The sequence below is a fragment of the Bos indicus x Bos taurus genome, chromosome 9 (assembly GCF_003369695.1).
Source record: "Bos indicus x Bos taurus breed Angus x Brahman F1 hybrid chromosome 9, Bos_hybrid_MaternalHap_v2.0, whole genome shotgun sequence".
NCBI classification, from domain to species: domain Eukaryota; kingdom Metazoa; phylum Chordata; class Mammalia; order Artiodactyla; family Bovidae; genus Bos; species Bos indicus x Bos taurus.
Genome location: NC_040084.1, coordinates 34,085,945 through 34,158,033, shown reverse-complemented (window position 1 = coordinate 34,158,033; position 72,089 = coordinate 34,085,945). Strand labels below are relative to the sequence as shown.

The 72,089-nt window shown below is 38.5% G+C and overlaps 1 pseudogene; it reads left to right on the top strand.

Moving 5' to 3' along the window:
* The first annotated feature begins 33,049 nt into the window (after window positions 1-33,049).
* Window positions 33,050-70,629, top strand: LOC113898897 (annotated as a pseudogene).
* Window positions 70,630-72,089: the final 1,460 nt, after the last annotated feature.

Below are 72,089 nucleotides of genomic sequence, written 5' to 3'. Positions count from 1 at the left end.
AAATGGAAATCAGTTCAAATATGCTTCATAACCATTTGAAACAAATTTTAAAAATCCTAAAAAATAGTCACATTCTATAATCTCGTAATTTTACTTTAAAACTTTCTGATTACTTCAGTGAACTCAATTTTCTGCAATTAAAATTTTACCTTTACTACATTTCTTTTTTCAGACAAGAAACATTTCCATTTCCATGAAATTGGTGTATTTTTACTGCACAGATATATACATATTCATCCCTTTGTGAAGAACAGGAATCTAGAGTTTTCTCTCTTTTTTGAAACTCTTTCTCCTTGCATCTTGTTTAAGCACTTTGTTACATGTAAGAATAATCTACTTCTAACCAGATTATGCAAAACAGGGTGCATGTGTTCGTGCTAAGTCACTTCAGTTATGGCGACCCTGTGGGCTGCAGCTCACCAGGCTCCTCTGTCCATGTGATTCTCCAAGCACGAATACTGGAGTGGGTTGCCATGCCCTCCTCCAGGGGATCTTCCCAATCCAGGGAATGAACCCGTGTCTCTTATATCTCCTGCATTGGCAGGTGGCTTCTTTACCACTAGCACCATCTGGGAAGCAAAACAGGGTGGTTCATCAAGATGATTGATCCCCATTCTTATGCCCAAGACCCAGGCACATACTAAGAAAGTAAAGAGCATAATTTCTGTCTCTATAACTTGACTTTTCTGGACATTGAAGTTCATTCATGTTGTACCATTGTATTAACATTTTTTTCCAGTTTTATTCCTGAATAGTATGCTATTTTATGGATATACAATATACATATTTTACAAAATTTACCAACTATATGCATAACATACATTAATTTTGTACAATGTTAATTATAGTTCAGTTTTAGCTAAGAGCATTGTGGGAAAGAAAAGAAAGAAAAGAGGTGGGATATGGTAGGGTGCAGATTTGCTTTCCTAGAGCATAGAAAAGTCCCATCAAATTCTGTGAAGCATGAAGAAGTGATAATAGAACCTACATAAATAGTTATGAATTTTGTAGAATGTAAAAGAGGCAATCTATGGCATCAAAATACAAAAGGTGAGGAGTAAAAGGGTAAATCCATTAAAGGGAAATAAAGATAAGTTTTTATCAGCAGAAAAAAAGAATATTTTAAGCTATTCGATGTTTTATGTAAGCTTCTAGACTAAAGATATGAAACATAAAAGAAAGGGGGACCTAGCATGTTACTATGGAAAAACCACTAATTCACAAAGAAAGAAAGAGGAAAAATGGAGTTATAAAATATCTAGAAGTCAAAAAAGAAGGTGGGAGTAGTAATTCCTTCCATGTCAATAATCACTCTAAATCTAAAGGAAAAAGCAATAAAGATCAAAGTGGAACAAAATGAATCATAAACAAGAAAAACAAACAAACAAAAAAAGGGTCAATTAAAGAGCTGGTTCTTTAAGATAAATAAAATTGACCAGCTGTTAACTAGATTGAGATAAAAAGAGAGAAGACTGAAATAAATACAATTAGAAATGGAAAAGGAGACATTGCAGGGGATACTACAGAAACACATAGAATCATAGACATCATTACGAACAATGACATGCCATTGAATACATAACCCAGCAGAAATGTATATAGTTCTAGAAATACAATCTACCAAAACCAAATGAGAAAGAAATAAATAATCTGAATAGAAAAACACTGAGATTAAATATGTAATCAAAAGCTTCCCAATAAAGAAAACACCAGGATATGAGGTTTTTACTACTGAAGTCTATCAGATATCTAAAAACTAACACAAATTCTCCTAAAATCTTCCAAAGTATCAAGGACAAGGGAATATTTGCAAACTTATAGTAGGAGGCCAGAAATACCCTGGCCAAAAACACATAAAAATACCACAAGCAATGAAAACCATTTATCAGTATCCCTGATGAATATAGATGCAAAAGTTCTCTACAAAATATTAGCAAGCTGAATTTAAGAACATATTAAAAAAAATTACACACTGTGGCCAGGTGAGCTTCATCCCTGGCATCAAAGATGGTTCACCAAAAGGAAACCAATAATTATAATATATCAAATCAATTATATGAAGGGTAATAAAAATAATATAATCTCAATAGATACAGGAAAAGAGTTTTTAAAAATAAATAATTTTGTAAAGAAATAAAGCATTACTAGATTGGGTATAGAAGGAAAATATTTCAACTTAATAAAAACCACATACAACAAACTCACAGCTAACATCATCCTCAGGAAGAAAAGTTTAAAACCTTTCCTCTAGGAACAGGAACAAGACAAGGATGCCTACTCTCCTGGCTCCCATTCAACATAATATTGTAAGTCCTACCAGAACAGTTAGGCAAGGCAAAGCAATACAAGTAATCCAAATCAGAAAGGAATGAGTAAACTTGTTGCAATTGACAGATGTTACAATTTTGTAAATAAGATCAGATCAGATCAGTCACTCAGTCACGTCCGACTCTTTGCGACCCCATGAGTCGCAGCACACCAGGCCTCCCCGTCCATCACCAACTCCCATAGTTCACTCAGACTTAGTCCATCGAGTCAGTGATGCCATCCAGCCATCTCATCCTCTGTCGTCCCCTTCTCCTCTTACCCCCAATCCCTCCCAGCATCAGAGTCTTTTCCAATGAGTCAACTCTTCGCATGAGGTGGCCAAAGTACTGGAGTTTCAGCTTTAGCATCATTCCTTCCAAAGAAATCCCAAGGCTGATCTCCTTAGAATGGACTGGTTGGATCTCCTTGCAGTCCAAGGGACTCTCAAGAGTCTTCTCCAACACCACACTTCAAAAGCATCAATTCTTCGGTGCTCAGCCTTCTTCACAGTCCAACTCTCACATCCATACATGACCACAGGAAAAACCATAGCCTTGACTAGACGGACCTTTGTTGGCAAAGTAATGTCTCTGCTTTTGAATATGATATCTAGGTTGGTCATAACTTCCCTTCCAAGGAGTAAGTGTCTTTTAATTTCATGGCTGCAGTCACCATCTGCAGTGATTTTGGAGCCCAGAAAAATAAAGTCTGACACTGTTTCCACTGTTTCCCCATCTATTTCCCATGAAGTGATGGGATTGGATGCCATGATCTGTGTTTTCTGAATGTTGAGCTTTAAGCCAACTTTTTCACTCTCCTCTTTCACTTTCATCAAGAAGCTTTTGAGTTCCTCTTCACTTTCTGCCATAAGGGTGGTGTCATTGCATATCTGAGGTTATTGATATTTCTCCCGGCAATCTTGATTCCAGCTTGTGCTTCTTCCAGCCCAGCATTTTTCATGATGTACTCTGCATATAAGTTAAATAAACAGGGTGACAATATACATCTTTGACGTTCTCCTTTTCCTATTTGGAATCAGTCTGTTGTTCCATGTCCAGTTCTAACTGTTGCTTCCTGACCTGCATATAGGTTTCTCAAGAGGCAGGTCAGGTGGTCTGGTATTCCCATCTCTTTCAGAATTTTCCACAGTTTATTGTGATCCACACAGTCAAAGGCTTTGGCATAGTCAATAAAGCAGAAATAAATGTTTTTCTGGAATTCTCTTGCTTTTTTGATGATCCAGCAGATGTTGGCAATTTGATCTCTGGTTCCTCTTCCTTTTCTAAAACCAACTTGAACATCAGGAAGTTCACGGTTCACATATTGCTGAAGCCTGCCTTGGAGAATTTTGAGCATCACTTTACTAGCGTGTGAGATGACTGTATTTGTGCGGTAGTTTGAGCGTTCTTTGGCATTGCCTTTCTTTCGGATTGGAATGAAAACTGACCTTTTCCAGTCCTGTGGCCACTGCTGAGTTTTCCAAATTTGCTGGCATATTGAGTGCAGCACTTTCACAGCATCATCTTTCAGGATTTGAAATAGCTCCACTGGAATTCCATCACCTCCTCTAGCTTTGTTTGTAGTGATGCTTTCTAAGGCCCATTTGACTTCACATTCCAGGATGTCTGGCTCTAGGTCAGTGATCACACCCTGGTGATTATCTGGGTCGTGAAGATCTTTTTTGTACAGTTTTTCTGTGTATTCTTGCCATCTCTTCTTAATATCTTCTGCTTCTGTTAGGTCCATACCATTTCTGTCCTTTATCAAGCCCATCTTTGCATGAAATGTTCCCTTGGTATCTCTAATTTTCTTGAAGAGATCTCTAGTCTTTCCCATTTTGTTGTTTTCCTCTATTTCTTTGCACTGATCGCTGAAGAAGGCTTTCTTATCTCTCCTTGCTATTCTTTGGAACTCTGCATTCAGATGTTTATATCTTTCCTTTTCTCCTTTGCTTTTCGCTTCTCTTCTTTTCACAGCTACTTGTAAGGCCTCCCCAGACAGCCATTTTGCTTTTTGCATTTCTTTTCCATGGGGATGGTCTTGATCCCTGTCTCCTGTACAATGTCATGAACCTCATTCCATAGTTCATCAGGCACTCTATCTATCAGATCTAGGCCCTTAAATCTATTTCTCACTTCCACTGTATAATCATAAGGGATTTGATTTAGGTCATACCTGAATGGTCTGGTGGTTTTCCCTACTTTCTTCAATTTTAGTCTGAATTTGGCAATAAGGAGTTCATGATCTGAGCCACAGTCAGCTCCTGGTCTTGTTTTTGCTGACTGTACAGAGCTTCTCCATCTTTCGCTGCAAAGAATATAATCAATCTGATTTTGGTGTTGACCATCTGGTGATGTCCATGTATAGAGTCTTCTCTTGTGTTGTTGGAAGAGGGTGTTTGCTATGACCAGTGCATTTTCTTGGCAAAACTCTATTAGTCTTTGCCCTGCTTCATTCCGTTTTCCAAGGCCACATTTGCCTGTTACTCCAGGTGTTTCTTGACTTCCTACTTTTGCATTCATAGTAAATCCTAAATGTCAGCCAAAACCCTGTTGGAGTTAATCAATAATCTCAGTGAATTTGCAGGATACAAAATCAATACAGTCAGTTGTATTCCTTCACATTAGTGACAAAACACCTAAAAATAGAAGACAACTACCTCATTTACAATAACAACAGAAATAATAGAATACTTGGGAATAAATTTAATGAAGGAAATGAAAGATATGTACAATGGAAGCTACATGAATTTGCTGAAATCAAAAAAGACACAAACAAATGGAAAGATGCCTCATGTTTCTGGATGGAGAGAAACAGCATCATTGAAGTGTCCACAGTACCCAAAGTTATCTACAGATCCAATACACTTCCCATCAAAATACCAAATGCATTTTGCACAGATACAAGAAGAATAATCCTAAAATTTGTGTTTCAATAGTTTGCAATGACATACCTTGCTGTAAGTCCATTCATGCTTTTATTTGTTGTTGGTTGAGCTGCATGTGTGCTTAGTCACTCAGTCATGTCTGAATCTCTGCAACCCTGTGGACTGCGGCCCAACAGGCTCCTCTGTCCCTGGGGATTCTCCAGGCAAGAAAGTTGGAATGGGTTGCTATGCCCTCCTCCAGTGGCTCTTCCCAACTGCAGGATTGAACTCAGGTCTCCTGCATTGCAGGCGGACTCTTTACTGACTGAGCTACCAGGGAAGTCCATTGAGCCACATAAATGCATAAATTGTTTTTCATCAAGTTTCGGAACGTTTTGGCCACAGCTTCTTCAATTATCTTTTTCTACCCTTTTCTCTCCTCTCCTTCTTGTACATATGTTGATATAATCAAAGTTTTTCGTGGGTCTCTGAGAAGAATTTTTAATTTTCTTCATTATATTGTTTTTCTATTCTACAGATTGATGGTTTCTATGAATTTATCTTCCTGTTACCTGATTCTTTCTTTTGTAAAATGCCACTTGCTGTTGAACTCTCCTAGTGACTCATCATAAAGAATATATTTTCAACTGTTGCTTTGTTTGCTATGTCCAACACCTGGGTGCATTCAGAAACTTTTGAAAATAAACTGCTTTTTTTTTTTTTTTTCCTGCATGTGTGGCACACTTCTTGGCATATTTAATTGACCATTTTATTAGAAACTGAACATTCAGGTAATACAGTTTCTCTAAATTCTGATCTCTTCCTGAAGGAGGTTTGTTTCTGCCTTTTTGCTTTGTTTTGTTTGTAATCATTTGTTTTAATGATTAACTGGGCTTCCCGGGTGGCACTAGTGGTAAAGAACCCACCTGCCAATGCAGAAGACATAAGAGAGATGCAGGTTCAATCTCTGGGTCGGGAAGATCCCCTGGAAGAGGGCATCGCAACCCACTCCAGTACTCTTGCCTGGAGAATCCCATGGACAGAGGAGCCTGGCAGGCTAAGGTCCATGGGTTCACAAAAGAGATGGACACAACTGAGGTGACTTAGCACGCAGCACAGAATAGATTCTACAGCCACTTTCCTCAGCAGTGTGCTGATTTTGATGTCTCCACTCATTTCTTTTTTAAATTCTTGTTTATTTACATCTGAGCCAGCACAGCTTAGTGCTCAGTCAAAACTTGGTCAGAGCTTGTGCTTAAACATCTAAAGTTGGTAAGATTTTCATCTTACAACACAGGCGAAAGTTAAAATTTTCACTTTTATAAATTTCCATTTACTTTCTTCAATAACTTATTTTGGGAGAATTTCATAATTATTCTTTTCTAATTATTAATGTATTTTCTCCCTAGAAATAGATTATGTTTTAAAATTTAGAAATCCCAGTGGAAAAAGGCAGTCTGAATAATTACAGTACCAGATTTCTGTCACATCAAACCCTATTTTCTTAGCTGTCAATATTTCTCCAATAAAAGAAACTGAGGTTTTCACTTGAATCAAATTTTTATAAGGAAAGATAATAATAAGAAAAATGAACCCATGAACTCCTCAGCTACTAAGAGCAGTTATAAGTAAGGAATCTAATGTGACTTTCCCTGGTGTAGTGACTACAAGATAGGGATGAGGGAAATTGTGCTATGAATAGCTTGAGTTTTGTTCCAAATTCGATAATGTGCCCAGTGTAAAATCAACACATGCAAAGTAGTCATGATTTTCCTTAGTTTATGGGAATAAATATCTGTGTGTCAAGAAACACTAGCAATAGAAGAGAGCCATCAGTTAATGTCAATAACCCAAATGAATACACAGGGAATTTGAATAGACTTTAGACTATCTATCCTTATGTCCATTCCATTTAGAAGACAAATTTACTTGCTAAATTGTAGAACCCATTAAAAAGATGATACGAAACAGTACCTGAAAGCTCAATCCCAGACCTATTTTTCCCTCTGTGATATAGTATTATAAAGGGCCTTCCCCGGTGACTCAGCAGTAAAGAATCCACCTGCAATGCAGGAGTTGAGGGGACACCAATTTGATCCCTGGGTCAGGAAGATGCCCGGAAGGCAGGTGTGACAACACACTCCAGTTATTCTTGCCTGGAGAACCCCATGGACAGAGGAGCATGGCAGGCTACAGTCCATATGGTCACAAAGAGTTGGACAGGACTGAAGAAGCTTCGGAGAAGGTGATCGCTCCCCACTCCAGTACTCTTGCCTGGAAAATCCCATGGACAGAGGAGCCTGGTAGGCTGCAGTCCATGGGGTTGCTAAGAGTCGGACACGACTGAGCGATTTCCCTTTCACTTTTCACTTTCATGCATTGGAGAAGGAAATGGCAACCCACTCCCGTGTTCTTGCCTGGAGAATCCCAGGGACAGGGGAGCCTGGTGGGCTGCCGTCTCTGGGGTCGTGCAGAGTCGGACACGACTGAAGCGACTTAGCAGCAGCAGCAGAAGCTTAGCACGCGCACACACACACGTCTGACTTTATTTCACTAAGCATAATATTCTCTAGGTCCATCCACATTGCTGCAAATGGCAATATTTCATTATTTTCATGGTTAAGTAATATTCCACTGTATGTGTCTTAATCCAATCATTTGTGAATGGGCACTTAAGTTGAAAACACCCTCTTCCAAAAACAAAGGAAGACTCTACACATGGACATCACCAGATGGTCAATACTGAAATCAGATTGACTATATTCTTTGCAGTCAATGATGGAGAAGCTCTATACAGGCAGCAAAAACAAGACCAGGAGCTGACTGTGGCTCAGATCATGAACTCCTTATTGCCAAATTCAGAATTAAATTGAAGAAAGTAAGGAAAAACACTAGACCATTCAGTTATGACCTAAATCAAATCCTTTATGATTATAGAGTGGAAGTGAGAAATTGATTCAAGGGATTAGACTGATAGACAACATGCCTGAAAATTATGGACAAAAGTTCAAAATGTTGTACAAGAGGCAGTGATCAAACCATCCCCAAGGAAAAGAAATGCAAAAAGGCAAAATGGTTGTTTGAGGAGGCCTTAAAAATAGCTGTGATTAGAAGAGAAGTAAAAGGCAAAAGAGAAAAGGACAGATATACCCATTTGAATAGACTTTGAATTTGGAATATTCAAATAGGGAATTTGAATAGACTTTAGAATATCTATCCTTATATCCATTCCATTTAGAGGACAAATTTACTTGCTAAATTGTAGAACCCATTAAAAAGATGATACAAAACAGTACCTGAAAGCTCAATCCCAGACCTATTTTTCCCTCTGTGATATAGTATTATAAGGGCCTTCCTGGTGGCTCAGCAGTAAAGACTCCACCTTCAGTGCGGGAGTTGCAGGAGACACAGGTTCGGTCCCTGGGTCAGGAAGATGCCTGGAAGGAGGGCATGGCAACACACTCCAGTATTCTTGCCTGGAGAATCCCACGGACAGAGGAGCACAGCAGGATTCGGTCCATGGCATCATAAAGAGTCAGATAGGACTGAAGCAATTTAGCACACATAGTTCTCTAAAGACCTTATCAACGTTTTCCCAATTCAGTGACAAAGAGCACACAAATGATGATTGACTGTTAGATAGGTATTAAACTGTGACAAAAATACTGCAGAATTTGGGAATACTCTAATCTTTCAAAGTAAGTCTATTTACTACATGGAGATATCACATTCTTTCATCATCATCTCAGTTCTTCATACTACACCTATTCTCAATTCTGTTTCATCAGAAACAAGACAACCACAATGATTTAAAGGTGCCATTCTAGTGCTATTGAAGTAGAAGCAACCCAATCTATTGTATTTGTGATGTACAGACATAAGACAATGAATGGGACACCAAGAAACACATCCTTACTTTTCAGAATTATTCAAAAGTATGGACCTTGAACCTTACCCAGAAGAACTGAGTAGCACTGAGCTGGTTGAATCATTTGCTAGCATTATTTGTGGTAAATGGATTACACTTTGTCACCATTCTACAGTAGATCATAAGAATATCTACATTTCAGCATCAGCCTATCACTCCTCTTGAGAGAATTATTGATTTTGGGAGCAGTACTATAATTGGTCATCCATAATATCTCTTTGTGGAATATTCAGTCTTCACATTCTCCTTTGGAGGCAAAATGGTTATTCTTTTCACTTGCATTTGTGTCAGAAGTTACCTCTCCATTTCAACTAATCTCTCCAGTGAGTAATTGCATACATGTGTAGGGGTGGAAAATGTTTCCCTTCTTTTCCTCTGTGTTCTTTGGCTGGTCTAATAATTCAAGAACACAAACCAGATTAACAGAAGAAAAGCAAATTCAGTTTCATATTTGACAGTGCCCCACAAAGACATGAAAACTCAAAGACACAGTGGCAATTGTGTTTATATTACATTCTTAGCTAAGGAGAAGGAGAAAAGGGTCTGGGATTGGAAGGAGAGGAAGAAAATTCACAGGAAGGTGAGGAGAACAAATGCCTGGCAAACAGATGGTGGCTTTGCCAAGCAGATGATACAATAAGTTATCTCTAGTGCTCAAACTACTGCCCAATTGCATTTATACCACACGCTAGTAATGTTCAAAATTCTCCAAGCCAGGCTTCAACAATACGTGAACTGTGAACATCCAAATGTTCAAGCTGGTTTTAGAAAAGGTAGAGGAACCAGAGATTAAATTGCCAACATCTGCTGGATCATCAAAAAAGCGAGAGAGTTCCAGAAAAACATCTATTTCTGCTTTATTGATTATGCCAAAGCCTTTGACTGTGTGGATCACAACAAACTGTGGAAACTTCTGAAAGAGATGGGAATACCAGACCACCTGACCTGCCTCTTGAGAAACCTATATGCAGGTCAGGAAGCAACAGTTAGAACTGGACATGGAACAACCGACTGGTTCCAAATAGGAAAAGGAGGACGTCAAGGCTGTATATTGTCACCCTGCTTATTTAACTTATATGCAGAGTACATCATGAGAAACTCTGGACTGGAAGAAACACAAGCTGGAATCAAGATTGTCAGGAGAAATATCAATAACCTCTGATATGCAGATGACACCACTCTTATGGCAGAAAACGAAGAAGGACTAAAGAGCCTCTTGATGAAACTGAAAGTGGAGAGTGAAAAAGTTGGCTTAAAGCTCAACATTCAGAAAACGAAGATCGTGGCATCCAGTCCCATCACTTCATGGCAAATAGATGGGGAAACAGTGGAAACAGTGACAGAGTTTATTTGGAGGGGCTCCAAAATCACTGCAGATGGTGACTGCAGCCATGAAATTAAAGGACCCTTACTCCTTGGAATAAAAGTTACAACCAACCTAGATAGCATATTGAAAAGCAGAGACATTACTTTGTTAACAAAGGTCCATCTAGTCAAGGCTATGGTTTTACCAGTAGTCATGTATGGATGTGAAAGTTGGACTATAAAGAAAGCTGAGAGCTGAAGAATTGATGCTTTTGAAATGTTGTGTTGGAGAAGACTCTTGAGAGTCCCTTGGACTGCAAGGAGATCCAACCAGTCCATTCTAAAGGAAATCAGTCCTGAATATTGATGGAAAGGACTGATATTGAAGCTGAGCTTACAATACTTTGGCCACCTGTTGCAAAGAGCTGACTCGTTTGAAAAGACCCTGATGCTAGGAAAGATTGAAGGCAGGAGAAGTGTCGACAGAGGATGAGATGGTTGGATGGCATCACCAACTCAATAGAGATGAGTTTGAGTAGATTTCGGGAGTTGGTGATAGACAGGGAGGCCTGGTGTGCTGCAATTCATGGGGTCTCAAAGAGTCAGACACGACTGAGCAACTGAACTGAATGAGCTGAGTAGCGTTTTTGGCCTCACCATGTCGCATGCAGGATCTTAATTCCCAGGCCAAGGAATGGATCCATGCCCCCTGCAGTGGAAGCACAGAGTCCTAACCACTGCACAGCCAGAGAAGTCCTTCTAGTAATATTTATTTTTCTGGTACTGGGCTTTTATCTAAATTCTTTCATACAGATAAACCAGAGATGAAAGAATTTCAAAGGCTGTTTAGTCTTAATTGCCTTCAACTCAAAACAAAGCACATGCCAAAGTAACAAATATATTCATCTTCCCCTCACTTGTTTGTACTGTACTAATCAAGACTCTTTAGTTATATGATAATTTTTAGAGCCACCTAAATATATGAAAGCTATATGCTCATATAAGAGGGCAAAAATTCTATAACTGTTTTGCCTTGACTTCTGATAAACCTAGCTCTATATAATTCCAAAATATTTATTTAGAGATTTAGGAACATATCCTGGGTTAGGAGTATATCCTGCAGGAGGGCATGGCCACCCACACCAGCAGTATTCTTGCCTGGAGAATCATGGACAGAGAAGCTTGGTGGGCTACAGACCACACGGTTGCAAAGAGTCTGACATGATTGAAGAGACTTAGCAAACAAAACAAAACAAAACAAAACACTAACACAAAATTTTAATTCACCGTGATGGTGATATTTACCATGATTCTAATATAAGTAGACAATAAACAGTAAAATCTTACATGATTTGTGGCAGTAGACTGAATTTTTTTGTCTTTTTTTTTTTTTTTTTCTATTCTCTCCCCCTAGGATCACATTAAACGTTTCCATATCTTTCAAAAAATGTCTCTCTAGGAAAAAAATCCCATTCATTCATGATGGGTCCCTTTTTGTCTTCTCATTTTGTTTCATTATCCTCTTTCATTACAGTAATACATAAGAAGAAAATTGATGCTTCCTGTCATTAGGATGTTCACACAATTCTACACAAGCATCCAGCAGCACCAATTTCTTCTTCATTGGCTCTCCTCCTAAACTAGGCTTGATCGTTGTTCTCAGAAGCAGTATCTTTTGGCTACCTGTGTTCTTTTGGAAGGCTCTGGGAAAGAATTCACTTCCAAGCTTAGTCAGGCTTTTGGGAGAATTTGGATCCTTGGGGAGGTAGGACTGGACTTAAGTGAAGAGACACGTAAGGTCTTGGGGAATACACCGTGGAGATTTGGGGAGGGGATCATATATACGCCTACCCCAAAACGCATGGTCTAGGCCAGATGTTTAACACACGGTGAATGCTCATCACTTTCTGTGGGGCTTTGAGATATTCTACTGTTTACTCTCCACTGCCTTCTATGAGAATGGCTCGAGGAAGAAGTGGGAGGAAAGTCTTCTTCTTAACCAAACTGCCTTTTTCTCCAATCTGAAGGGTCGAACTCTTGGAGCAACCAAGTCCAGGATGGCAGTATGTGATGTGTGGAAACTTAATCCAGAAAGGAGGGAGGTCAAAAAATGCAGACACCTCATGGCTAAGAATGGCATGACCTCCTTTAATGATGGACATTTGTGACTCGCAATGAAGAATTTCTTTGCATCAAAAAACACAGAAAAGAAGTACTTACATGAAAAAAGGGAAGCTAGTCAGATAGGTGAGGTCTTCTCAGTGGAGCTCACTGGTTCTGTTCACTCAGGTGGCCAATAACATGAATGGCCTGAACCACTGACACAGGTATTAACGCCTCTTAAGTAACATTCCATATTTCCAAATGAAAAATTGGTCTCTCACCTGCACTGTAAATTGGTACCAATGGGAAAGAACCCAGGAGTCTGGGGGCATAGGAGGAAGCTGGGACAACAAAATGGTGATTTTAGGTTGTGTTTTAGAGATCATAAAGAGATCATTAGGTTGTATTTTATTTCTTTTATTATGAAATACAAAAATTATAGGTAACACTAAAATGAACAATTTATCTACAAACCAGTTTTAGAAATAAGATATTACTCTACATTGATTCCCTTGTAGCTCAGTTGGTAAAGAATCTGCCTGCAATGCAGGAGACCTGAGTGTGATTCCTGGGTCGGGAAGATTCCCTGGAGAAGGGTATGCCAACCACTCCAGTATTCTTGCCTGGAGAATTGCAAGGACAGAGGAGCCTGGCGGGCTACAGTCCATGGGGTCACAAGAGTTGGACATGACTTAGTGACTAAACCACCACTATGCTCATTGTATTCCCCTTCCCACATCCCAACTACCTCCCACAGAGAGAAAGTAATCACTACTGTCATTGGTTCACAGATATGTTTCTTCCACTAGTCCAGATATTGTTAAACTGCTCTCTATATTGATTGTACTCAATTTAAAAAATTTATTTATGGCTGTGTTGAGTCTTAATTGGGCTTCCCAAGTAACCTTAGTGGTAAAGAACCCACCTGCCAATGCAAGAGACAGAAGAGGTGCGGTTCCATCCCTGGGTCGGGAAGATCCCTTGGAGGAGCACGTGCCAACACACTCCAGTGTTCTTACCTGGAGAATCGCATGGACAGAGGGGCCTGGCAGGCCGCAGTCCATGGCATCGAAAAAAGTCGGACACACTGAAGCAACCTAGTATGCACGCATGCAGAGTCTTACCCATGCAGAGCGTGGGTAAAAATGCAGACTTGAGTAGCTGCAACTTATGGGCTCTCTAGATTTTGCATAGCCGGTTCAGTTGCTCCTTTGCTTGTGGGATCTTAGTTTCTTGACTAAGGATTGAACTTGCATCCCCAGCTTTGGAAGGCAGATTCTTAACCACTGGACCACCAGAGAAGTCCTATTATACTCTATTTTATTTCCATCAATAGTATCAAAGAGTTTCTATTGCTCCACATTCTCCCCTACACTTAATATCACTTTCCTTCCTACAATCTAATGGGTATGACGTAGTTTTAGTTTGTATTTCCATGATTAGTAGCAATTAAGTATATTAAAAAGTATTTAAATTCCTCATTTAATTCCTTTTATGTTTGCCTATTCATAATTTTTGTCATTTGTTCTTTTGTGTTATGTATATTTTTCTTACATATTTATTTGAAATTTTATAGATAATAAATGCTGCTGCTGCTGCTAAGTCGCTTCAGTCATGTCCGACTCTGTGTGACCCCATAGACGGCAGCCCACCAGGCTCCCCCGTCCCTGGGATTCTCCAGGCAAGAACACTGGAGTGGGTTGCCATTTCCTTCTCCAATGCATGAAAGTGAAAAGTGAAAGTGAAGTCGCTCAGTTGTGTCTGACTCTCAGCAACCTCATGGACTGCAGCCTACCAGGCTCCTCCATCCATGGGATTTTCCAGGCAAGAGTACTGGAGTGGGGTGCTATAATGCTACTCTTTGATAATTACATGCATTCCAAATAACTTCTAGGAAATTAGGGTAAATAAAATTTTTATGTAATTTCAAACATAAAAGTTATAAAAAAGGGACAAGGAATTCTCGTGTACCCTAAAGACATAAACCTCAAACGTTCATATTTTGCCCCAACTGCTTTGCCATTCTATCTCTCTTTTTCTCTCTGGACTGTTTGTGAATCATTTTCTCATTTTTCTCAATTACTTGTTTAATTATTTCCAAGAAATAAAGACATTCTCTTTCATATACACAGTAGCACTAACAAAAATCAGGAAAATCTGTTCAAAATTCTTCGACTGTTATAATGTCTTTTTTTGTTTGTTTTTTATTTTTTTCTGGGGCAGGATGAAATCCATACTAATGCATTACATTAATTGACAAGTATTTTTAGTATCCTAATTCTGAAGTAGTTTCTTTCCTTTCTCAGTGTTATTTGACCATAGTATTTCTGAATAGTACATATTAGAATGCTGCTCATTTTTAGTTTTTCTAATGTTTCCTCAGCATAGGTTAAGATTTTGACATAGGAAAAATTTTGACATAGGAACATTTTGACAAATTCTACTGAAATTTGGTGTCCTCGTCGATCATAATAAAAGTTCATTAGGTTGATATAATTCAATAACAGGGATGTTGGATTTGACAACTTGGTTGAAATTTTCTGTAAGGGTTTTTGCATTGTGAATTTATTTGCTTTTGTTATTAACAAATTAAGAACTTGTGAGGATTTATTTTGAGAATATATACAGCACTGACTTAAAGTTTTTACACATTTTTAAAACATAATAAATAATTTCCCCATTACTTATTCTATATGTATTACTTAGTACCATGAAAGTGAAAGTGAAGTTGCTCAGTCGTGTCCCGACTCTTTGTGACCCCGTGGACTGTAGCCTCCCAGGCTCCTCTGTCCATGGGATTCTCCAGGCAAGAATACTGGAGTGGGTTGCTATTTCCTTCTCCAGGGGATCTTCTCGACCCAGGGATTAAACCCTGGTCTCCCGCATTGCAGGCAGACGCTTTAACCTCTGAGCCACCAGGGAAGCCAAATTTCCCTTCTCTATTTTAATTTATTAATCTATTCATTTATATAGCATAGATGAGGAGTTGTCAACCTATAGCTGTTAACCAAACCCAACTCATTACCTGTTTTTGAATGAGTTAAGAGTTATTTTACAAGTTTTAAAGACTGAAAAATAATTAAAAGAGGAATAATATTTTGTGACACAAGCAAATTATATGAAATTAACTTTTAAGCTTACATGTGGAGAATTTTTTTAATACATACGCTTACAAATTTATGGATGTGTATGGCTGCTTTTGCACTCCAATGACTGAGTAGAGTAATTGTGATAAAATCAGTCCATCATACTATACATGCTTGTTGCTTCATTCTGCTACTTGTAGCCACTACTAATCACAATCATCATTATTATTGTTGTTATTATTATTGATTATTGGAATAGGGTCATTTACCTTTTTAACATAAGAATTTAGTATTTTCTTGTGTATCTTTCCAATATTTTTACATGTCATTATTAATCAATAGCATTTCATATGCCATTATATGGCCATGCTGAATATTTTATTTTTCTGTTATCAGTGCATACTCATCACATTAAAATAAATGAAGAAAAGTAATGTTTAAATGTCATGCTTTTAAGGCACAGTGCAGTATGGATTACTTTTATTGAAGACAGTAAATAAAACATTGTGATAATATAACTGTGCTCAAGACTAAGTACTCATCACACTATTCCCAACTTAACGAGAAATAAATGACCAGAAAACATTTTAAATGTTAAAAGTATATCTTGTTACAAAATTGCTTTACCAAAATTATTTAAAGTGACTTTGAGAAAAGCATCTAAAGTGTGTTCAGAGAAAATAAACTTGCCAAAGACCGTAAATCACCACTCACCTGCCCATAAGTCTAATTTTGTCTTTAGTAGACCTGTATTACCGAAAAAAGTTGTAATTTATTATTATAGTATGAATTTTATTAAGAAAAAGCCCTGGTGACTTTTTCCGTCTTGTTTTATAAGTACTTTCATATCTTTGTTCTTGTCACTTGGCCAGTAAAGCTAAAATATTTACTCTCTGGCCCTTTTACCAACAAGTTTGCCTATTCTTTGATAAATGTATGTTTTCTTATTTAGTTCAAAGGGTTATAATCCACACAATCATTATTAATTTAAAGACATATATTGTCCCAGAACTGGATGGGTACTATTCTGGTACTGGCATTCCAAGCTGGTTCTGATATGCTTTTGACATGTCTCCAGAGTATTTGTACTTCTTTACTTTCTGATATAATGAGACCTTCAGACTCACTTGTACTTTGTACTTTCCTTGCCCCATCTCTCCAAGAACTTCTGCTGAAATCTCGTAATAGAAAATGGTATTTAGAAACCAAGATCTGGGCTTCAGGTGTGTTCATTGCTTTGACTTCTCATTGCTTTTAGGTCACCGAGCAGACAGAGTCAGGAAATAAGGTACAATTAATGTATATGATATGAAGTACTCCCAATTACGTTAATTCTTTGAGCTCTTAAAAGATATAAAAGACAAGATAAGTTGATTATTTGGAATAAGAGGAGCTACTTATTATATCACAATTATGCCGGGCTTTCTAGATCCTTTATTCCATTTTGCCCTTAGATTATATTTTGGACACAGAATTACTGGACTAGGGCATGCTTCTGAAACCTTAGAAAATTAAAATGTCACTAAATTTTGGAAGGTTCAAGGAAACAAAAAGGTTAAGTGATATTAATTGTTGTAGGATGCCTCGTATTATTGTCTTATATGGAAATGAGTAAACAGAAACCATGCCTTTGGTCACTGATGCCATACTGTCTCTTTCACTTGTGTTAACACAGACTGATCTAGAGAGAAAGAATAGGGAAAGTTATCAAGCATCTCAAAAGACCCCTGAAGCATTTAGTTCACTGAAAATCTGTGTTATGTAAACAGCACCTCTTGGTAGACTTTTTCCCACTGCTTTCTGTCTTTCATACTATGACACAATCTCACAATAGATTTCTACCTTTAAGCTATGCCACGTCCACAAAATGGATTAGTGTCTAATTTAAAAACTTGTTGTGTAAAACAAAACAAGATTGAATATTTACAAGCTTAACTTCAGTTCAGTTCAGTTCATTTCAGTCGCTCAGTCCTGTCTGACTCTTTGCCACCCCATGGTCCTGGTGGACGCCAGGCTTCCCTGTCCTACACCAACTCTCAGAGCTTACTCAGACTTATGTCTATTGAGTCGGTGATGCCATCCAAAAATCTCATGCTCTGTCATCCCAATGTCCTTCCACCTTCAATGTTTCCCAACATCAAGGTCTTCGCAAATGAGTCAGTTCTTCACATCAGGTAGCCAAAGTACTGGAGTTTCAGCTTCAGCATCAGGCCTTCCAATGAATATTCAGGACTGATTTCCTTTAGGACGGACTGGTTGGTTCTCCTTGCAGTCCAAGGGACTCTCAAGAGTCTTCTCCAAAACCACAGTTCAAAAGCATCAATTCCTTGGCACTCAGCTTTCTTTACAGTCCAACTCTCACATTCATACATGACAACCGGAAAAACCAAAGCTTTGACTAGACGGACCTTTGTTGGCAAAGTAATGTCTTTGCTTTTTAATATGCTGTCTAAGTTGGTCATAACTTTTCTTCCAAGGAGCAAGTGTATTTTAATTTCATGGCTGCAGTCACCATCTGCAGTGATTTTGGAGCCCCTCCAAATAAACTCTGTCACTGTTTCCATTGCTTCCCCATCTATTTGCCATGAAGTGATGGGACTGGATGCCATGATCTTTGTTTTCTGAATATTGAGTTTTAAGCCAACTTCTTCACTCTCCTCTTTCACTTTCATCAAGAGGCTCTTTAGTTCTTCTTTGCTTTCTCCCACAAGTGTGGTTAAGCTTAACTTACCCTCACGTTAAACTTTATATCCTACCAGTGGAGATTTGTGTATTGAAAGAATTAAAAATCTCCTCAGGGATAAAATACTGGTTCTGGTGGAAATCTGAGAATCATTATCAGAGAGAAAGTTATGTAGGCAAGATAAAGGAAGAATTGGTGAAAAGTCCAAGAAGATGTTAGGATATGTCTGAGACAAGTGCCAGTTGTTGGAGGATACAGAAAAGATGACACATCTCCTTAAAATTATAGCAATGCATCTAAGCACAGTGTACTCACTTTTGTATATATAATTTTATGATAATTTTATATGAGAAACACAAATTAATATGTATATTAAAATATGTTCTCCATTTTAGACTTCTTTATATGATTTTTGCATTGACTCTACTCCTCATCTATATCCTAGATGAACTTCAAGTGAAAATCTTTCATCTTCTTTTGGAATATTCTGTCAAATCTTTTATCTTGCTCCACTGTGAAGTGATGTTTCCGGTCTCCAGTGGTACCTAGTGGGACAAGCACAGGGACAGCCATGGGTGAGGAGGTAGCACTATTATGGAAACACTTCCTACAACCTACTCTAATCTCTTCTCACACAGCTAAATATTGAGAGTTCTCCATGGGGTTTGATACTTCAATTTTCCTTGCACAGGACTGAGCTAAGAAACAAATTTAGTATGGAATAATTCTGAAAATGACTTATAGTCCACTTTCTTATCTGTTCAACTTCCATTACCATACCATTAAATAATAAACTTTCTTTAGAAGGAAAAACAAAACCAAAATTTATTTGTATGCTTGATTAATATTACAAATAATTTTGCAGAGAAGATGTTCAATTTACCCTCTTTAAGAATTAAGTGACATTTGATATACAGCCAAGGTAGCATTTGAGATGAGTGAAAAATAAAAAATCTACTTAACGAATGATGTTGGCTATATAATTATCCATCCAGAAAAAAAACGAAGGAAGATGGATTCTATCTTATATAATATATATAAAAACATGATTACAGATGAATTAACAATTTAAATTTGAAAGCAAAGCTTTGATGTTTAATAAATAAACAATATAATTCTGGTGTTGGTTAAGTGAAGGATTTCCCAAACAGGAAAATCTTCCCAAACAGGAACAAAAATTGAAATTGATCAATTGGACTACATTAAAATTGAGAATGCACTTATTAAAATATACCATAGTGTTACAAAAAGCAAAATAATAAAAAAATCTGCAACACATTATCTGTAATAGATTAGTGCACAAATGCTCAGTCGTTCAGTTGTGTCCGACTCTTTTGTGATCCCGTAGATTGTGGCCCACCAGGCTCCTCTGTCCATGGGACTCCAGGCAAGAATACAGGAGAAGTTGCCATTTACTTCTCTAGAGGATCTTCCCAAGCTAGGGGTCGAACCTGAGTCTCCTATTTCTCCTGAATTGGTAAGTGTATCCTTTACCACTAGTGCCACCTGGGAAGCCCTTAGTAGATCAGTACCCAGATTCACATATATATTTATATTAGTTAAATATATATAGTTAATAGCATAAATATATACAATGGAAATACATGTATAATAAATGAGAAAAACCATAAAAACTAAGTAGTGAATAAAAGTTATACTTGTTTAACAGAATAAGAAATACTTATGGCCAATAAACATATCATTAGTGCTTAGTCTTCATCATTTGCAATGATCTTCAGAAAAAAATGAGGGCTATATCATGTAAGAGTTATTTATGTACATATATATATTATTCAACCATATAAAAATAACTGACATTTTCAACAACGTGCATAAATCTGGAGGGTCTTATGTTTAAGTGAACTGAGCTAGAAAATGAAGGAAATATTGTCAAGTATCACTTATGTGTGGAATCTAAACTAAAGAAAGGTCTGGCTTGCAGAAAAAGAGAATAGAACGGTGGTTATGAGAAGCTGGGAGTCGGAAGAAACAGGAAGTTGTTGATCTAAGGGTAAAAAATCTAAGTGGTTTAATGCATAAGTTCTGAGGTTTTAAATTAAAAATATTAATTGATTAACTTAGGGCCTGGCAATGAAAATGAACAAGAATTTCCCTAAAATATTCTAGTATGTTTTCACTACAGAATTGAGGTCATGAGTAAACTTGAGTTTACCAGGCTGTTGCGTAAAGTTCAGTCTTCCCTTCTTGTGATGAAACCATTGAGGAGCTGAAATAGTGTAGTTTTCTGTTTTCTATCTTGAGGAGATAATTTTGGTTTTTTTATTTTTTAACTTTACTTTTTCTTTTTTAGCATGTGATGATCTTCAGGAAACTGAAAACTATAGTAGTACTTTCAAAGATCCTGAGGATTTCCTTTGACTTAGTTAAGTAAGAATTATTCTGGAGATATTTATTGGGAAAAGTCTTTAAATCTGAGCCTAAGCTTAGAGTCAAGAATAGCATTAAAACTTGTTACTTTCTACACATGAACATCACCAGATGATCAATACTGAAATCAGACTGATTATATTCTTTGCAGGCAGAGATGGAGTAGTTCTATGCAGTCAAAAAAAACAAAACAAAAAACAAGACAGGGAGCTGACTGTGGCACAGACCATGAACTCCTTATTGCCAAATTCAGAATTAAACTGAAGAAACGAGGGAAAACCACTAGACCATTCAGTTCAGTTCAGTTCAGTCGCTCAGTCATGTCCGACTCTTTGTGGCCCCATGAATTGAAGCACACCAGGCTTCCCTGTCCATCACCAACTCCAGGAGTCTACTCAAACTCATGTCCATCGAGCCTGTGATGCCATCCAACCATCTCATCCTCTGTCGTCCCCTTCTCCTCCTGCCCCCAATCCCTCCCAGCATCAGGGTCTTTTCTAATAGTCAACTCTTCGCATGAGGTGGCCAAAGTATTGGACCATTCAGGTATGACCTAAATCAATTTCGTTACAATTGTAAACTGGAAATGACAAATAGATTCAAGGGATTAGATTTGATAAAGTGCCTGAAGAACTAGGGAGGGAGGTTCATGACATCATACAAGAGACAGAGATCAAGATCATCCCCAAGGAAAAGAAATACAAATAGGCAAAATGATTGTCTGAGGAACCCTTACAAATAGCTGTGAATAGAAAAGAAGTGAAAGGCAAAGAGGAAAAGGAAAGATACACCCATTTGAATGTAGAGTTCCAAAGAATAACAAGGAGAGATAAGAAAGCTTTCTCCCTCAGTGACCAAAGCAAAGAAATAGAGGAAAAACAACAGAAGGGGAAAGACTAGAGATATCTTCAAGAAAATTAGAGATACCAAGGGAACATTTCATGCAAAGATGGGCTCAATAAAGGACAGAAATGGTATGGACCTAACAGAAGCAGAAGATATTAAGAAGAGGTAGCAAGAATACACAGAAGAACTACACAAAAAAGATCTTCATGAACCAGATAACCATGATGGTGTGATCACTCACCTAGAGCCAGACATCATGGAACACGAAGTCAGGTGGGCCTTAGAAAGTATCATTATGAACAAAGCTAGTGGAGGTCATGGAACTCCAGTTGAGCTATTTCAAATCCTAAAAGATGATGATGCTGTGAAAGTGCTTCACTCAGAATGCCAGCAAATTAGAAAAACCCACCAGTGGCCACAAGACTGGAAAAGGTCAGTTTTCATACCAATCCCAAAGAAAGGCAATGTCAAAGAATGCTCAAACTACCACACAATTACAGTCATCTCACACATTAGTAAAGTAATGCTCCAAATTCTCCAAGCCAGGCTTCAACAGTATGTGAACCATGAACTTCCAGATGTGCAAGCTGGATTTAGAAAAGGCTTGATATTTGGCAAAACTAATACAATTATGTAAAGTTTAAAAATAAAATAAAATTAAAAAAAATTAAATTAAATTAAAAGAAAAAATAGAAAAGGCAAAGGAACCAGAGATCAAATTGCAAACATCCTTTGGATCATCGAAAAAGCAAGAGAGTTCCAGAAAAACACATATTTCTGCTTTATTGACTATAACAAAACCTTTGACTGTGTGGATCACAGAACTCTGGAAAATTCTTAAAGAGATGGGAGTACCAGGCCAACCGACTTGCCTCTTGAGAATCTGTATGCAGGTCAGGAAGCAACAGTTAGAACTGGACATGAAACAACAGACTGGTTCCAAATCGGGAAAGGAGTACATCAAGGCTGTATATTGTCACCCTGCTTATTTACCTTATATGCAGAGTACATCATGAGAAAAGCTGGGCTGGATGAAGCACAAGCTGGAATCAAGGTTGCTGGGAGAAATATCAATAACCTCAGATATGCAGATGACACCACACTTACGGCCGAAAGCAAAGAAGAATTAAAGAGTCTATTGATGAAAGTGAAAGAGAGTGAAAAAGTTGGCTTAAAGCTCAACATTCAGAAAACTAAGATCATAGTATCCAATCCTATCACTTCATGGCAGATAGATGGGGGAACAGCAGAAACAGAGACAGAGTTTATTTGGGGGGCTCCAAAATCACTACAGATGGTGACTGCGGCCATGAAATTGAAAGACACTTTCTCCTTGGAAGAAAAGTTATGACCAACCTAGATAGCATATTAAAAAGAAGAGACATTACTTTGCCAACAAAAGTCTGTCTAGTCAAGGCTATGGCTTTTCCAGTGGTCATGTATGGATGTGAGAGTTGGACTGGGAAGAAAGCTGAGCCCTGAAGAATTGATGATTTTGAACTGTGGTGTTGGAGAAGACTCTTGAGAGTCCCTTGGACTGCAAGGATATCCAACCAATGCATCCTAAAGGAAATCATTCCTGAATATTCTTTGGAAAGACTGATGTTGAAGCTGAAACTTCAGTACTTTGGCCACCTGATGGGAAGAGCTGACTCATTTGAAAAGACCTTGGTGCTGGGAAAGATTGAAGGCAGGACGAGAAGGAAACGACAGAGGATGAGATGGCTGGGTGGTATCACCAACTCAGTGGACATGAATTTGAGTAAAGGCCAGCAGTTGGTGATGGACAGGGAGGCCTGGCAAGCTGCAGTGCATGGGGTCACAAAGAGTCAGACACGACTGAGTGACTTAACTGAACTGAACTGAAAGGGGATCCTCCCCTGTGCATCTCAGTCCTTGGGAAGAACACAAAGAAAACTCTGAACTCTTACCTGTGGCCAAAACAAATATATTAAAGAAAGAACAGAAAAAACATGTGAAGGGAGAGGTGGATCAAGCCAAGAGAAGCACTGGCCCCGGATTTCCTGAAGAAAGAACAGAAAGAGCACCTGAAGGGAGAGTCGGGCCAAGCCAAGAGAAGCACTGTCCTCGGGTTTATTGAAGAAAGAACAGAAAGGACACCTCAAGGGAGAGGTGAGCCAAGCCACGAGAGGCTTTGGCCCCAGGTTTACACAACAGAGAACAGGAAGATCTCAAGGGAGAGATGGGCCAAGCCAAGAGAGGCCCTGGCACTGGAATGATGAGGTATGGGTGTGTTCAAACAGGGCTTTTACATATATATCTAGGTGCTTGTGGACTGATAGATTTGATTGACGGTTGCAAGTTATGTAACAACAGGCTTGAATGCACATGCCTTTCCCATAATTCAGTCTGTTATAATCAGATGTGTGTATGTATAGAATATTTGTGAACCCTTAATGGGCTCCTGGCTACCTAAGGTCACCTGAAGACACAGCTGTGCGTCAAGGATGCATGTGCCTGAATTGGAGAAGCCACTGAGGTTAGTCTTATCCATTGTGTGGTGCCTAGGGTACGTAGGCAAAATTGGAACAGTCCTTTTGGTTATTTTGTAGCCTATCTGTGAGCTCTCTTATGCCACATTGGAGTGTGTGTGGGGTGGGTTTAGAGCAGCTTTAATCTCTTTCAGCTAGACCAACCCCTGTGGCTCCTGCCTAACTAACTACCTAACAAGTGACAGTGGTGTACCTTTCTTTATAAAAGAGGTATTTAAATTTATCATCACTTATATATTCACTAGAACAAGCAGTCTCAGGAATACACTCTGTGTTTTACAAAAGGAACTCTATTATGAACAAAAAGTTTCTTATGAGACAGTATAGATGTATTTGTATCATATGGCAGTTCCCAAGAAATTTCACATAAATTAGTAATAAAATTTACATGTCAGATAAGCTTGACACACGCTTCTTTTTTACTTCTTTTTTCACTATAAAATGATAAACAATCAATAGAAAAGAAACTCACCTGCTCCAGAACAAGCCCTCCTGTATTTTGAAATAGCTGACCCAAAATTCTTGAAGTGTAATTATAGGACCTCCATGATTTCATATTCATAGGGATCTTTAACAGATACTCTGCTTATTCACTGGCAAAGGGACTTGCTCCCTGGAAGTCAGCTCCTAGGACTGAATCAAATTCAAGACAAGGCTTTAATTGTATTTAATTAGAATACAATCAAGTAAGTGGATTACACTCTGTGACATGTGTGCAAAAATTAATTATTTTGTTTGTATTACCAATTCATCCTATTCTCAAATTTCCCCTCCCGCTCATGAATAAATAAGTAAATTAACAAATGAAAAAGTGAAATTTTGAGATTAAAGATCACCTTTCTTTTCATAGTTCTACTATTGATTCACATGCAGTTTCAATTGTTTTTTGAAGATGCACTTGCTTCTGGCTGTGCTGGGTCCTGGGTGCTTTCTCCAGTTGTGGTACACAGGCTTCTCACTGGGGTGGCTTCTCTTGTTTCGGAGCACGGGCTGTAGGCTTCAGGAGCTGCTGCACGTGGGCTCAGAAGTTGCAGCTTGCAGGCTCCAGAGCACTAGCTCAGTGGTTGCGGTGAAGGGGCTTATTTGCTCTGAGGCATGTGGGATGCTGGACCACGGATTGAACTGGTGTCCCTTGTGTTGCAAGGTGGACTCTTAACCACTGGACCACCAGGGAACTCCCTCATGCCATTTTAATTTACACTGTAAGATAGGTAGTTAGAGAGCTTTTTCACAGCCATGACGGTCCAGTGCAGTGTGAGGAATTTGTGTAGGATTCAAAACCAGTTTTTCATGTTGTGACATTGTTCTTCTATCAGAAAATAGTTAGTGTCTCTGATTGCTAGCCGCCCTGACAGCCACAATACCCCGCCTGCACTTTATCAACCCCCACCCAGAACCACTTCCGAGCACCACTTACAGTCTACGGGCAACCAAGGGCAATGTCTCAAGATGTGTCCCACCAAAATGCCCTCATCGGTTCTGCTCTGTTGTTGTCCTGTCATTGGTTCACCCCGATGCTTTAAATTATGTTGTAAGACTTTTTAGGCTGGGTTCCCCAGGAAACAGACTGAGACGTGCATGCAGCCTGGAAAATGCTCTCAGGGACAATACCTCTGAGGAAGTGATGGAAGCAAGAAAGGGCGCAGGGAGAAGTTAAACTGCGATGTGGTGCAACAAAATCCACAGAGGACCGTAAACAGGGGGCTCAGGAGCTGGGATGCCCTTCAGAGCTGTTTTTCACTTGAGGCAGTTTTGCTGCTACAGATGCAAATGCAGAGCAACACTTCTGCATCTGTAACTGAAGGAGATGCCACCTAGGCTGCAAGTGAATCTTTTGTTTTTTTCTGAGTTTGATTTTTTGATGAAAACACCAGCAAAGGAATATGGAGGAGTATTTGTTTTAGTCCATTTGGGCTGACATGACAGAACAGCAGACTCTAAGTATTTGAATTTATTTCTTACAGTTCTGGAGGCTGGGAGGTCATGGTTGTGACACCTACATTTTCATGTTCAGTGAGAATCTGCTTCTTAAGCTGTCCTCTCACTGCAACCTCACATGGCAGAAGGAGCAGGCAGCTTTCAAAGGCCTCTTGCACAAAGGCACTAACCCCATTCAGACTTCCTAAAGAACTCAACTCCCAACATCATCACCTTGGGGGTTATAATAATAACATATGAATTTTGGAGGGACACAAGTATTCCATTCATAGCCATAGACTTCATTTTGGTATTCCTTTTGTGTAGTACGGTTAGAATAAGATGAACTGGGCAACGTGGAGATTTGTAGACAAAACCAGGTGTAGAAATTCATTGGTAAATGGACTCTTGGGGCCATTTTTAATGTTTATTTATTTTCCCTTTTAAATTAATTTTTTTAATATATAAATTAAGGAAGAGTGGTAGCTCAGCTGGTAAAGAATCCACCTGCAATGCAGGAGACCTCAGTTCAATTCCTGGATCAGGGAGATCCCATGGAGAAGGGGGAGGCCATCTATTCCAGTATTCTTGGGCTTCCCTGGTAGCTCAGATGGTAAAGAATCTGCCTGCAATGCAGGAGACATGCGTTGGATCCCTGGATTGAGAAGATCCCATGGAGAAGGAAAGGGCTACCGACACAAGTATTCTTGCCTAGACAATTCCATGGAAAATGGAGCCTGGCAGGCTACAGTTCCTAGGGTCAAAAAGAGTCCGCCAAGACTGAGCAAATTTCCTCACTTATTCATTATAAATCTCACTGTACAGAAGAGAAAATGGAAGATCAGATGCCATAAGATTTTTTTCTAGCTCCCAGTTAGTAGAAGAGCCTATTACTGCAATTCTCACACTTTTTCAGCAGAATCATCTCAATTATTTGTATACAAAACAATGTGTTAAATTTTAGTAGTGACCTAAGGTCCGTCTAGTCAAGGCTATGGTTTTTCCAGTAGTCATGTATGGATGTGAGAGTTGGACTGTGAAGAAAGCTGAGCGCCGAAGAATTGATGCTTTTGAACTGTGGTGTTGGAGAAGACTCTTGAGAGTCCCGTAGGCTGCAGGGAGATCCAACCAGTTCATTCTGAAGGAGATCAGTCCTGGGTGTTCTTTGGAAGGAATGATGCTAAAGCTGACACTCCAGTACTTTGGCCACCTCATGCGAAGGGTTGACTCATTGGAAAAGACTCTGATGCTGGGAGGGACTGGGGGCAAGAGGAGAAGGGGACGACAGAGGATAAGACAGCTGGGTGGCATCACTGACTCAGTGGACGTGAGTTTGGGTGAACTCCGGGAGTTGGTGATGGACAGGGAGACCTGGCATGCTGCGATTCATGGGGTCGCAAAGACTCGGACACAACTGTACGACTGAATTGAACTGAACAGTATTAGGTACTAAATATTAAACCTTCATTTTATGTCCCCATTTGCTCAAGCCCCCAGGGGCTGGAGCATAGTACTTCTTGCTCAGTCACTCAGTTTGTCTCACTCTTTGTAACCCCATGGTCTGCAGCACACCAGCCTTCCCTGTCCTTCAGCAGCTTTCGGAGTTTGCTCAAAATCATGTCCATTCAGTTGGTGATGCCATCCCACCATCTCGTCCTCTGTTGTCCCCTTCTCCTCTGGCCTTCTATCTTTCCCAGCATCAGGGGTTTCGGCCAATGAATGGGCTCCATGCATCAGATGGCCAAAGTATTAGAGCTTCAGCTTCAGCATCAGTCCTTCCAATGAATATTCAGGGTTGATTTCCTTTAGTGTTGACTGGTTTGATCTCCTTGCAGTCCAAGGGATTCTCAAGAGTCTTCTCCAACACCACAGTTCAAAGGCATCAATTCTTCTGCACTCAACCTTCCTTATGGTCCAACTCTCACATCCATACATGACTACTGGAAAAACCATAGCTTTGACTAGATGGACTTCTGTTGGCAAAGTAATGTTTCTGCTTTCTAACACACAGTCTAGCTTTGTTGAAACTTTTCTTCCAAGGAACAAGCATCTTTTACTTTCATGGCTGCAGTCACCATCTGCAGTGATTTTGGAGCCCAAGATGGTAAAGTCTGCCTCTGTTTCCATTGTTTCCCCATTTATTTACCATGAAGGGATTGGACCAGATGCCATGATCTTAGTTTTCTGAATGTTGAGTTTTAAGCCAGGATTGAGAATTTTTCACTCTCCTCTTTCACTTTCGATAAGAGGCTCTTTAGTTCCTCTTCCGTTTCTGCCATTAAGGTGGTATCATCTGAATATCTGAAGTTATTGATATTTCTCCTGGCAATCTTGTTTCAGTTTGTGCTTCCTCCAGCCCAGCATTTCCCCTGATGTGCTCTGCATATAAGTCAAATAAGCAGGGTGACAATATACAGCCTTGACATACTCCTTTTCCTATTTGGAACCAGTCCATTGTTCTATTTCCAGTTCTGACTGTTGCTTCCTGACCTGCATACAGGTTTCTCAAGAGGCAGGTCTGGTGATCTGGTATTCCCATCTCTTTCAGAATTTTCCACAGTATTGTCATCCACACAATCAAAGGCTTTGGCATAATCAATAAAGCAGAAATAGATGTTTTTCTGAAACTCTTTTGCTTTTTTGATGATCCAACGGATGTTGGCAATTTGATCTCTGGTTCCTCTGCCTTTTCTAAAACCAGCTTGAACGTCTGGAAGTTCACGGTTCACGTTCTGCTGAAGCCTGGCTTGTAGAATTTTGAGCATCACTTTACTAATGTGTGAGATGAGTGCAATTGTGTGGTGGTTTGATTTTGGAGAAGGGGTACATACAATCAAGTACCCACAGTGGTAGAGGGTTGCTGCTTCTCATGAGCAACAGTTATCTCAGCTAATGATTTTAGTGAATTTCCAGGTATGGAAAGGTGCAAGAAATTGGATTCATAAATTTTCTCCTGAATATGTTAATAATCTGAAGTCCTTTTCAGCCAGTTTTCCCAAAGCACAGAGCTCTTCATTCCTGATCTCCACCCTGACTCCTTTCAGTGTGTGTTGATGGTCAGCGATAGCAGGCGCTAATGACTCAATCCTTGTAGAGCCAGATGAGAACAACCTTCTTTAGTTTAAAGTCTAAAAATTTTCCTAAACATGTCATGGCTAACAAAGTTGTTGCTACTACCTTCAAATACTTTATTTTCTGTGTTGTATAATTGTCAACTGCTTATAGGAAGATATTGTTAGTATCTCCAACAGTTTTGACTGCTTTTTGGTTTCTGAAGAAACCAGATATCATTTTCCTCATTCAACAAAATGTTACCCAGTTTATTTATCCAAACTGAGCTACCTGCTTACATCCTACAGCTCTACTCACTGGCCAGGACAAACTCTTCACAGAATATATCTTTCTCAGCAACATAGGAATTCTCACCATTCCTAAATTTATATCAGAAGTGGATTTTGCCTCCTCAGTTCATATGTAACAGTGAGTAGTAAAAGTGTTGACTTAGCCTCTTTCAAGTCTCACCCTCTCTTCAGCACACAAATGTATATTTTCCTTTTAAGTTTTCTGTCTTTCCTCCTTTTCTTTCAGATTTCAATGCAAGAATAAGAGAGGGGCACAAGATGTCCTTTCTCTTCATACAGTCATTGTCTCTTGTAATCCTCAAGGAGATGCTAACAGTACATGTCTTACCAATGCTGACATCCTATGTATATCCATGCCCTAGACTTTTTTTCTTGTTTCTCTAACAAACAGCTCTTAAATTCCATCCCTCTTGAGACTGTGTAAGGTAGACTAAATATGTAAATAGAAAAAAACTGAAACAAAACATGAGTGATGTTCAGAATGTTCATGGAGGCTCAGTTCAGTTCAGTTCAGTCACTCAGTCATGTCCGACTCTTTGTGACCCCATGAATCGCAGCACGCCAGGCCTCCCTGTCCATCACCAACTCCCAGAGTTCAATCAGACTCACGTACATTGAGTCAGTGATGCCATCCAGCCATCTCATCCTCTGTCGCCCCCTTCTCCTCCTGTCCCCAATCCCTCCCAGCATCAGAGTCTTTTCCAATGAGTCAACTCTTCGCATGAGGTGGCCAAAGTACTGGAATTTCAGCTTCAGCCTCATTCCCTCCAAAGAAATCCTAGGTCTGATCTCCTTCGGAATGGACTGGTTGGATCTCCTTGCAGTCCAAGGGACTCTCAAGAGTCTTCTCCAACACCACAGTTCAAAAGCATCAATTCTTTGGTGCTCAGCCTTCTTCACAGTCCAACTCTCACATCCATACATGACCACAGGAAAAACCACAGCCTTGACTAGATGGACCTTTGGTGGCAAAGTAATGTCTCTGCTTTTCAATATGCTATCTAGGTTGGTCATAACTTTCCTTCCAAGGAGTAAGCGTCTTAATTTCATGGCTGCAGTCACCATCTGCAGTGATTTTGGAGCCCCCCAAAACAAAATCTGACACTGTTTCCACTGTTTCCCCATCTATTTGCCATGAAGTGATGGGACCAGATGCCATGATCTTCATTTTCTGAATGTTGAGCTTTAAGCCAACTTTTTCACGCTCCACTTTCACTTTCATCAAGAGGCTTTTTAGTTCCTCTTCACTTTCTGCCATAAGGGTGGTGTCATCTGCATATCTGAGGTTATTGATATTTCTCCCAGCAATCTTGATTCCAGCTTGTGTTTCTTCCAGTCCAGCGTTTCTCATGATGTACTCTGCATAGAAGTTAAATAAGCAGTTAATAAGTTAAATAAGAAGTTAAATAAGCAGTTAAATAAGCAGAAGTTAAATAAATTTAGGGTAAGATTGTTGAGTGTTGGGAGGCATTTGATAGTGACTCAGACTTTCATCTTTTCCTTCCCCTTCAGCTATACTTCCTACTTATGACCTTCTGCACTTGTCCATGTTATACAATAGAAATTCTCCCTCACCATACTCCATAGGCTGAGTTCGGTTAGGTTTATCCTGGAAAATTTGTGATGCCAATGTCAAAAGAGCTCTAAATCTCCCTCTATTGAAACTATTCTTTGTGGTTTAACAGCCACTCTATTTTATTCCACAGTCAAGGTTGACTGCATTCACTTGAGTGAGGAAACTTGTAGAAGTTTCATAAGGATTTAACTGGACATTTTCATTGAGTCAAATAACGTGGCACAAAGTCTTCTCTGAAAGCTGAGCTAAAATATCCATTTTAACAAAAACAGTGCTTTAACACTATTGGGACTCTTCCCCCCCCTCCCCACTTTGTATAAATGGCTGGGGTTTTAAGAGGCAGATTTGTAGGTCACACTCCTAAGAAACCAAGATTCTACCTATCTGATATAGGGCCTGCAACCATGAACGTTTACCCAAAAACCCGGGTGGTTTTACACAAGTCATTTTCTTCTCTTACTCAGAAAAACTTTAACCTTGGCCTCCTTCTATTGATCAGATGAGACAGATGGTTTGTAGAGGTATTAAATGTTCTTGACACATACTTTCCACAAAGCCATATTTACAACTTAAAAAAAAATTTGTTTTCTTAGTGTACACAGAAAGTTTTTAACAGTTCATAACTGAAAGGTATCTTCATTCTAAATTAATATTATTAGAACATCTGGAATTTCTAATCTATTAGCATTCTAAATAGATTTCTAGGCAGAGCTAATGAAGAACTACTTGAGGTCAAATTTTTGCACAGATACATCGTAAGAGTATTTACTTTCCATTTTGACTTTCTTTTACAGATTTCTTTTAGATTTCTCACAAAATATAATAATTTCCCTACAATATCTTGCAACTACATGATGGCAATGCTTTGTAGATTGGAAGAAAAACATACACAACCAAAATGCTGCAAAATAAGCTTTTTGGGGACATCTTACAGTCTTACAATATCTTACAATATCTGGAGTATATTAGGTGTCATTGTTGTTCAGTCACTCAGTCCTGTCTGACTCCCTGCAACTCCATGGCTTCCTGTCCTTTACTATCTCCTGGAGTTTGCACACACACATGCCCACTGAGTTGATAATGCTATCTAACCATCTCATCCTCTGACACGCCCTTCTCCTCCTGCCCTCTATCTTTGCCAGCATCAGTTCAGGGTCTTTTTCAATGAAACAAACAATACCTGGAGACAGCCTCTCAAATAGCTCTAAGGAAGTGTGCCTAAGAAGTAAGAGAGGAGCTAGGATATATATGGCTTTTTTTTTGCTGGGGGGAGAAGCGTGCTAATCACAAGAACTGACATCTTAAGCTAACGATCTTAGCGCTTTCTATGTATGTGAAAATGCAAAACAATCTGGGGTCAGAGAAATTGTTCCTTACATATGTATCTTAACTACCCAAGGCCAGTATCCAAAGCAAAGAACGCTTCATAGACTTCTTCATCTGGAATTTCCCTCAGGGTACATCATCCTTGGGTGACTGCCCTGGCTAGTGGCCTGATCCTCATGGAACTGGAGCAGAAGGCAATATTATTTTCTTTGCAATTTTGAGAGTAAATTGAATTTCTATTACTCATGCAGAGCATTTACAACTCGCTTAATGTTCCAGATATCAAAGCCTCAAAACTTCTTTCACAGCAGGCTATCTTAACTCCAGAAATCGACAGAAATAAAAAGTACATTTATTAAAGAATTTCAATTTCCAAAACAGTGAAAAATATAAGATTGAAGTTATAAAAGACTAAGAAACTATATGTTAAGGTGACTAAAAGCCTGGATTCTCCAGCCAAATTATCTGAAAAATCTTACAGCTCCACCAACTGAACTCTGTTGAACAGTTTGCTGAACTTCTTGCTCCTCAATTTTCTCATCCGTGTGTTTTGGATTATGGTAATACTACCCTCATATGCTTTTAGGAAAAACTGTTTCAACTCTTAGGATCTTAGTTTCCTCATCTGTAATATGATGATAAGAACAATATCTCACATTGAGTACTGCAAAGATTAAGTGATGTAATACATGTAAAGTGGGTTTTATGGTAAATGAGTTGATACACATATGACATTTGCATCGTTCTTGGCACATAGTGAACATTCAAGAAGTCTTAGTCATTATTGTAAAACACTAAGAGCCTGAAAATAATTATATTTGTTTTTATTTGTAGGTGATAATTATGGACAACACTGACACATATTTGCTGAACTTTAAAGGCTGTGATGTTCATCATTCTACAGTTGATTTTAATCTTCTAGAACATCTAGATGATTTTGAAATTGGAGATGATGATGTCTTCATAATCGTGTATCCAAAATCTGGTAAGTTTGAGGGGAGGCCACCTGTGTCAGTCTTGACTCTGGCTTGGTAATACACATGCACAAATACACATGGTCGCTTGCATGGTCGCAAAATCAGCAGAATGGTTGAAGGCATATCCCCGCAACAGAAGCAGCTTGATAAGATATCTGGTAATATCCCTCCCGGCAATATCCAGTCTCCTGGTAAGGTGAGGGAGAGAAAAGCCTTCATACACTGGGCAAATGTGAGTCACATCATCTCCAGAGTCCACCACGACTCCAGTTAATAAACCTTGAGCATACAAAGTCAGGACTGCCTGGATGGCTACATACACACCAGAAAACTGGTAAGTTTCAAACATTACCTCTACAATCTTCTCTCTGTTTTTGGTTGGGTTCATAGGAGGTTCTGTGAGTAGAATTTTACAATTCCTGGTATCTATGTTAAGGTACCATACCTTGATGGTACCCCAGCCTATGATTATGTAATCATTTAGCATAATTGACTGTGTGGATCACAACAATCTGTGGAAAATTCTTAATGAGATGGGAATGCAGGACCACCTTACCTGCCTCCTGAAAATCTGTATCCAGGTCAAAAAGCAATGGTTAGAACCAGACATGGGACAACAGACTGGTTCCAAATTGAGAAAGGAGTATATCAAGGCTGTATATTTCACCCTGTTTATGTAATTTATATGCAGAGTACATCATGTAAAATGCCTGGCTGGAAAAAGCTCAAGGTGGAATCAACATTTCCAGGAGAAATATCAATAACCTTAGACATGCAAATGATACCACCCTTAAGGCAGAAAGTAAAGTGGAACTAATAGATTTATGTTTTAAATCTATTAAAACATAGATTATTGGATTTGACCAGATCAGTCCAAACATATCTCAATGTGCTATAGTCACTGTAGTTAAATAAATTATACTTCAAATTTGGTAGTATTTTTAGTGGTTTGATTCTTGAGGAAGTGAGACTCTTTTGAAAACATGGATTTAGAACATTTTCCAACTATAATTTTGACATAAAGTTTCATTTAAGAAATTCTTAATGTTAATTTGGATGTAACTTCTAATTTAGTCTTTCAATTTAGCCTTAAAGTATCAGAATGTTCCATCTTTATGTAAAAGCCCTTAAGACATGAACATGTGTTACTAAGGGAGTTAGTATTAAAAGGTAAATATTGACACTGAGGCCATCAGTATTAGGCACATTCTCAAGGGTAAGCCTTTAATGTCTATCTTCCAGTGCAATTGTGAACTAGTTTTATGGGATTCAGCTTGAGATAGGGAGTGTCTCTTGGTGTGTAATTTTTACTCAGGGAGATTGGGATTTCTCTCTTTCTGACACTGATGCTCCATTATTAACAACCACCACACTATGTCAAAGAATGTTCAAACTACCACACAATCACACTCATTTCACATGTTTCAAGCTAGGCTTCAACAGTAGGTGAACCGAGACCTCCACACTGACAAGCTGGATTTAGAAAAGGCAGAGGAACCAGAGATCAAATCACCAACATCGCTGGATCATACAAAAAGCAAGAAATTGAGAAAAACATCTACTTCTGCTTCATTGACTACGCTAAAGCCATTGTGTGGATCACAACAAACTGTGGAAAATTATTTAAGAGTTTGGAATACCAGACCACCTTACCTGCTTCCTGAGATATGTGTATGCAGGTCAAGAAGCAACAGTCAGAACTGGAAATAGAACAATGGACTGGTTCCAAATTGGAAAAGGAATATGTCAAGGCTGTATATTGTCACCCTGCTTATTTGACTTATATGCAGAGCACATCAGGTGAAATGCTGGGCTGGAGGAAGCACAAACTGAAACAAGATTGCCAGGAGAAATATCAATAACTACAGATATTCAGATGACACCACCTTAATGGCAGAAAGGGAAGAGGAACTAAAGAGCCTCTTATCGAAAGTGAAAGAGGAGAGTGAAAAATTCTCAATCCTGGCTTAAAACTCAACATTCAGAAAACTAAGATCATGGCATCTGGTCCAATCCCTTCATGGTAAATAAATGGGGAAACAATGGAAACAGAGGCAGACTTTACCATCTTGGGCTCCAAAATCACTGCAGATGGTGACTGCAGCCATGAAAGTAAAAGATGCTTGTTCCTTGGAAGAAAAGTTTCAACAAAGCTAGACTGTGTGTTAGAAAGCAGAAACATTACTTTGCCAACAGAAGTCCATCTAGTCAAAGCTATGGTTTTTCCAGTAGTCACGTATGGATGTGAGAGTTGGACCATAAGGAAGGTTGAGTGCAGAAGAATTGATGCCTTTGAACTGTGGTGTTGGAGAAGACTCTTGAGAATCCCTTGGACTGCAAGGAGATCAAACCAGTCAACACTAAAGGAAATCAACCCTGAATATTCATTGGAAGGACTGATGCTGAAGCTGAAGCTCTAATACTTTGGCCATCTGATGCATGGAGCCCACACATTGGCCAAAATCCCTGATGCTGGGAAAGATAGAAGGTCAGAGGAGAAGGGGACAACAGAGGACGAGATGGTGGGATGGCATCACCAACTGAATGGACATGATTTTGAGCAAACTCCGAAAGCTGCTGAAGGACAGCGAAGGCTGGTGTGCTGCAGACCAAGGGGTTACAAAGAGTGAGACAAACTGAGTGACTGAGCAAGAACTACTATGCTCCAGCCCCTGGGGGCTTGAGCAAATGGAGACATAAAATGAAGGTTTAATAGTTAGTACCTAATACCGTAGATTACCACTAAAATTTAACACATGGTTTGGTATACAAATAATTGAGATGATTCTGCTGAAAAAGTGTGAGAATTGCACTAATAGGCTCTTCTACTAACTGGGAGCTAGAAAAAAAATCATATGGCATCTGATCTTCCATTTTCTCTTCTGTACAGTGAGATTTATAATGAATAAGTGAGAAAATTTGCTCAGTCTTGGCGGACTCTTTTCGACCTCAGGAACTGTAGCCTGCCAGGTTCCTTTTTCCATGGAATTCTCTAGGCAAGAATACTGGAGTCGGTAGCCCTTTCCTTCTCCATGGGATCTTCTCAATCCAGGGATCCAACGTACGTCTCCTGCATTGCAGGCAGATTCTGTACCATCTGAGCCACCAGGGAAGCCCAAGAATACTGGAATAGATGGCCTCCTCCTTCCCCACGGGATCTCCCTGATCCAGGAATTGAACTGAGGTCTCCTGCATTGCAGGCAGATTCTTTACCAGCTGAGCTACCACTCTTCCTTAATTTATATATTAAAAAAATTAATTTAAAAGGGAAAATAAATAAACATTAAAAATGGCCCCAAGAGTCCATTTACCAATGAATTTCTACACCTGGTTTTGTCTACAAATCTCCACGTTGCCCAGTTCATCTTATTCTAACCGTACTACACAAAAGGAATACCAAAATGAAGTCTATGGCTATGAATGGAATACTTGTGTCCCTCCAAAATTCATATGTTATTATTATAACCCCCAAGGTGATGATGTTGGGAGTTGAGTTCTTTAGGAAGTCTGAATGGGGTTAGTGCCCTTGTGCAAGAGGCCCTTGAAAGCTGCCTGCTCCTTCTGCCATGTGAGGTTGCAGTGAGAGGACAGCTTAGGAAGCAGATTCTCACTGAACATGAAAATGTAGGTGTCACAACCATGACCTCCCAGCCTCCAGAACTGTAAGAAATAAATTCAAATACTTAGAGTCTGCTGTTCTGTCATGTCAGCCCAAATGGACTAAAACAAATACTCCTCCATATTCCTTTGCTGGTGTTTTCATCAAAAAATCAAACTCAGAAAAAAACAAAAGATTCACTTGCAGCCTAGGTGGCACCTCCTTCAGTTACAGATGCAGAAGTGTTGCTCTGCATTTACATCTGCAGCAGCAAAACTGCCTCAAGTGAAAAACAGCTCTGAAGGGCATCCCAGCTCCTGAGCCCCCTGTTTACGGTCCTCTGCGGATTTTGTTGCACCACATTGCAGTTTAACTTCTCCCTGCGCCCTTTCTTGCTTCCTTCACTTCCTCAGAGGTATTGTCCCTGAGAGCATTTTCCAGGCTGCATGCACGTCTCAGTCTGTTTCCTGGGGAACCCAGCCTAAAAAGTCTTACAACATAATTTAAAGCATCGGGGTGAACCAATGACAGGACAACAACAGAGCAGAACCGATGAGGGCATTTTGGTGGGACACATCTTGAGACATTGCCCTTGGTTGCCCGTAGACTGTAAGTGGTGCTCGGAAGTGGTTCTGGGTGGGGGTTGATAAAGTGCAGGCGGGGTATTGTGGCTGTCAGGGCGGCTAGCAATCAGAGACACTAACTATTTTCTGATAGAAGAACAATGTCACAACATGAAAAACTGGTTTTGAATCCTACACAAATTCCTCACACTGCACTGGACCGTCATGGCTGTGAAAAAGCTCTCTAACTACCTATCTTACAGTGTAAATTAAAATGGCATGAGGGAGTTCCCTGGTGGTCCAGTGGTTAAGAGTCCACCTTGCAACGCAAGGGACACCAGTTCAATCCGTGGTCCAGCATCCCACATGCCTCAGAGCAAATAAGCCCCTTCACCACAACCACTGAGCTAGTGCTCTGGAGCCTGCAAGCTGCAACTTCTGAGCCCACGTGCAGCAGCTCCTGAAGCCTACAGCCCGTGCTCCGAAACAAGAGAAGCCACCCCAGTGAGAAGCCTGTGTACCACAACTGGAGAAAGCACCCAGGACCCAGCACAGCCAGAAGCAAGTGCATCTTCAAAAAACAATTGAAACTGCATGTGAATCAATAGTAGAACTATGAAAAGGAAGGTGATCTTTAATCTCAAAGTTTCACTTTTTCATTTGTTAATTTACTTATTTATTTATGAGTGGGAGGGGGAATTTGAGAATAAGATGAATTGGTAATAGAAACAAAATAATTTATTTTTGCACACATGTTGCAGAGTGTAATCCACTGACTTGATTGTGGGAGAATTAAATACAATTAAAGCCTTGTCTTGAATTTGATTCAGTCTTAGGAGCTGGCTGGAGAAGGCAATGGCACCCCACTCCAGTACTCTTGCCTGGAAAATCCCATGGACCGAGGAGCCTGGTAGGCTGCAGTCCATGGGGTCGCTACAAGTCAGACATGACTGAGCAACTTCACTTTCACTTTTCACTTTCATGCATTAGAGAAAGAGATGGCAACCCACTCCAGTGTTCTTCCCTGGAGGGTCCCAGGGATGGGGGAGCCTGGTAGGCTGCTGTCTATGGGGTCACACAGAGTCAGACACGACTGAAGTGACTTAGCAGTTAGGAGCTGGCTTCCAGGGAGCAAGTCCATTTGCCAGTGAATAAGCAGCTGCTAAGTCACTTCTGTACAATGTCATGAACCTCCATCCATAGTTCATCAGGCACTCTATCTATCAGATCTAGGCTCTTAAATCTATTTCTCACTTCCACTGTATAATCATAAGGGATTTGATTTAGGTCATACCTGAATGATCTAGTGGTTTTCCCTACTTTCTTCAATTTAACTCTGAATTTGGCAATAAGGAGTTCATGATCTGAGCCACAGTCAGCTCCTGGTCTTGTTTTTGCTGACTGTATAGAGCTTCTCCATCTTTGGCTGCAAAGAATATAATCAATCTGATTTCCGTGTTGACCATCTGGTGATGTCCATGTATAGAGTCTTCTCTTGTGTTGTTGGAAGAGGATGTTTGCTATGACCAGCGTGTTTTCTTGGCAAAACTCTATTAGTCTTTGCCCTGCTTCATTCCGTATTCCAAGGCCAAATTTGCCTGTTACTTCAGGTGTTTCTTGACTTCCTACTTTTGCGTTCCAGTCCTCTATAATGAAAAGGACATCTTTTTTGGGTGTTAGTTCTAAAAGGTCTTGTAGGTCTTCATAGAAGCATTCAACTTCAGCTTCTTCAGCGTTACTGGTTGGGGCATAGACTTGGATTACTATGATATTGAATGGTTTGCCTTGAAAATGAACATTCCTGACATTGTACAGGAGACAGGGATCAAGACAATCCCCATGAAAAAGAAATGCAAAAAAGCAAAATGGCTATCTGGGCAGGCCTTACAAATAGCTGTGAAAAGAAGAGAAGCGAAAAGCAAAGGAGAAAAGAAAAGATATAAGCATCTGAATGCAGACTTTCAAAGAATAGCAAGGAGAGATAAGAAAGCCTTCTTCAGCGATCAGTGCAAAGAAATAGAGGAAAACAACAGAATGGGAAAGACTAGAGATCTCTTCAAGAAAATTAGAGATACCAAGGGAACATTTCATGCAAAGATGGGCTCAATAAAGGACAGAAATGGTATGGACCTAACAGAAGCAGAAGATATTAAGAAGAGATGGCAAGAATACACAGGAGAACTGTACAAAAAAGATGTTCACAACCCAGATAATCACGATGGTGTGATCACTTACCTAGAGCCAGACATCCTGGAATGTGAATTCAAGTGGGCCTTAGAAAGCATCACTACGAACAAAGCTAGAGGAGGTGATGGAATTCCAGTGGAGTTATTCCAAATCCTGAAAGATGATGCTGTGAAAGTGCTGCACTCAATATGCCAGAAAATTTGGAAAACTCAGCAGTGGCCACAGGACTGGAAAAGGTCAGTTTTCATTCCAATCCGAAAGAAAGGCAATGCCAAAGAATGCTCAAACTACTGCACAGTTGCACTCATCTCACACGCTAGTAAAGTAATGCTCAAAATTCTCCAAGCCAGGCTTCAGCAATACGTGAACTGTGAACTTTCAGATGTTCAAGCTGGTTTTAGAAAAGGCAGAGGAACCAGAGATCAAATTGCCAACATCTGCTGGATCATGGAAAAAGCAGGAGAGTTCTGGAAAAAGCAGGAGATTTCCAGAAAAACATCTATTTCTGCTTTATTGACTATGCCAAAGCCTTTGACTGTGTGGATCACAATAAACTGTGGAAAATTCTGAAAGAGATGGGAATACCAGACCACCTGACCTGCCTCTTGAAAAATCTGTATGCAGATAGGAAGCAACAGTTAGAACTGGACATGGAACAACAGACTGGTTCCAAATAGGAAAAGGAGTACGTCACCCTGCTTATTTAATTTATATGCAGAGTACATCATGAGAAACACTGGACTGGATGAAGCACAAGCTGGAATCAAGATTGCCGGGAGAAATATCAATAACCTCAGATATGCAATGACACCACCCTTATGGCAGAAAGTGAAGAGGAACTCAAAAGGCTCTTGATGAAAGTGAAAGTGGAGAGTGAAAAAGTTGACTTAAAGCTCAACATTCAGAAAACAAAGATCATGGCATCTGGTCCCATCACTTCATGGGAAATAGATGGGGAAACAGTGGAAACAGTGTCAGACTTTATTTTTCTGGGCTCCAAAATCACTGCAGATGGTGACTGCAGCCATGAAATTAAAAAATGCTTACTCCTTGGAAGGAAAGTTATGACCAAAGTAGACAGCATATTGAAAAGCAGAGACATTACTTTGCCAACAAAGGTCTGTCTAGTCAAGGCTATGGTTTTTCCTGTGGTCATGTATGGATGTGAGAGTTGGACTGTGAAGAAGGCTGAGTGCCAAAGAATTGATGCTTTTGAACTGTGGTGTTGGACAAGACTCTTGAGAGTCCCTTGGACTGCAAAGAGATCCAACCAGTCCATTCTGAAGGAGATCAGCCCTGGGATTTCTTTGGAAGGAATGATGCTAAAGCTGAAACTCCTGTACTTTGGCCACCTCATGCGAAGAGTTGACTCATTGGAAAAGACTCTGATGCTGGGAGGGATTGGGGGCAGGAGGAAAAGGGGACGACAGAGGATGAGATGGCTGGATGGCATCACTGACTCGATGGACATGAGTCTGAGTGAACTCCGGGAGTTGGTGATGGACAGGGAAGCCTGGCGTGCTGCGATTCATGGGGTCACAAAGAGTCAGACAGGACTGAGCGACTGAACTGAACTGAACTGAAGTCACTTCAGTCGTGTCCGACTCTTTGCGACCCCATAGACGGCAGCCCACCAGGCTCCTCCATCCCTGGGATTCTCCAGGCAAGAACACTGGAGTGGGTTGCCATCTCCTTCTCCAATGCATGAAAGTGAAAAGTGAAAGTGCAATTGCTCAGTCGTTTCTGACTCCTAGCGACCCCATGGACTGCAGCCCACCAGGCTCCTCCATCCATGGGGTTTTCCAGGCAAGAGTACTGGAGTGGGGTGCCATTGCCTTCTCCAGTGAATAAGCAGAGTATCTGTTAAAGATCCTTGTGAATATGAAATCATGGAGGTCCTATAATTACACTTCAAGAATTTTGGGTCAGCTATTTCAAAATACAGCAGGGCTTGTTCTGGAGCAGATGAGTTTCTTTTCTATTGATTGTTTATCATTTTATAGTGAAAAAAGAAGCAAAAAAGAAGCATGTGTCAAGCTTATCTGACATGTAAATTTTATTACTAATTTATGTGAAATTTCTTGGGAACTGCCATATGATACAAATACATCTATACTGTCTCATAAGAAACTTTTTGTTCATAATAGAGTTCCTTTTGTAAAACACAGAGTGTATTCCTGAGACTGCTTGTTCTAGTGAATATATAAGTGATGATAAATTTAAATACCTCTTTTATAAAGAAAGGTACACCACTGTCACTTGTTAGGTAGTTAGTTAGGCAGGAGCCACAGGGGTTGGTCTAGCTGAAAGAGATTAAAGCTGCTCTAAACCCACCCCACACACACTCCAATGTGGCATAAGAGAGCTCACAGATAGGCTACAAAATAACCAAAAGGACTGTTCCAATTTTGCCTACGTACCCTAGGCACCACACAATGGATAAGACTAACCTCAGTGGCTTCTCCAATTCAGGCACATGCATCCTTGACGCACAGCTGTGTCTTCAGGTGACCTTAGGTAGCCAGGAGCCCATTAAGGGTTCACAAATATTCTATACATACACACATCTGATTATAACAGACTGAATTATGGGAAAGGCATGTGCATTCAAGCCTGTTGTTACATAACTTGCAACCGTCAATCAAATCTATCAGTCCACGAGCACCTAGATATATATGTAAAAGCCCTGTTTGAACACACCCATACCTCATCATTCCAGTGCCAGGGCCTCTCTTGGCTTGGCCCATCTCTCCCTTGAGATCTTCCTGTTCTCTGTTGTGTAAACCTGGGGCCAAAGCCTCTCTTGGCTTGGCTCACCTCTCCCTTGAGGTGTCCTTTCTGTTCTTTCTTCAATAAACCCGAGGACAGTGCTTCTCTTGGCTTGGCCCGACTCTCCCTTCAGGTGCTCTTTCTGTTCTTTCTTCAGGAAATCCGGGCCAGTGCCTCTCTTGGCTTGATCCACCTCTCCCTTCACATGTTCTTTCTGTTCTTTCTTTAATATATTTGTTTTGGCCACAGGTAAGAGTTCAGAGTTTTCTTTGTGTTCTTCCCGAGGACCGAGATGCACAGGGGAGGATCCCCTTTCAGTTCAGTTCAGTTAAGTCACTCAGTCATGTCTGACTCTTTGTGACACCATGCACTGCAGCTTGCCAGGCCTCCCTGTCCATCACCAACTGCTGGCCTTTACTCAAACTCCTGTCCATCGAGTTGGTGATGCCATCCAGCCATTTCATCCTCTGTCGTCTCCTCCTCCTGCCTTCGATCTTTCCCAGAAACAGGGTCTTTTCAAATGAGTCAGCTCTTCCCATCAGGTGGCCAAAGTATTGAAGTTTCAGCTTCAACATCAGTGCTTCCAAAGAATATTCAGGACTAATTTCCTTTAGGATGGACTAGTTGGATATTCTTGCAGTCCAAGGGACTCTCAAGAGTCTTTTCCAACACCACAGTTCAAAACCATCAATTCTTTGGTGCTCAGCTTTCTTCACAGTCCAACTCTCACATCCATACATGACTACTGGAAAAACCAAAGCCTTGACTAGACGGACATTTGTTGGCTAAGTAATATCTCTACTTTTTAATATGCTATCTAGGTTGGTCATAACTTTTCTTCCAAGGAGGAAGTGTCTTTTAATTTCATTGCCGCAGTCACCATCTGCAGTGATTTTGGAGCCCCCAAAATAAAGTGTACCACTGTTTCTGCTGTTCCTCATCTATTTGCCATGAAGTGATGGGACTGGATACTATGATCTTAGTTTTCTGAATGTTGAGCTTTAAGCCAACTTTTTCACTTTCCTCTTTCACTTTCATCAACAGGCTCTTTAATTCTTCTTTGCTTTAGGCCATAAGGGTGGTATGATCTGCCTATCTGAGGTTATTGATATTTCTCCCAGCAACCTTGTGCTTCATCCAGCCCAGCGTTTCTCATGATGTATCCTGCATATAAGTTAAATAAGCAGGGTGACAATATACAGACTTGATGAACTCCTTTTCCTATTTGGAACCAGTTTGTTGTTCCATGTCCAGTTCTAACTGTTGCTTCCTGACCTGCATACAGATTTCTCAAGAGGCAGGTCAGGTGGTCTGGTATTCCCATCTCTTTCAGAATTTTCCACAGTCTATTGTGATTTACCACTGTGTTAAAGATGGGGAAAGGAAGATACTAAGTTAAAGAGCTTGCCTTGAGGGCAATATTATCATGATTCCAAACATACAGGTCAGTAAATGAGCAAACTGCTCAAGGTGGCCCAGATAGAAGAACTACAAGATTTTGAGAGGGTGACCAGCAGGAAGGCCAGGGTCTCCAAACAGAGGAAATAGGCTGTAAGTGTCAGAAATTTTTTCTCTCTCCTAAGCAGCAGGAGGAAGCAAACTACAAGTGTTAGATTTTTTCCCCTTCTCCATACAAATTTAAAAAGAGGTTTCTTTTAAAATTCTGTGTTGTCATAAGGACACCTGGTTCCACCTTAACTTGACTTTTCTCAAACCTTGAGCTTAGCAATGCGCTTTTCTTATGAAAATGTTAGTCTTCAGCTATGTTAAGGAACTATGTATTTACCTTAGACTCTGTTTCAAGTCAGTTCCTTCTAAGACTCAGAACCAACATGACAAACCAGTATGATTTACTCATTCAGGTGTTTTCTTTCTTTTTTTTTTTTTTTATGCTGAATTTATTTTTTTTTAATTTTATTTTATTTTTAAACTTTACATAATTGTATTAGTTTTGCCAAATATCAAAATGAATCCACCACAGGTATACATGTGCTCCCCATCCTGAACCCTCCTCCCTCCTCCCTCCCCATACCATCCCTCTGGGTCGTCCCAGTGCACTAGCCCCAAGCATCCAGTATCGTACATTGAACCTGGACTGGCATCTCGTTTCATACATGATATTTTACATGTTTCAATGCCACTCTCCCAAATCTTCCCACCCTCTCCCTCTCCCACAGAGTCCATAAGACTGTTCCATACATCAGCGTCACTTTTGCTGTCTCATACACAGGGTTATTGTTATCATCTTTCTAAATTCCATATATATGCGTTAGTATACTGTATTGGTGTTTTTCCTTCTGGCTTACTTCACTCTGTATAATAGGCTCCAGTTTCATCCACCTCATTAGAACTGATTCAAATGTATTCTTTTTAATGGCTGAGTAACACTCCATTGTGTATATGTACAGGTGTTTTCTTAAGCTACGTTAATGAGACTGTATTTGCTTGGAAACCTGCCTTTCTTCAAGATTCATGTCAATCATTTTATGGTCCAGGACAACTGACATTGTGCCAATGTTTTCTCAAAATGCATGTTGTGAGTGAGGGGCCTGGTGCCAGTCTCTGAGTTTTGAGACATTTCCTTTCTCTAATTAGTAGACTGCTAGTAGCTATATAACATTCAGCTCAGGACTGCAGGGGCGGGGGGAGGGCGCACTCTTTCTGCTCCCTTCAGATGTCTATATCAGAAGCTTTCTCTATCTCTTTTATACTTTTATAAAACTTTATTACACAAAAGCTCTGAGTGATCAAGCCTCATCACTGACCCCAGATTGAATTCTTCTCCTCTGGAGGCCAAGAATCCTGGTGTCTTTCAAGGCTCAGCAACGATCTTTTAATTTGATGCCAGACAATTTGGCAACAGAGTCCATGCTCTTAAACATTTTATCAAACAGTTTCTTAGGATTTCTATGTTTACACTTTACATGTTTTTCATTGTTATAGAAGTAGACATTTCTTTAATGAATGTACTTTTAATTTTTTTTCTGGAACATGAAGAATCTGCTACCTCTTAAAGAAGCTTTTGAGGTTCTTGGATCTGATATGCTCTTTCACATTAATTGTGGAACACGTTCTGTGGGAGAAATACTAATTGGATTTACATTGGAAATATTCCTTCATATAGTTGCAAGATACTATTTGGTAATTATTGTATTTTCCAATAGAAGCTTTTTTTTTTGTTTGTTTGTTTGTTTTTAAATCAGAATTCTGAAATAAGTCTGAAAAAGAAAGTAAAAGTTGGAAGCAGTCTAAAGATGCATCTTCAAAAATCATACCTGCCAAACATTTCTTCATTAGCTCTGGCAGAGAAATCTATTCCTTTTTAAAATCCATATCTAAGACTTGAATTTTAGTAATTACTTTTTTGTCAGGAAGTAAGATTTACTGATGGGTCTGAGTGAGGAAAGGACAGGGCTCTTGTCCAGGGACCCTTTATTAGGGAGAAATATATTCCTAATTGTTAAATAGATGAGGGAATCCAAGAAGTTCTAATAATATTATATTTAGAGCCATCATGTATTTCAGTTATATACTCTTTAAAAATTTCTGTGCACACTAAGAAAATGAATTTGTTAAAAAATTTTCAAATATAGCTTTATCACAAAGCAGCATTTAATCCTTTCAGACAATCTAACTCATTTGATCACTGCTGTTGTTGTTTAGTCACTAAGTGGTATCTGATTCTTTTGTGACCCAGTGGACGATAGCCTGCCAGGCTTCTCTATGAAGTTTTTCAGGCAAGGATACTGGAGTGTGTAGCCATTTTCTTCTCTGACAGATATTCCCAACCCAGGGATTGAACCTGCATCTCCTGGATTGCATGCAGATTCTTTACACTCAACCACCTGGGAAAGACCACCTTATCATTAAAGGGATAAAAGTTGGGCTTAGTTTGCTAAGGAAGAGAAAAAAATCACCTGTATTAGAATCACCTGGGAGTCTGGACAAGCTTTCATATTGTAGGCCCTATTTCAGACTGGCAGAATCAGAATTTCTGGGAAATGTGACTTGGAAATCTGCATTTTAACAACCTAGCCTTTCCAAAAATGAGGATCAAAATAATGTTAATTCACTATATTTGTTTCAATTGATGTTTTATCTCAACTTTCAGAGAAGTCTTTGGGGTATGTTATTTTGCAATGCAGGAGATGTGGGTTCGATCCCTGGGTGGGAAGGATCACCTGGAGAAGAAATGGCAATCCACTCCAGCATTCTTGCCTGGGAAATCACATCTCACATGCTAGTAAAGTAATGCTCAAAGTTCTCCAAGCCAGGCTTCAGCAATATGTGAACCGTGAACTTCCAGATGTTCAAGATGGTTTTAGAAAAGGTAGAGGAACCAGAGATCAAATTGCCAACATCTGCTGGATCATTGAAAAAGCAAGAGAATTCCAGAAAAACATGTATTTCTGCTTTATTGACTATGCCAAAGCCTTTGATTGTGTGGATCACAATAAACTGTGGAAAATTCTGAAAGAGATGGGAATACCAGACCACCTGACCTGCCTCTTGAGAAATCTGTATGCAGGTCAGGAAGCAACAGTTAGAACTGGCCATGGAACAACAGACTGGTTCCAAATAGGAAAAGGAGTACGTCAAGGTTGTATATTGTCACCCTGCTTATTTAGCTTCTATGCAGAGTACATCATGAGAAATGCTGGGCGGGAAGAAGCACAAGCTGGAATCAAGATTGCCGGGAGAAATATCAATAACCTCAGATATGCAGATGAAGGTGAAAGAAGAGAGTGAAAAAGTTGGCTTAAAGCTCAACATTCAGAAAACAAAAATCATGGCATCTGGTCCCATCACTTCATGGGAAATAGATGGGGAAACAGTGGAAACAGTGTCAGACTTTATTTTGGGGGGCTCCAAAATCACTGCAGATGGTGACTGCAGCCATGAAGTTAAAAGACGCTTACTCCTTGGAAGAAAAGTTATGACCAACCTAGATAGCATATTGAAAAGCAGAGACATTACTTTGCCAACAAAGGTCCATCTAGTCAAGGCTATGGTTTTTCCTGTGGTCATGTATGGATGTAAGAGTTGGACTATGAAAAAAGCTGAGCACCGAGCAATTGATGCTTTTGAACTGTGGTGTTGGAGAAAGAAGACTCTTGAGAGTCCCTTGGACTGCAAGGAGATGCAACCAGTCCATTCTAAAGGAGATCAGCCCTGGGATTTCTTTGGAAGGAATGATGCTAAAGCTGAAACTCCAGTACTTTGGCCACCTCATGAGAAGAGTTCTCATTGGAAAAGACTCTGATGCTTGGAGGGATTGGGGGCAGGAGGAGAAGGGGACGACAGAGGATGAGATGGCTGGATGGCATCACTGACTCGATGGACATGAGTCTGAGTGAACTCCGGGAGTTGGTGATGGACAGGGAAGCCTGGCGTGCTGCGATTCACGGGGTCGCAAAGAGTCGGACACAACTGAACGACTGAACTGAACTGATGTGTTATAGTCCATGGGGTCACAAAAGAGTCGGACAAGACTTGGCAAATAAACAGTAACAACAAAAACAATTTGCCTCTCAATTGAAGATTCAATTAGGGTTCTCCCAACCTGCTTGTAGTTATCTCACTCAAGTTGCAGTCCACAGAACCTCAACTATTGAGGACTGAGAACAGAATAGACTGATAAACTGCAAAGAATGGTTTCAATATACATAGCGCTATTTTGACACTGGCATCACAACGTTTCCGTGAAAAACCTTGGAGAATTCATACTGTGGAGTGAGGTAAGGCAGAATTGTTTCTGTATAACACGGACAAATGCATAAGTTCATAAATAGAAAGTGTAGTTGAAGTGCAAGCAAAGATGAAAATGAGTCACTATGACAAACCACCTGACACCCCACAATGCCCAAAGCAATCGCTTAGAAAACACAAATTCCAGACCCTGAATGTCAAGAAAAGTTGAAAGCATATCAGGCAGTCCACACAAACATTCTGAATACCACTTCTTTGCTATTAATAGTTCAGTATGTCTTGCACAGCCTTGGGAGAAAATCATAAGAGTTGTTTGTCACAGATGCAAGAGCAGAAGAATTGGTTATGGGGTGGATTCATACAGGATCTCAGCATTGGCAAGACTTGTATGTATCTTCATGATGAATATAGGAGAAAGTGACAGTAGAGAGAAAGGACATCTTGTTTCTCCTTATTCTTGCACTGAAGTCTAAAATAAAAGGAGGGGGAAAAAACCAGAAAACTGAGGAGAAAAAATTAAATGTGTTTGTGTGCTGAAGAGAGGGTAAGGCTTGACAGAGGCTAAGTCTACCCTATTACTACACACTGTTAGAGGTGAACTGATGAAGCAGGATTCACTCTGATACAACCTTAGGGTGTTAGGGATTGACATGTTGCTGAGGAAGAAATACTCCTTGCAGAGTTTGATTTGACCAATGAGTAGTGTTCTAGAATGTCAGCTGGTAGCCCAGTGTGGATAAACAAATTGAATAAGATTCTGTTGACATTAGGGAAAGGATATCAGGTTGCTCAGAAACAATAAAGTAGTCAAAACTGTCGGAGATACTAAAGAGAAATGTATGTGGCCAGTAAGTCATATTTACTTAACTTTGAGAACTGTACAACACACAAAAGGATGTATAATATTTGAAAGTTATAGAAACAACTTTGCTGGGCCTGAAGGGAGGTTAGTAAAATCGTTTAGATATATCTCAGAGGGCAGGTGTGCATTCTTCATTTCTTTATATCATCCCATGTAAAACTGGCTATGGAAATATCCAAAAGCCTTCTTAACTCACTGAATATTTAAATCAATTTTTCAAAATGCCCAGACTTGTCCATCACTTAAATGATGCCTTTCATTGCTCTTTATTTTTTTATTAGATGTTACAGAAGATTCAGCCCATCTTTTCTGTATTCTACATAATTAACATTTGTCTCAGATCTGTGCAAACATCTCTTTGGAGTTTTCACTCAATATTCTGTTAGCTAACCTGCATAAGTTGCTCTTCAGTAATGATTCTGAGGTTTCCACTAAACCCATTGTTTGATCCTACAGGAGATTTTTAATCCTTTCAATGTACAAATCTTCACTAGTATGAGCTAGTGTTTAATTTGAGGGTAAGTTAAGCTTCTAAATGTTCCATCCATCTGGTTTCTTACAATGATCGTAAATTAAACATTAATCCATTTTGTGAGAGTGGCATAGACTTAAAGATAAAAATCAATAGTAATAGAGTTGTTATTTAAATTAATAGCTCAGTCAAGAATTTCTGTATGTATAACATGAGTTTTCATTAAACTAAATACTTAAGGAGTCTTTTGAGAAGCTCCAAGATCTTTCCCCTATTCTTTCTAGGTCAATCTGCAGTAACACAAGTTTAAAAAAAAAAAGTGCTGCATCAGTGATCAAAAGCGTTGTTTCAGTTGTCTCAGTTCTCTACCAAACAAGGATACGGTTCATGAGCGAGTAAGAATGTTAGTAATCTTCTTTCCGTGGAACTTTCCAAGGCTTACTGAAATCTTAGCTTTCTAAGGTTTTGGATGGTACAATAATTGTTCAAAATATTAACTAAAGGCAAAATGGAAGAAAGGATTTAGAAAGTCCTATATAGTTGTGATGTAGTAACTGGCTTTTCTTCCTCACTCCAAATAATCAATTCATCTTTTCTTTTTATGTCTTTTGAGAGCTCAAAAAATTGAGGTAACTTGGGGCATATTATTTCATATCATTTCAGACTGCACCATTTTATATTTCCTATGTCTGTCTGCTAGGGGACATAAAAGCTATGAAAAGTCAGAGCAGTGAGCACAAATAAAACCAAGATCTTGGTTTCTTAATACCAACCTCTGTTTACAGAAATCAGGAGAAATGACTGATTACAGAGATGGGGCAAAGAAAATGCAAATGAGTTTGGATCATCTTATTATACCAGAAAGAAAAGAGGTATACAAACAATCTTGGAGATATGTCAAAAGGACCCCAGAACCAGCCTTGAAATATTGCATCTGACCAATTCTGGAACAATTTGAATCTTAAACCCTTTCTTTCATTTTGCCTTTAGTTAACATTTTGAACAGACACATACGTCACAGTGGTAAGATAATACCTTATTTCTAAAACTGGAAATAAGTTTATAGACTTATTTATAATTATAGAATTACCAATTTTTTTGTATTTTATACTAAAATAATAAAAGACAACCTAATGTTCTATATTACCATTTTTATCCCAACTTCGTGGCATGCCCCCAGACTCCTGGGTTCTTTCCCATTGATACGAATTCAAGGTGCAGGTGAGAAGTCTGGTTTCTCACTTGGGAGTGTGGACTGTAATGTATGAGGTGTAATACTTGGGCGATAGTCCTGATTATTGATAATGTTACTGGTCCTCTGAGCACACAAGCCCGTTGTTTTCCATTGGTCAGACTGCACATATCTGACTAGTTTCCCACTTTTCATTTAAGTTCTTCTTTTTGTGTTTCTTTATTGCAAAGAAATCCTTCACTGAAGTCCATGGTAAAGAACCCCTAAGGGGGACTTCTCTGGCCATCCAGTGGTTAAGACTGTGCTTCTGCTTCAGGGGGCACAGATTTGATCCCGGGTTGGGGAACTAAGATTGAGCATGCATGCCACCTTAAAGGTCCATCTTAAAGGAGGACGTGACATTCTTAGTTGCAAGGTTCCCCCTTTCTGGAAGTGGTCCTTATGGTGGCCCTACTTTTTCCACACAGCATATACTGCCTTCATAAATGCCATTACTCCAAGGTTCAAAGTTTTTAAATGGAGAGAAAGACAGTTTGCTTAAGAAGGGGATTGCCCCCATTTCCTTCTCTAACCATCCCATTCAAAGGCAGAGGACAAGAGAACAAAGGGGTAGCTTAGCATTTCTATCATCCTCATAGAAACTGATGAGCTCTTGCTATGGGGCTTAAATCAAATTAACATTCTGGGATAGGCAGAGTTAGGAATCTTCTCCCAAGAAGTTCCCCCATTCTACACAACTATGCATGTGTTTGCCTTCCAAGGCAAAAAAGGACTTTGCAGATGTAATTAAGGTTACTAATTAGCTGACATTAATTAAAATTGGGGGACTATCCTGGCTTATCCATTTGGGCTCAATGTGATTCAGTGAACCTGTGGGGCAGAAGAGGAAGGTGAAAGGAAAGTCAGCAAGATTTGAAGCACAGGAGGGATTCAAGAGGCCATGGCTTGCTAGAAGGTGAAGGGGCTACTTGTCAAGTAAATAGTTTTGCAACCACAACTAACTAAATTCTTCTAACAACCTGAATGCACTTAGTAGTGGGTACCCCCCAGAGTATTCAAAAAGAAATAAAATCTGGCCAACTCTTTGATTTCAGCCTTGCCGATTTTAAGCAAAGAACCCAGCCATCATGCTGGACCTTTTGTCTACAGAACTCAGAGATAATAAATGGGTGATATTTTAAACCATAGGCTTGTGATAATGTGTTATGTAGTAATACAAAACTGCTGCTGCTGCTAAGTCGCTTCAGTCATGTCCGACTCTGTGCGACCCCATAGACGGCAGCCCACAAGGCTCCCCCGTCCCTGGGATTCTCCAGGCAAGAATACTGGAGTGGGTTGCCATTTCCTTCTCCCATGCATGAAAGTGAAAAGTGAAAGTGAAGTCACTTATCAGTGTTCGACTCTCTGCGACCCCAACTAAAGCTCACTATATTTATTATTCAACACACTTCAGTGATTTAGCTATTGTCAATGTCACCATTAAAAGTGCAGTGTCCAGAAACTATCAGTCAAACAACTGATATGAGGCTGAGCTGTAAACGTTCAGGACCTGGGATTATGTAGAATTAATAGATAAGAACTACTTACGGTTCATGTGAAGAGGAGCCCTGGTGTCTAATTGCATTTCTATGAATTACTAATTGTATGGCAGGTTATTTAATCTAAGTTTCAGTTTCCACAGTTGTAAAACATTGGGAATTAAAATATACTGTAAGGCCAGGTGCAGCATTCTAGGATTTCCCTGGTGGCTCAGATGGTAAAGCATCCTCCTGCAGTGTGGGAGATCTGGGTTCGATCGTAGGGTTGGGAAGATCCCCTGGAGGAGGAAATGGCAACTCACTCCAGTAGATTTGCCTGTGAAATCCCATGGACAGAGGAGCCTGGCAGGCTCCTGTTCACCGGGTTACAAAGAGCTGGATACAATTGAAGGGCTTTCACTTTCACACTATTCTAAAGCAAGCATACTTGGGAATCAGTTCAAAGCAAAACTGCAAAATTGTGTGTCCAAATTTTATTACCCCCCAAAATTTGGGATGTCATAATTTGACACCTTGTTTTTCACTTAACTTTCCCACTTGTTCACATTCTTTCATTTATCTATAGTCATTTTAGTGACTGCATAATACTTTAAGGTGTAGGTTTCAATTTCCTTGAAGACAGAGACCAGTTTTTTGTTTCCATGTGACCTCAGGATCTAGAGCAGAGTGAGCAGCCAGTAAATACTTATTCAATGGAAATAATTAGTTCAATTGTTCTTATCATATCCTAATAAGATCACAGGATTGCCAATGCATAAAACAGTTACCCACAAAGATTCTATATCACTGTACTTAAAAATTTTTTTTATTAGCATATAGTTGATTTACAACGTTGTGTTAGTTTCACATGTACAGCAAAGCGAAATCAGTTATACATATACATTGGATTGGATTAAGTCACTCAGTCATGTCTGACTCCTTGCGACCCCAGGGGCTGTAACCTACCAGGCTCCTCTGTCTATGGGATTTTCCAGGCAAGAGTACTGGAGTGGGTTGCCATTTCCTTCTCCAGGGGATCTCCCCAACCCAGGGATCAAACCCGGGTCTCCCGCATTGCAGGCAGACACTTTACCATCTGAACCACCAGGGAAGCCTTACATGTACATGTATCCACTCTTTTTTTGTAGGATTCTTTTCCCATGTAGGTTATTACAGAATATTGAGTAGAGTTCTCTGTGCTATATATACATCACTGTGCTTTTCCTGAAAATGATTATAGCTAAGGTAATTCACCACATATTATTCTTTTGTCTTGCTGGCATGTTCTGTATTGTTGACCAGTATGAACGTTATTCTTAAAGAGATAGGAAAACCAGACCACCTTACCTGCCTCCTGAGAAATCTGTATGCAGGTCAAGAAGCAACAGTTAGAACTAGACATGGAACAACAGACTGGTTCCAAATCAGGAAAGGAGTACATCAAGTCTGTATATTGTCACCCTGCTTATTTAACTTATATGCAGAGTACATCATGAGAAATGCTGGGCTGAATAAAGCACAAGCTGGAATCAAGTTTGTGGAGAGAAATATCAATAACCTCAGATATGCAGATGACACCATTCTTATGGCAGAAAGTGAAGAAGAACTAAAGAGCCTCTTGATGAAAGTGAAAGAGGAGAGGGGAAAAAGTTTGCTTAAAACTCAACATTCAGAAAACTAAGATCATGGCATCTGGTATCATCTAGAAATTTACATTTTAACAACCAAGCTATTCATCCTAAAACATGAGAATCAAAATAATGCCAAAGCACTGTCTTGATTTCATTGAATGCTTATCTCAACCTACAGAGAAGCCTTTGTGGAATGTTATTTGGCACCCAGGTTAGATCCTACTAAACTTTTGGAGGGTTCCTCACTCCTGTTGAACTTCAGTCAACATCTATTGAGAACTAAGGACTGAATAGATAGGCTGATAAACCACACAAAGAATGGTTTCGATAGAGGTAGATGGAGAGCATTCTTTTGACATAAGCATCACAAATTCTCCAGTAAAAAACATAGAATACTCAGAGCCTAAGGAGAAGGAAATGGCAACCCACTCCAGTGTTCTTAATGGCAACCCACTCCAGTGTTCTTGCCTGGAGAATCCCAGGGACGGGGGGAGCCTGATGGGCTGCCATCTGTGGGGTCGCACAGAGTCAGACACGACTGAAGCGACTTAGCAGCAGCAGCAAGGAGTATAGTAAGGGAGAATCCATATTGTATAATATGCACGAATGTAGAAGTTTGTAAGTAGAAAATGTGATTGAAGTGAAAAGCCAAAATGGCAGTATGAGTAACTATCACACACTTTCTGACACCCCACGTTGTCACCCCAAACAATCATTAAAAGGCACTAATTTCAGAGACTCTGGATGCTGTGAAAAGAGGAAAGTGGCAGGCAGCCACACAAACATTCTAAACATCACTCTATTTTTTGCTAATTTAGTTCATTCTGTCTTGCACAGTCTCAGGAGAGAGAATTATAAGAGCTCTCAGAAACAATGCAAAAAGAGCAGGGAATAGGATAGATACATGTAGGAACTCAGGATTGGTGAGACATAAATAGTTTGTTTTTCCATGATGAATATAATAAAAGACAATGACTATATAAAGAGAAAGGAGATCTTGTGTCTCCTTCTTACTTTTGTATGGAAGCTCAAAAGAAAAGGAGGAAAATTAGAAAACTGAGGAGAAAAAGTACATTTTTACATTGAAATGAGGGTGAGACTTGAAAGAGATCGAGTCTACCCTATTACTACTCACAGATGAACTGATGAGACAAGATCCCTTCTGATGTGATTTCAGGGATGTGAGAGACTGATGTGCTGCTGAGAGAGATATATTCTGTGCAGGTTGTCTTGGTCAATAGGTAGCTTTCTAGGGTGTCAACAAGTAGCTCAGTTTGGATAAATAAATTGGGCAAAATTTTGTTGACTTTAGGAACATATCAGGTTCCTCCAGAAACAAACAAAAAAAGTGGTCAAAAGTGTTGGAGATATTAAAGAGGTCTACATGTAACCAGGAGTCATATTTACTTAACTTCGACAAACTGTACTGCACACAAAAGGATGCGTTTGAAAGCTATAGCAACAGTTTTGTTTGTCATGGAATGCTTAGTAAAATCTTTTAGACCATTCTCAGAAGACTGATGCTCAATCTCCAGGCTTTTATTTGCACTATCCCATGGGCGCCCCTTGTGGCTCAGCTGGTAAAGAATCCGCCTGCAATGCGGGAGACCTGGGTTCAGTCCCTGGGTTGGGAAGGTCCCCTGGAGAAGGGAAAGGCTACTCACTCCAGTATTCTGGCCTGGAGAATTCCATGGACTGTATAGTCCATGGGGTCGCAAAGAATCAGACACAACTGAGTGACTTTCAATTCACTTCACCTCATAAGGGCTTCCTAGGTAGCACTAAGTGGTAAAGAACCTGCCTGCCAGTGCAGGAGACATGACATGCAGGTTCGATCCCTGGATTCGAAAGATCCCCTGAGGAGGAAATGGCAAACCACCCCAGTATTCTTGCCTGGAGAATCCCCATGGACAGAGAAGCCTGGTGGGCCAAGGTCCATAGGGTCACAAGGAGTCAAACAGGACTGAAGTGACATAATATCCAGTTCTCAGTCCAGCTTACTGAGTTTCATTCATCTTTAGAGAGAAGCTTACAGAGTCTCCAGAATTCACTATAAACTGTATCAAATCAATCATCTATATAAATCAGTAGAGTAGTGACACTATAAGACTGTTAACATCTCACATCCTTTTAGATTACTGATGCTATTTTTGTGAAAATAGACGCAAAAATCCTAAAACCATTGTAAGCAAAACCAAGGTAGCAATGTTAAAAAAAAATACACCATGACAAAGGTGGGCTTAGTTCAATAGTCAAGGTTGGTTTGAAAAGTTTCATTCACATTGCTAGAGTATAAGAGAAAGCCTGTATTATCAATGCAATAATTGCAGAACCAGCGTTCAGTAAAATTCAGCAGCCATTCATGCAGGAAACTGTTAGCAAACTAGGGAGAAAAGGGAACACTTTTAACCTGAAAAAGAGAATCTACAAAAACTGCCACAAACATCACACACCAGTGCAACATTTAGTGAAAAATGTTTTCAAAAATGTTTCTTCACAAAAAATCAAGAACAAGATAAGACTGCCTGCTGTCCTTAGTTTTATTCAACACTGTGTAAGAAGACATGTTACATGATAATAAAACAGAAAAAGAAGTGAAAGCTCTTCTTAGTCTTAAGCTCTTAATTAGTCTATACTTTAAAAGATAAAGCTGTAAGAGAGGAGACTAAGGAAGAAGAAACAGGGAGCCTCAGAAAACTGTATTAAGGGAGTTTACTTGAAGTACAGGAAACAGAAAAGCTGAAGGATTAATCTGAATCACTGTCTTGGAATCAGAATCACTACAGCTCTTCAGGTTGAAAAGGAAGTAAGAGGCCATGGTACCACCTTTATTAATGTTAATGTAAAAATAAAAATAAAACAAAAAACTTGGGCAAATTCACTGGCACATTTAGAGTGGTTAACAGGAATTAAAAGCTCCAAATGATTTTGAAATGGATGGCTTTGACTATTGATATTTACTATGAAAAATTTATTCAAGGTTGAAAACAATATTATTTATTTTTACAGGCACCATCTGGTCTCAGCAGATATGAAGCTTGATTTATTTTGAGGGACATCGTAACAGAACTGAAATTGTGGAAACGGTTGATAGCATCCCCTTCCTGGAATACAAACTACGCACAATAAACCATGACAAGAGACCATCCCCTCTCATCTTCTCTTCCCACAACCCATATTATTTGGCACCGAAAGATCTCAACAACAAAAAAGCTAAAGTATGTCATAGAAATAACTTATGAATACTTTGCATAAGCAAAAATATTTTCTTCAAATATTGTTCTCCATCCCTACTCATCTACATTCTTTCAAATGTGATTATCATAATTTTTCTGATCTTGTCTTATACATTAAACCAATATATACGTAAATTAGATCATCACAAACATTGCTTGCAGTGTTATTATATGTGTTGTGCTTAGTCACTCAATCATGTCCAGCTTTTTGAGACCCTATGGACTGCTGCCAGCCAGGCTCCTCTGTCCATGGAATTCTCCAGGCAAGAATACTGGAGTGGGTTTCCATGCCCTCCTCCAGGGGACCTTCCCAACCCAGGGATCAAACCCACATCTCCCACATAGCAGGTGGATACTTCACAGTCTGAGCCACCAAGGAAGCCCAATATAACATATAGCAAAAACTTTTATGTCAGCACACAAAATTCTATTCTTTTGTAATTTCAGGATGGCAGTAGAATATATAGCATGTACTGGTGGACAGGTAGCAGCAAATAAACACACCAAATTGCAAATTGCAATAAACATTCTTATAGATCCTTGTACTTTTTAGGTCTCTGGTGAAATGTTTCTCTGAAAGTGGAGTTTTCAGATTAAAGGATCCAAATATTTTATATGTTGGTAGGTATTACCTATTTGCATTCTAAAATCTATTAATTTGCATTTCATGAAGTACTTTTTTCACATCTTGCCAAAGACTGACATTATCAGTTTATGCTAATGTGCTAGATAAATACAACGCTATTCTTGAGTAATCTGAAGCCCTTTTTTCTTGTTAAAGTTTGAGCATCTTTTTTTACATTTTTGGGCCTTCATATGTCCTTTATATCCTTTATTCATTTTTCTTTAGCCTGTCCTTTATTTGCTTTTTTATTGAAGTATTTATATAGGGGCAAATATTGTTCTAATTAACAGTTTACCTTTAAAAATTGTTCACTGCTTTTAATTTTATAGAACCAGTCTTTTAATCTCTCCTTCATAACTTCTGGCTCTTAAGACACCCAAAAATACACCTCCTCCACAAAAATGCAAATTCTCTCCAGAGTTTCTAATGAACTTTTATATTTAATTATAAGTTATATATGATACTACATGTGACTTGAACTAGGACTGTTGCATGATATTTGTCAAACTGGCTGGCCAATGGACCCAATATATTTTAAGCATTTGCTTTTTACATATTATTTTGAACTCTACATTTTGACGTACTAACGTTCCTTAGTTCCTGCTTCTGAGGTTGCATTTTTATTCCTAAAATTGGTAAATCTGTTTAATATGTGGCAGTTCTTCACTGTTTTAAATATTATACCTGGTAAGGCAAATTCCCATCAATTTAGATTCTGATTAGATTTTATTAAAGGTATATATTAATTCTGGAACATTCATTGCATTGCAATATTCCACCATTCCTTCCAGCATCATTGTATCACTCTTTATCAAGTCTATTTTCATGCCCGTTGTATGTGATATATTTTATATGCTTCTACACATCTTTTCCTGAATCTTCAGTTGATAATTTTTTTATTGATAGTAAAAACTGGAAAATGTTCACCGTCATATTTCTATTTAGTTACTACTGTTTTAAAATAGCGACATTGATTTTGTTACCTTATTTTAGTTGGCTCCATTAATCTCTTTTTTAGTTTTATTAATTTGAATATATTTCATTTAAGAAAATACAATTTTTGCTTTCCTTTCCAATCTTTGCACTTCTTTTCCTTCTCTTTCAGTGGTTAAAATCTGCAGGAAAAAATACAATAACACAGATTATGACAAATGTCCTGGACTCTAGTACTCTTAGTATCTTTGCTTGGTTTTGTTTTGTGTTGTTTTGCAATTGGTTTTTGAGGGACATAATGCTGAGAAATACATTTTTGTTATCTTAGTTTACTTAGAGTTTTACTTGTAGTTTTGTTTTACTATTCAGTAGAGGTCTAATTACATAAAATGCCTTTTTAGGCAACTCAGTGTACCGTGTTCTTCCTGCCATGCTTTAATCTAGAGTGAAATGAAATCCACTAATAATTTACTAATGTTCTATTCCTGGGATAAATCCTACTTGTTTATAGTAGAGTTCTTGTGTTAACAAACAGCTGGAATAGTTTTGTTAATTTTAACTCAAGAATTGTTGCTGCTGCTGCTGCTAAGTCGCTTAAGTCGTATCCGACTCTGTGCGACCCCATAGACTGCAGCCCACCAGGCTCCCCCGTCCCTGGGATTCTCCAGGCAAGAATACTGGAGTGGGTTGCCATTTCCTTCTCCAATGCATGAAAGTGAAAAGTCAAAGTGAAGTTGCTCAGTCGTGTCCCACTCTTAGCAACCTCATGGACTGTAGCCTACCAGGCTCCTCCATCCATGGGATTTTCCAGGCAAGAGTACTGGAGTGGGGTGCCATTACCTTCCGCTATTTAAAAAACACACTTTAATATTCCATAATTGTTCTATTATTTGACTGTAGAATCACTAGAAATCTGATGTTGCAGATTTTTTTGAATCTTTGTGTATTTTTTCTAAGTCATCAAGTGATTTTCAAATATAAGACAACATAATTTTTTGAAGATTTGAGTATAGTCCATTATAAATATGTCTGATCCTGTTAAATTTATAATCTACAACATCTGTCTTTTTCTCCTGAGTTTAACTTACCTGCCTTTCTTAATCCAACAATATAATTTTATTTTCAGAGTAAATTATCCTCATTTCATCTAGATTGCAAAACACTGAAAAAAATCACAGTGTATTCTGTTATGACTTGATCATTTTGTCTTGTTTGCACATCTTTTTCAATCATTTGTAATTTTGAAAACTTTTACATTTTTTGAACACTTTTCAGGATATCACAGTTTTCTATTACACGGTTTTCTTTCAAAAATCTGGCTTCTTTTTTAAAGATAATTTAAAGTTTTCTATTTCATCAATTTCTGAATTTATTTTAATAAATTATTTCCTAATTTTTTCCTGCAAATATTTTTCTATGTTTAATTAAATACTAATTTTATCTTTTTCCAAAATTGACATTTTAAGATGATAAAATTCTTTTTAGTATAGCTATGGATGTAATTTTGTTATTTTATAAATAATCTATCATTTTAGTTTTGATTTTATAGTAAAATTATATATAATATATAAATTTATACATTATATATAATTATAATATATTATAAAATATAATTATAATTTTATAATAAAAATTATTTTGAAGGTGTTTTCAAGGTTTTTTCTACAATTTTCTTTTTAAAATGTTTTCATCACTGATTATAGTACTATGATATTGTCATGAGGTAATGGTACTAAAGAGTTCCAACTTTTAAGATTTAATAAGTTTTATTGCCAAATGCATGATCAATTTTTCAATATGATCTATGAATATACACTATATTCATGAAAAATAGTGTATATTCCATGTATCAGGCATAATATACACACACATATATATAATATATTTTGTTAAATAACATTGTAAATTTATTATGTTAATCTTTTTATTCTCAAGTCTAAAGATAAATGTGCCTACAACTCCCGGTATGATTGTTGCTAAGCCAGAATCTTCAGTGACTTACTAGAAACTGTAGTGTTTATACGTTGATGTTATTTATTACACAAAATTTCCTGTCTTTTGCTCATTGCAAACAAATTACATGTTGTTTTGTTAAACTATTTGACTTTAAATTTTACTAAACTTTATTTTGACACTGTTTCCTGCCCCCACCGGGGTTTTCCCATATGACATTTTTTGTTCTTGACTTATAGTATTATTTTCCATTGTTCTATAATTTAAGAAGTTGTGTATATTATCCTATCTGAACTGTATTTTCTCTAACTGAATAATGAGATTCTTTGAATATTTTTTATCATAACACATGCTGCTATAAACATTCTTGAGCACATACCCTGGTGCACTTCTGAATGAGCTGCCCTAGAATAAACACCCTAGAATAGACATGCAAAGGAACAAAATAAAAAAACATTCAACTTTATAAGAAGATGCTGTTTTATTTTCAACAAAGCAGTTGTGCTAACTCAAGCTGAAATCAATATATGAGCTCTTATTTCTCATCTAGTAATTTTCCTATCAAACTTCTTAATTTTTTATAAATATATAATTACAAAAAAGTATCTCAAGTGTCAATTTGCATTTCTTAATCCTTGAAATTAACCACATTTTAATATATTATTGGCCATAATTATTTCTTTCTCTGTGAAATTATTACAACTTTTGCTCAATATTTTATGATGTTGTTTATCTTTTTCTTTTTGATTTGTTATTTGCATATATATATATACAAATATATACACTCTGAGTACAGATCTATTATTGGTTATATACACTGGTCCTCATATTTTCTTGCATTTTGTAACACTATGCTATATTTTGACTAATAGCATTCTTAATGTAGTCCAATTGATTAATTTTTATTTTAAATAATTTTTCCTGTTTAGGAAATCTTTTACTTATCCAAGACTAGAAATACATTCTTAATCGTTTTAGATGTTGAGGTTTTGCTTCCATATTCAAATCCTTAATTCACTCATAAATGTGTTTGAATGCATGCTGTGAGGTTGAAATTTATTTTCTTTGGTTTTTTTTTCTATATGGAAATTTATTTGCTCCACCATCATCAGTTACGCAGTTTTTCCTTGTTTCAGCAATGTCCAATGTTACCTTAATATCACTTAATATTCATGGAGAGTAAATTGACACAAATTCAATGCAAGGTAATTTCCAGTACTAATTAAACTTATAAATAAATAATTTCATTTTTAGGAATTAGTCCCGTATGCTTGCACATTATGAAATATCTTATGAACAAAGTTATATATTACGACAGTCTTTGAAATAGCAAAAAACTGGGAAAAATAAATTTCCATGTATAATATACTGCATGAAATATTAAGAAATTTTTATTCATTGATGTAACAACGCTATGTTGGAGAAGGCAATGGCAACCCACTCCAGTACTTTTGCCTGGAAAATCCCAGGGACAGAGGAGCCTAGTGGGCTGCCACCTATAGAGTCACACAGAGTCGGACACGACTGAAGCGACTTAGCAGTAGCAGCAACAATGTTATGTAGGCATTAAAAACCCTGTAAAGATAACCAAGAATTATTAAAATTATTTCATTATTCCTCCTGCAGATTTTTCACATCTACAGAAACCCCAAGGATGTTTTGATCTCTTTCATTTTCCAAATTCGGTGGCTACATTAGAAGGTCCAGACAACATGGGGGATTTCATGGAGCAGTTTCTAGATGTAAAAGGTAACTGTAAATTTAATTATCAAGCAACATGTTTATGAAGCATTGTTGGCATATAGCCAAATTCTCAAAACTGGGGAACATATTTTAGGAAGATGGAAAAGTGGTAATCATAAAGATAGAACGCACATAGAAGATAGAATGTCACTATAGTTAGAACTGGACATGTAACAATGGCCTGGTTCAAAACTGGGAAAGGTGTACGACAGGTCTGTATATTGTCACCCTGCTTATTTAACATTTATGCAGAGTATATCAGAGGAAATGCCAGGCTGGATGAATCACTAGGTGGAATCAAGATTGCTTGGAGAAATATGAACAACCTCAGATATGCAGATGATACCACTCTAATGGCAGAAAGGAAAGAGGAACTAAAGAACCTCTTGATAAAGGTGATAGAAGAAAGTGGAAAAGCTGGCTTAACGCTCAACATTTAAAAAACTTAAGATCATGGCATCTGATCCCACCACTTCATGGCAAATAGATGGGGAAAAAGTGGGAACAGTAACATATTTCATTTTCTTGGTCTCCAAAATCACTGCGGACAGTGACTGCAGCCATAAAATTAAAAGACGTTTGCTCCTTGGAAGAAAAGCTGTGGCAAACCTAGACAACATATTAAAACCAGAGACATCACTTTGCCAACAAAGGTCTATATAGTCAAAGCTATGGTTTTTCCAGTAGTCATGTATGGATGTGAGAGCTGGACCGTAAAGAAGGCAGAGCACCAAAGAATTGATATTTTTGAATTGTGGTGCTACAGAAGACTTTTGAGAGTCCCTTTGTCTGCAAGGAGGTCAAACCAGTCAAGCTTAAAGGAAATCAACCCTGAATATTTACTTGAAGGACTGATGCTGAAGCTGAAGCTCCAATACTTTGGTCACTTGATGCGAAAAGCCAACTCATTGAAAGAGTTCCTGATGCTGGGAAAGACTGAGGGCAGGAGGAGAAGAGGGTGACAGAGGGTGAGCTGGTTGGATGGTGTCACTGACTTAGTGGACATGAATCTGAGCAAACTCTGGGAGATAGTGAAGAATAGGGAAGCCTGACATACTGCAGTCCATTGGGTCGCAAAGAGTTGGACACAACTTAGAGACTGAACAACAATTGTCTGTCTACTTAGTCTGCCATCCAGTGGCTTTTCTGTCCTCATGAGGAACACTCTGGGGATTGTCAAGGTTGCAGAAGCAATTGTACAGGAAATATTTTTACTAGAGTATTAGATAATCACTAACAGTCTAACAACTCAAACTAGCCAGATTCAAAGCTAGATCCTCCAAGTGTTTCAGAATAGTTAATGTTCAGGATGGGTGAAGGTTTTGGACTCGGTCATGGACTTAGGGTAGGTCTTATATGGCAGCTGTGGAATGTTCATTCCAGCACTGAGGAGAATAGAGTGATGCAAGAGGCTTGTGCAATGTTGGATCAGGGCTGTCACTCATTTAAAAGATTATATTCAGGTGCTATCCTGTTGTAGATAGTTAAAATTGCTATCCACAGACCTTAAAATAGACAATAAGATGTATGTTTTCAGATGAAAGAAGTAGGAAAAGAAAGGGGCTTACCTTAACAAAGTTTTCAAAATTAGATCTTTGGGATTCTTTTGTCTACATTGCTGTTTTCCTGTAGACACAGACAGTAGGTTGCAAAGGTAGGTTTGGTATTTAAATGAGGTAATAGCTCCCCTGAACACCATTTTTAAAAGATAGTAAAGATGTCCAATGGTGGAATCTTGTCTATGTGGGAAATCCAGAACAAAAAAGAAACTATAGTTACTGTTGAATAAGTATAAGAACTTTATCTTGTTCTTTATTAATTTTCCGACAGTCTTAGGAAGGCTTTGGTCTGATCACATCAGAGGCTGGTATGAACACAGACATGACTTCAATATACTGTTCCTGATGTATGAAGAGATGAAGATGGTAAGAGGTGTGTTTTTCTTATTTTAATTATTTCTTTGAAATCCTTTCTTATCTTGGTTTCAATGAACCATATTCTCCTATAGTTGTCTTTATACCTAACTATTCAGGCTTCTTTTGATGTTTCTAATTTCCTGCCCCTTCATTTGTCAGAGCTCTCCTCTCACTGTGTACAAGTCATCTCTTGTGATTGATTCCTTTTCATGTAACAATTTATAGCAATAAAGGCAAACTCAAATGTGCAGAGCAACCATAACTTTGAAAAATTGAAAAGGGATTGTGGGAGCACGGGGGTGAGGAGCCACTAAGCTATGAGCAATTAGAAGTGAATGTGTGCTACTGATGCAAATTCTTCCCAATTTTAAGGAGAATTTTCAAAGGTAGCTTTCTTGTGAAATCACAAAATGTTTCCATGCAGGCATCTGATCAAAACTGTCTTAAAATATTGCATAAACCAAACAACCTTTGTGAAAGACAAACTTCTGTCAATGCATGTTACCCTTTCCCTAGTCCAGATCAGCCTTCCTAATTGGTCTACCTACCTGCAATCTCAGCTCATCAACATTTATTCTCATATTTTTCAACCAGAGTTATCAACTCAAAAAGCAAAATCTGATTTTTTCCCTATTTTTATATTTGATTTTCTCCATATAAATGTGCTCATGATAAAACTATCTATAAATACAGAATTTATTGAAAATTTGGACATAAAGACTACAGAGGAACTGGGCAAGATCTCTTGAATATTAATATTTCTCTGTCTGTCATCAATACACTATCACCAGGTGTCACTTTTAAATTACCTTCTGTCAAGTAGCAATTATTTATGTATTTTTGATCTAGGTTTTTGCCAGTCTTTCAAATAATAATTTTTTAGTTCTGTAATATGGAGAGAATCTTCTTTCAACTTCCCCTATCAAAGAAAAATAGATCTTAGTCAAATTATTTTTTCTGTTTTAAAGCTCTGTCTAGATAAAGATCTCAATTTTCTCAAGCTATTGAGTATACATTATGTTGTGGATTTTTAGGTCTTTCTGTGCCTACTACCGCCCATGGAAAATTTTTGGTAATTTTACCTAAAACTCTTGATGCTTGGCTTGCTAATTAGTTGCATTGGAAATACCCAAACTCCATATAAAACTTATTTCGGAGGATTTTGCATGTTTCCCACAGATTTGGGGGTATTATCTCCAGGATCGTAGTGACCATGAAGAGTCATTTTAATCTACTCTGTCTCAAGTATCAAGCAGTATGTATTTGGAATGAAGGCAAGGGTAGCCATACTGTTTGGAGTTTCATATTTAAATGAGTAAAATAAAAATAAAATCAAAGAAGTAGTACTTATAAAAATAAGGTAGTAGTTATTTAGGGGGTGGAGGGCAAGGTTTATGATTAGGAAAGGGATGTGTTTGTGGGGGGTCTGAGATACTGGCAGAGTTTAACTTGATGAGCAGGTTGTAATCATGAATATTCACTTTATAATAATTCATTATGCTTCATGTTTATTTTATGCCTTTTCTACATGTGTGTTTTGTTAAATGTAAAAAACACCTCATGAAGATTTTAATTTATCTTAAGTGAAATGGGAAGCTCCTGAGTGACATATCCTAGAAAAAGCCTAAAGCCTAATTTGGGGAGAGAATGAATCTTTCATCTTTTGTGATCTTTCATTTATATATTGATGTTGGTTGAAACCTTCATAAAGAAACTCATACACACCTTTATGTGTATATGTGTGTGTGTGTATGGGTGAAGTAGTCTCTGGAGGCTGAAGTCATAGCGTGATAAAGGAGAAGGGTGCTCACTGTCTTGTTTGGAGTACAGTTCACAAGTTCATGTATTGAAATCCCCTCTGTTATTATTTTTTTAATCATTTTCAGTTTTCTGTCAAATTTTTATTTTTGTCTCTTATACCTTGAATATCATAAGCATAGTGACTTAAACTTTCAGATAATTGCAGCATCTGTAAAATGTATCATTCTATTATTCCTATATTTTTGCTGATCGTTGACTGCATTGCCTTTTGCTTAATGTTCTTGCATATTCTGATTTACATAAGTTATTCTATATAAAAATTATTTGTAGAAATAATATAGTAAAGACGGTCCTGTTATTTTACTCACCAACGAACACTCAAACTATCCCACTGACAGTTGTCACCTACAAGGTAAATATTAAGATGTTCATTAACCTACAATGGAAAAGAATCTGAAAACGGAGAGATACACATGTATATGTATAACCGAATCGCTGTTGTAAACCTTAAACATTGTAAATCAACTATACTTGAAAGAATTTTTTTTGCTGTTTGCTCTTTGTACTGCGCATTCTTATTACATAAGAATGCGACTCATTTTTGTGGTTTTGCATTGTGCAACTCTGTTCAATATGTTTATTAGTTCTAAAAGATTTTGTGGCATCTTTAGGATTTTCTATGTATAAAATCATCTTGTCTACAAAGAGAAGTAATTTTATTTCTTACATCCAATTTGAATGCCTTTCATTGATTGATTGCTTAGTTACTCTAGCTAAGATATTCAGTACTATGTTGAATAAGTGATGAGAATGGGTATCCTTGCCTTCTTCCTGATCTTGGCAGAAATAGTTTCAGTCTTCCACCATTGAGTATGATGCTGCCAGTAGTATTTCACATATCTCCTTGTAATGTTGAAGTATTTTCCTTCTATTCTTCGTTCATTGAGTTATTTTATTATGAAAATGTGTTGGATATGAAATGCTTTTTTTCTATATCAGTTGAGATGCTCATGTGGTTTATTGCCCTTCACTCTGTACATGTGGTATTACAAAAATTAATTTTCATATTTTGAACCACCGTTGCTTCCCAGGAGTATATCCCACTTGATCATGATGTACATAACCCTTTTAATATGTTGCTGAGTTTATTTTGCCACTAATTTTTGAGGAGTTTTGCATCTTACATTTTACAAGTTATATGGATCTTTAGTTCTCTTTCTTCTAGTGCTTTTCTCTGACTTTGGTATCAGGGAAATGCTGGCCTTATAGAATAATCTTGTGAATGCTTCCTCCTCTTCAATTTTTTGGAAGAGTTTGAGAAGGACTGATGTTAGTACTATAAATATTTGATAGAAGTCACCAGTGAAGCCACATAACCTTGGGTTTTCTTATTCATGTGCCCACTATATTTAATTACTTGAATTTAATTACTCTTTAATTACTTTTTCCTCTTGAAATTCTGACTCATAACAAGCACAGATAGCATATTATTGTTCTCAATCTTTGCGAGCAATTATCACAATTTCTGGACCTCTCTTACTTTTTCCATGATCCAGCGGATGTTGGCAATTTGATCTCTGGTTCCTCTGCCTTTTCTAAAACCAGCTTGAACATCTGGAAGTTCACGGTTCACATATTGCTGAAGCCTGGCTTTGAGAATTTTGAGCATTACTTTATTAGCGTGTGAGATGAGTGCAATTGTGCAGTAGTTTGAGCATTCTTTGGCATTGCCTTTCTTTGGGATTGGAATGCAAACTGACCTTTTCCAGTCCTGTGGCCACTGCTGAGTTTTCCAAATTTGCTGGCATATTGAGTGCAACACTCTCACAGCATCATCTTTCAGGATTTGAAATAGCTCAACTGTGTTCCATCACCTCCACTAGCTTTGTTCATAGTGATGCTTTCTAAGGCCCACTTGGACGTGAGTCTCAGTGAACTCCGGGAGTTGGTGATGGACAGGGAGGCCTGGCGTGCTGTGATTCATGGAGTCGCAAAGAGTTGGACATGACTGAGCAACTGAACTGAACTGAACTGATCACAGTTTCTGAAATATATAATATATTCTAAAAGTGCTGGATGAATGAATGATGAGCTGTCTTTATAAAATCAATCAGTAGGAAGCTCTAACACAGCTGACAATCAGAACACTCCTTTTCATGTGTGCTCTGTGATATATCCTTGAAAAGCTCTAGATGTAAAATAAACCCAAGGACTTCCAGTTTTTCAAAACATGGTAAAGATGTTGGGCTGTAACTCATGTATTCTTTATAGACTGAATAGTTTCTCATACAATTCGTTCAGGATCAGAAGGTCTGTGACTAAAATCAGCAATTTTCCTGAGAAGGAACTGAATGAAGAGGATGTGGATGCTATAGTGAAGCAGGCTTCATTTCAGAATTGAAGGATGATCCACGAGCTAATTACAATAATATTCTGACATCTGAAGTTGGGACAAGAACAAGCCAAGGACGTTTCCTGTGCAAAGGTGATATTCAAAGGTTTATAGAAGCAAAACTGCTGAGAGTTTCCTTGAGTACTTGGCTACTACACTAATTAAGTAGTGCTTCCAAAATGTGTCTCCCAGTACTGCCATTTGGTCCCTGGAGAGAAACAAAAGCCTAACTGAAAATGTCCCTAAAAAGTATTCCAGGAAACAGAACAGTACAGAGCCAGACACTTTAACCTGACTAATGAATATTAGGATCTTCCTTTCAGATCACAATGACCCTACTCTAACATCTGTAAGCAAGTCTTACCTGGAGGCAAAAGAGAGCTCCAACTTCAATTTCCTTTATTTCTCCTATTAACATACTAGAGATTTAGTTAATACGTATTTTTCTCTGAGGGAGGGTGTTCAGATTACTGTTATTTTCTCATGTGTCAGATTTCTTCTTGTAAAATGTAGCCTGATACCTCATCAAACCAATCTGCTATAAATTCAATTATTCAGTAATAGGTAGTAAATTTCTATTGTATTTTTGTAACATGCCAGGAGTCATTAATAATAAATATATTTCCCTCCCAATACTTTTAAACTTTATTTTAAATTCAGTTTTTTAATGCACATTATTCTAAAACATAATTTGTACTTCTCCATTATATTAAGATTTTATTCCCTAATGTATACATAACTTATATTATGCTGATGAACATATATTCTTAATTATGTAAAGTTATTTTACTGAAAATGCTATGCTGTGCTGCTGCTGCTAAGTCGCTTCAGTCGTGTCTGACTCTGTGCGACCCCATAGACAGCAGCCCACCAGGCTCCCCTCTCCCTGGGATTCTCCAGGCAAGAACCCTGATTTTAAAAAATCATTGCTGCTTCTTTTGTCCCATTTATTATTATTTTTAATTTATTTATTTTAATTGGAGGCTAATTACTTTACAATATTGTATTGGTTTTGCCATACATCTACATGAATCCACCATGGGTGTACACGTTTTCCCAATCCTGAACCCCCCTCCCACCTCCCTTCCCATACCATCCCTCTGGGTCATCCCAGTGCACCAGCCCCAAGCATCCAGTATCATGCATCGAACCTGGACTGGTGATTCGTTTCTTATATGATATTATACATGTTTCAATGCCATTCTCCCAAATCATCCCACCCTCTCCCTCTCCCACAGAGTCTAAAAGACTGTTCTATACATCTGTGTCTTTTTTGCTGTCTCGCATACAGGGTTATCGTTACCATCTTTCTAAATTCCATATACATGCGTTAGTATACTGTATTGGTGTTTTTCCTTCTGGCTTACTTCACTCTGTATAGTAGGCTCCAGTTTCATCCACGTCATTAGAACTGACTCAAATGTATTCTTTTTAATGGCTGAGTAATACTCCATTGTGTATTTGTACCACAGCTTTCTTATCCATTCCTCTGCTGATGGACATCTAAGTTGTTTCAATGTCCTGGCTATTATAAACAGTGCTGCGATGAACATTGGGGTACACGTGTCTCTTTCAATTCTGATTTCCTCCATGTGTATGCCCCATTTATTATTGATTTTCACTTCTTGTTGCTCAACTGTGTAAAGCATTTCTCATGCCTATAAGAGCTTGTTTACTCTTACAAATGCCAACAATAATATTTACAGTAGAAAATCTGATAGCTAAAGGTACCAAATGTTACTCTTAATTAAAAAATAATTTAATAATGGTTTCAATCTTCCATCAAGTAAAACTGCAGAAATAACAGCTCAGGATACCCTCTGTGATATTGATTTCATCATTTAAAATCTTTGGGTATCATTTTTCTCTATTTTTACAAATGGAAAAATACTTAACTTGAAGAGTTTTGCTAAGAATTATATTACATGATAGGTGTAGTTTGCTTAGCATGGTGTGTGGAATTTAGTAAAACATACTTAGATGTTTTAATATTTTAGGGTTTTCTAAAGAAAGGTTATAATTTAATGGTAATAGTTGGTGGAAGTCAAGCAGATAAGGAAGTGAACTATAACTCTATTTTCAGTGTTTACTGCATGCAAAGTTTTCTTAGCTCAAAATTGTGAAAGGGAAATAAGATAAAATCCTGTGGAAATCTAATAAATATTTAGCTTGGCTTGAAGAAGAGATTAAGTGGATTGTAGAAAATGTTGGTCCTGACTGTGCTACCTTCCTGCTCAGGTGCTTTTCATGTGCTTGTCCCACTAGGTACCATTGGAGACTGGAAATGTCACTTGACTGTGGAGCAAAATGAGAAATTTGACAGAGCATTTCAAAGGAAAATGAAAGATTTTCCCTCGAAGTTCATCTGGGATATAAATGAGGAGTAGAATCACTGTGAAAGAATCATATAAAAATCTACTAGTGACAGAGCATATTTTAACATACACATTAATTTGTGATTCTCCTACAAATTATAAGTTAAAGTTAATTACATAACTTTTATTCTTGTTCAGTGGCTAAGTCATGTCAGCTCTGTGACCCCATGAACTGCAGCATTCCAGGCTACCCTGTGCTTCACTATCTCTCGAAGTTTGCTCAAACTCATGTCCATTGAGTTGGTGATGTCATCCAACCGTCTCATCCTCTGTCGCCCTCTTATTCTCCTGCCCTCAATCTTTAGATAACTTCATTTATAAACAAAATAAGGAAACTCTGCTTAGATTTGTTGTCTTGAATTTTATGACCACTTTGAAATTTCAAGAGTAAAATGATTTGGGTGATAGTCTGTGTTGGTATTATGTATGATAAAAGGAAAGGAAATAAGCATGGAACATGCATTTAAAAATTTTGAGACCATTTTCTATAGTGTGTATTTTTCCTTTATTTATAGTTAAATTTAGGATCAGACATTAAAAATCCTTTCATCTTTCTAAGAAATTTTACTTGTTGATTTAAAATCAATGTGAATGTTGAAATAAAGAATTCACAATAAAACATGCATCATTTTAATAGTTTCTGTCAGTCAGTTCATTCACTCAGTCATGAACAACTCTTTGCAACCCCATGGACTGAGCACGTCAGGCTCCCCTGTCCATCACCAACTCCTGGAGTTTACTCAAACTCATGTCCATTGAGTCAGTGATGGCATCCAACCATCTCACCGTTTGAGGTGGTTGTTGTCCCCTTCTCCTCCTGCCTTCAATCTTTCCCAGCATCAGGTTCTTTTCTTATAAATCAGTTCTTCGCATCAGGTGGCAAACATATTGGAGCTTCAGCTTCAGCATCAGTCCTTCCAATGAATATTCAGGACTGATTTCCTTTAGGATTGACTGGTTTAATCCTCTGGCAGTCTAAGGGACTCTCAAGCTTCTTTTCCAACACCACAGTTCAAAAGCATCAATACTTTGGTGTGCCCAGCCTTCTTTATGGTTCAACTCTCACATCCATACATGACTACTGGAAAAACCACAGCTTTGATTAGACGAAACTTTGTTGGCAAAGTAATGTCTCTGCTTTTTAATATGCTGTCTAGGTTGCTCATAGCTTTTCTTCCAAGAGCAAGCGTCTTTTAATTTCATGGCTGCAGTCACCATCTGCAGTGATTTTGGAGCCAAAGAAAATAAAGTCGTCAGGGTTTCCATTGTTTCCCCATCTATTTGCCATGAGGTGATGGTATCAGATGCCATGAGCTTCCTGTTTTTAATGTTGAGGTTTATATAACCCAGCTTTTTCACTTTCCTCTATCACTTTCATCAAGAGGCTCTTTAGTTCTTCACTTTCTGCCATAAGGGTGGTGTCATCTGCGTATCTGAGGTTATTGATATTTCTCCAAGCAATCTTGATTCCA